Here is a 72,089-nt window from a genome sequence, read left to right as displayed (position 1 = left end):
AGCCTGCTCACATCAACGAAGACCCAAATCAGCCAAAAATAAATAAATAAATAAAAATTTAAAAAGTAATTATTAAAAAAATAAAATCTAAGACATAAATTTCTATGTAAGAAATACAGAAAGATGTCAAAAGATATGCCTCTTCAAAAATCACTAGTACCAGGTAGTTTCATGGGGGAAGTGTGTGAAACCTTTAACCTGCAGGTCTTTTCAAACCTATTTAGGCATTCAAAAACAAGAAAAAATTCAAAGTTTTAAAGTAAGCACAACATTGATAGAAAAACCTGACAAATTGCATAGTGAGAGTAATAGACAAAAGTTATTTATGAACATCTATGCAGTTTTTTTGGTTTTTTTTCCTAAATAGTAGTTTAATCCTTTGCTTATGGAAAATCAACAGAGAGAGGCAAACCAGAAACTTCTGTTGGCAATTTCCCTTAATAGTTCATTAACACCTCTCATCTTGCTATCTTGTGACATATTAGTAGATCTGTAAATATTTAAGATATTTATAATGTGTAAATATACCATGGTACCTTGGAGTAAGATAGAAGGGGGAGGGACATGTCTTATTATGAAAGTCACGTGAGACAGCTGGTAGATATTTGTTGAGGAAGAAAAATGCCATGTTACAAAAAGAAATCTTCTGCATGATATAGTGTGTTTATACCCACATTGTAAAATATTCTTCTGTGTATTTTCTGAGTCTTCTACAATGTAGAATCTATGCTAAGAACATGTAATGCTCTATGCTGTTTTCATCTATTTGCTTTAGCCTTGGGTTTGTACTTCCTGTTACCTCTCATTTTAGGAAGTAGCCTGAAGGAACCAGATCTTTGTTGCTGCCAACCCTACTGAAATATTTTCTTTTCTTGTAATATTTCCTTCCATTCTGCTCCATGTGCACAGTTACCACAGTAGTCCTCAATTCTGTCATTTCATTGGTGCATGCTTGCAGACTTCTAGTTGTTTCACTCTGTGTGACAGTGTTTAGATTCATCCACTTCTCTACAAATGACCCAGTTTCGTTTCCAGTTCGAGGCTGCGGCCACCAGCACCTCCGGGGAGCCCGGCCCGACCCAGCCGCCGACCCCAGGTCCATCTGCCCCGGATCGCCACCCAGCTGGAAGATGTGGCCCTCGTCGTCGTCCTTGGGAACATGGGACTCAGGAGCCAACTGCTCCCCCCAGGGCGAAGAGGAGGCTTTCCTTAGACATAGCTCAGGACCCAGAGGCTCAGCCCCTTCCTCTGGATGCACCCTCGCCAGACAACGCGGACCCGCTCAGCCCTGGGCTCCAGCATCCCGCCAAGGCTTCTGGCTGTGGTTGTGGCCTTGTCCCCTAAGCCCAGGGGATGCCTTTCTACCCCATCCTGTGGGCCAGCTCTGGATGCTCCTGAACTTCTAAAGCATCCTGGGCTTTGATTAGCCTCCAGTCTCTCTCCGTTTCCTCTTCCCTCTTCCCTTCCCACTTTTCTTGCCAAACTAGGCCCTTTTGACCAATTAGGTCAGTAGAGACTCAGATAATAATTGATCATCTTTCTGAGTCTTTGATGTATTGAAAATGTGTTCTCTGCCAGGAAGGTAAACAGAATGTTAAAATCTGGCTTTATTAAATATATTAAAGGTAACCAGAATGTTAAAATCTGACTTTATTTTTTGTGTTGTTCATTCAGTCAACTGAGAGGTGGTCGTTTTTCCTGCACTTTTCTTAATAATTATATCAACACATTTCAAGCAAAACTTATTTTTCTGAGCTTGTTGCCTTGTGTGACGTTGGTGAGTGAGTTTGTGGTTGATTGTTGGGTTCCAGCTGGCTGGCTGGGTTGTGGGATTTGGTTTGCAGCCCTATCTGAAGGATGACTTGGTGGAAATCACCTGGCACTTGGCAGCTCCAAGTGGCTAGGAGTGATGAGCAAACATAGGGGAAAAAGTGCCAGCATGTGAAAATCTCCTCTCCAAGTCTCCATTGCCTTCTCAATGTTGTATGTATATTTCACATGGTTAAGTCATTGATACATCCCAATAAACAAATCCACAAATAAATGAACAAGACAATTTCAAGTGGGCATATGTTCTGTGAAAAGATTAAAGGGGATGGGGTGATAGGGCAGAATGGGCAGTGTGGTTCCGGTGGTCAGGGAATACTTCATAGAGCAGGAGACCTTTCTGAGTCCCAAATGACAAGAAGGAAGGTCCAGAGCTGATTTCCACTTGGATGAAACAACAAGGGTAACAGCCCTAACATAGAGCTTGGTGTTTTTGTGTGGATAGAGAGGAAGCTCATTTGTACCTGGAGCTAGAGAAGGGAGAGGCAGGATCTTGTAGCTCATGTGAAATATCTGAGTTTTTTTCAACTTGAACTAAGAAGGCATTGGAAGTTTAAAACAGCACTTGACATGATATAATTTGCATATTTAACTAATCACCTTAATTGTTCTGTGGACCCCTTGGGGGCAGGAGAAGTAGTTAGAACATCGAAGTAATACAGGTGAGAATCCATGGTTACTGACTTAGGCCATAGTGTTGAGAATACACAGAAGTGGCCAAACTCAGAATAAAATTTAGAAATTGAAAATGACAGTTTGGATGCAGAAGGAAACATTTCAGAGAATCAAACCACATCTCTCTTCCCTCCAACTCTCCCCTCCAGAATTTCAATAAGATTCTGGAATTTGAAGCACCATGTAAAACTACAGGCAGGAGCAATGAAAAAGTAAGGCTTCTTTGAAGTTCTGATTGAGGAGTAGCAAAAGCCCATGTATCCTCCCTATCAACATGCAGCTAGGCAACTCTGTGGTAGTATATTCTGTGGAAAACTGAAGCTGAGAGACTGAACTCAGGATCCTCAGTGGAGGATGGTAGTGAGATGCTTGGCTGAAAAGATGATTAAGTCCTGTATTGAGATGGTGGAACCACATGATGGAAGCAGACTGGAATTACTGGGAGGGCAGCAGCCCTGGAGAGCAACTGGACCATAGGAGATCTCATATGAGCAAGGAGTAAACTTTCATGTGATAAGTAACTGAGACCTTGAGGGCTTTTGGTCCTTTAATTTAGGTCAGTTGTGGATATGGCAGTGCAGACAAATAAGGGAACTCTGAAAAGTCTCTATGAAGACAGTAGCCTGGCTCATATTGCTATTTTAAATTTTAGAAACTGAAATTTTCCTTATTACATTTCAGGGATATCACAATCTCTTCCTGGCAGACACACGCTCCAAATAGCCTAGGATAACAAAATTGGGGGTTTTGAAGCAAAAGAAACAAAAATAAATTTCAGAAAATATTTCTTCCACTACACTCCTTATGTTTTCACTTCACTTTTACACTTGAAACAAAATTTCCTTTGCCCAATATAGAGAAGCAATGTTAAAAATACAGTTTAGTTTTACCAGTACACTGGTTCCTAAATTAGTTTCCTTGACCTAAGTAGGCATTTCTCAAAAGAAGATATACAAATGGCCAACAGGCATGTGAAAAGATGCTCCACATCGCTAATTATTAAAGAAATGCAAATGAAAACCACACAGGGGTATCACCTCACACCTGTCAGAATGGCCATCATCAAAATGTCTACAAATAATAAATGCTGGAGAGAGTGTGGATGAAGGGGAACCCTCTTACACTTTAGGTGGGAATGCAAATTGGTTCAGCCACCATGGAAAACTGTATGGAGGCTGCTTAAAAAAACTAAAAATAGAGCTACCATATGATCCAACAATCCCATTCCTAGGCATATATCTGGAAAAGACGAAAACTCTAATTCGGAAAGATACATGCACACCAGTGTTTATAGCAGCCTTATTTACAATAGTTAAGACATGGAAACCAACCAAGTGCCCCTCAACAGATGATTGGTTTAAGAAGAAGTGGTACCATGGAATATTACTCATCCCGAAAAAGATGAAATATTGTCACTTGCAGCAGCATAGATGGACCTAGAGAATATCATACAAAGTGAAGTAAGATAGAAAAAGACAAATATATCACTTACATGTGTAATCTCAAAAACAATACAAGTGACTCTATATACAAAACAGAAACGGACACACAGACATAGAAAACAAACTTGTGGTTAGCCAAGGGGAAAGGGAGCAGGAGAGGGATAAATTAGGGGTATGGTATTAACAGATACACACTACTGTACAGAAAACACATAAGCAACAAGGATTTGCAAAACAAAACAAAACAAACAAAAACAAAACAAAGAAAACCCACAAGGATTTGCAATATAGCCCAGGGAACTTTACTCATGTTGTAATAACCTATTATGAAAAATAATCTGAAAAAATATGTATATAACAATCACTTTTCTGTACACCGGCGACTAATACAATATTGTAAATCAAGTATACTTCCGTTAAAAAAAATTTACTCTTCTTGAAAGGATCAGGAACTGGTGGTAATGAAGGGGGTTCATCAAGCAATTCTACTGAAAATTCTTTTTTATTTCAAATCAAGCGGCACACTAAGTTTGGATACTCACAATCTGGACCACTCTTCTCAGGAAAAGATGCCCAAATCCAGCTGTTCTTCCATGTCCAGAAAGTTTTTGCTGTACTTAATCTTGGAAAAACAAGGGACATTGACAATGACAATTACATAGAGGCAAGGATAGAGCCACCTTTGTTCTCACTGCCACGATCTCTCCTAGGCCTCTCTCCACTTCTGAAAAATAACAATTACGAATCGAGTGTATATTCATCAAGTTTGTAGACAAAAGGCTACGAAACCGAAAGTAGTATGTCGTGTTGGTTTAACAACTCACCCCCACCATCACCTTTTAGAAAAGTCAATATTACAGTTACAAGATCTAAATATTTTCCTATCTATAGTTCCTAGTCAGTTCAACAAAGTCAACTAGATCTCTGTAATTTAATTTTATTTTATTCACTCTGCTGATGATGAACAATAGGGTCATTTCTAAATCTTTGTTATTTCAAACAATGCTTTAGAGAACAGCTTTGTATATAGGATTACTGGGTTGTATTTATGTTCACTTTTAATTTTTAGGAAAAGCCGCTTGACCTCCAATTTCCACCTCTATTGGCAGTGTGGGAGAGTTCTGGTTTCTCCATATCTTGACCCACTTTTTTATATTGTCAGACCTAATCAAAATAGGCAGAGAATAGCTTCTCTGATTGCTAGGGATCCTGCACATCTTCTTGTATTTATTGGCCATTTGGATTTCCTCTTTTCTGAGTTACCTATTCTAAAGCTCTGCCTACTTTTTTTGGTTTGACTATTTTTTGTTTGTTGTTGTTTTGTAGAACTTATGTGATATTCTGAATACTAATTCATTGTCTATTTCATGTATGATGACAAACTTCTCCTAGACTGTAATTTCTTTTAATTTTTTACGTCATTGTATTAGTCAGGGTTCTTCAGAGTAATAGAACCGATAGGAGATATATGTATAGCTCTTAGTAGGGGAACTCATTCATTTGGTGGTTATGGAGGCTGAGGAATCCCACGATGTGTCAGCTGGGCCATCAGCAAGATGGAGAATGGGGAATATGGTTGGGTCTGGGTTCCAAAGCCTGGGAACCAGGAGTGCCCATGTCACATGCTCCAAAGCAAGAGAAGACGGATGCGTCTGCTCAAGCAGAGAGTAAATTCACCCTTACTCTGTTCTTTTGTTGCATTTGGGCTCTCAGTGGTTTGGGTGATCCCAGCTGCAGTGGTGAAGGCGATCATTACTCAGTCTACTGATGCAAGTGCTAATCTCTTCCCGGAACAGCCATGCAGAACACACAGAAGTAATGCTTTAGCAGCTATCTGGGCATCTCTTAGCCCAGTCTACCTGTGAAATTAACCATCACAGTCATTACTTTGGAATCATTTAAATATATCAGACATTCCCATCATGGTGCTTTGGTTCTCTAAGACATTGTTCCACCCTGAGTTCATAAAGACATTCTTCAATATTTTCTCTTAAACTTCTGTGTTGTATCCGTCTGTAATGCACCTCAAATTTATTTATGTAAGTGGTATGCGGGCAAGCTCCAGTTCTACCCCCCAAAATAGTACCAATGCCACTACCACATATTGAATAACCCATCCTTGCCCATTGGTTTGGTACCGTACCTCCATCATAGGCAGACTCCCACATATCCATGTGTCTGTGTCTGGCCTCTCTATTCTGTACGTAGATATATTTGTCCATTGCAGCTCAAATATCACAGTTCGGTAGAGGAGAAGTCACCCCTCTTTGTTCTTCTTTTAAGGAATCATCTTGGAGATTCTTGCTTGAATACTTCCCTACTTAGTAGATCTGTCACCTTGAGCAAGTTTCTTAATATCTCCTTGATGCGGTTTCCTCATATGAGAAATAGGGTTCATAGGATTTCCCTTATAGGGTCACTATGAAGATAAGGCATAAATAAATTCTTCTATGCAGAGTGCATTGAACAGTGTCTGGCATTAGATAGTCATCATATATTAGCTTTTCTTTTTTTTTTTTTTTGCGCCAACGCGAGGGGGCCCGGGTACATCCTAAGGGCCCGGATGCGAGTCAGCCGCCAGGGCACGACACGGGGTCTCACCACCAGAGCCCTCCAGCGCAGGGGCGGACCCGCGGCACCAGGACGCAGACTGGCCTCCTCGGCCCCCCACAAGGGCCCCCCCTCGCTGGGCTCCGGACCACCACCGCCAAACACCAACGAGCCGCGGACGGCCCGCGACAACACTCTCCCGCGCGCACAACGGCCGCCCCGCGGGCCCCACACACACCTCCGCCGGGCCCGACTCCCCTCGCCTCCGGAACCGTGAGCACTCCACCCGGGGACGCCGCCGGCCGAGGCGGCCGGGGGGGCGACACCCTCACGTGGGCGAGGCCGTTTCGGTCCCAGACGGGTAAGGGGGCGCGGAGGGGTGGGGGCGGGTGAGGGCCGGCGGTGACAGGGAGGTGGCGTCACGCACAGACGGCGCGGGCCGCGGGGCAGGGGCGCGGAGCGCTGCCCAGGGACAGGAAGGGCCGAGACACGACCGGGCCACCAGGAAAACAAACGCGGGGTCCCACCGCCACACACAGGAGGGCGGTCCCACGACGCCTGAGATGCCAGCCGGCCCCAGCCACCCTGGGGCCTCCCACGACCCGGCCCCGCCGTCAGGGCCCGCGTGCGACGGTCCCCTCGCGTGGCACGGAGGGACCCGTCCACCCAAACTCACCCCTCCGTCCTCGCCAGATCCGCCTTCATCTAAGTCCGACCCCCGGGGCTCGCGCCCCAGGGTAACGCTCCCGAGCGAGGCGACCCGCACCCGCCCACACACCGCCACCGGCTGCGACTCGCGGTGAGGGCAGGCTCGAGGGGCTCCTCGTGGCTGCGGGACCGGAAAGTCGGGACATCCGGGCGTCCCCGCCCCCTTGGGCTCTCCACCGGGGTCACCGCACGCGCACGCACACGCGCACGCGCGGCCCCGCGCCTGACGCGGACCTGGCTGGACCCTCCCCTGACTCACAGCGCGGGAGGCGCGGGCCGCCATAGGCAAAGAGCGGCGCTCGGACCCTCCGCGGGGCCGGCGCAAGCCCTCCCGCGAAGGGGAGGGGCTGTGCCCACGTGCTCTGGCAGTCACCATCGTGGCCGCTGCACGCTTGGGAGGGGCAGCGTCTGGGGGGTCCGGTACCCCAAGGCTCCCTCTCGGATCGCTAGAGAAGGCTTTCTCACCGAGGGTGCGTCATCCCCCGCCCACCGTCTCTCCCCTTTGGGCCCACGGAGGCGCTCCACGAGCCGCCAAGTCCACGACTGGGCGGGGTGTGGGCGGGGGGTCTGCGGTATGGGTAAGCACACGGCCCACAGGAGCTTTCGTGGCCACAGCCGGGGGCACAACCTCTGCCGCCCCCAGCCTCGTCCATCGGGCTCCGGAAAGAGGGAGCACGCCCGAGAAGCTCGACAGACCCCCTTCTCACAGGCCCCGGCCCAACACGATCGCACCCACGTCCCCGTGCGATCCCCCCCACAAGGTGGGGGCGGCACACGTGGCGTTCGCCTGGCCACAGTCAGTCCCCCCAACAGCACACCGTGGGACGACGACGAGGCGGCACCTGACCCCACCGAGGGAGAGAAACAGAGGCACGCCTCCCTTTACCGTCTCGACGCCCCCAAGAGAGCCACTCACAGGACAAACCACCGCGGCGGGGACCCGAGGAGGACGCTGGGAAAAGGGAGCGACACCACCGCTCGGCCTCCAGCACCTGAGGGATGACCTGGAGCACTCCAGGGGCACCACAGAGGACCAAGCAAGGTAGGCTCACGCGCCGGCAGGGGCGCGCAGCACAGAGGCGGGACAGCCCCCCACCAACGCGGGGAGGATCATTCGGGAGGCACACGCCACGGAGGCGAAGCAAGAGTGCTGAGTCCCAGGACCACGGCCCCGCCCACGCCGTGAGGCAGGGGGCGGGTGACCGAGGGTCAGGGCCGGAGACCACCACCCCTGCCTTCCACACACCCCTTGACAGGCCGGGAGGGCGTGACAAGAGAGGCGAGGGCCCCGTGGACAGAACAAGAAGAGTGGTCCCGTTCGCCAAGAATGTCCGTCCCTGGTCTGGCGCGACTTAGCCGGCCCAGGAGAGCGGGACATTACAACATCGATCAGTCAATATTAGCTATTTTTAATAATATTTGTTCTGTTAGAGGTACAGAGAAACGTCTGTTGATCAAAAAAAATGAAAAAGAGAGTGAAAAGACAAAGAGTGAGAACAGATATCGTGTTCCTCATACCCAGTAAGGAACTAATAAGCAGAACATATAACTACTACCAAGACAGACAACCCAGCAGAAAAATGGACAAAATACTTGATGAGGCACTTCCTGAAGGAGCACCTCCAATCAGCCAATAATCATCAGAAAAATTGGTTCACCCCTATTAGTAACCAAGGAAATGCAAATCATTATGGGGTGCCCCTATGCCCTCACCTGATTGGCTAAAACTGAAAAGGCAGAAAATCACCAAAGGTTTGCCAAAATGAAGGGTGATGAGCACCCTTGCATGCAGCTAATGCGTAAACTGGTAAAATGGGTTGAAAAAATTTGGCAAGTTTAAGTTTACATATTCTATGGCCAGTATACACGTCAGAGAATTTTCAGAGCAACGCTGTTTGTAAGAGGTCAAAAGTGGAAGCAACCCAAAGCCCCATTAACACTAGAAAGTTTATATGGTTGAATACTTTACAGCACTGAAACAGAAAAGTGCAGCTGCATGCAACGGCGTAAGTGATGAAAAGCTACACCAAAAATACACTAAAGGACATAAATACCATTGTGTTTCTTGAAGGTTATATAAAGTTTTCAAAAATGGACAGAGTTTTAATTTTATAATGTTTACCAAAATTACTATGTGAATAGCTGGGATAAGGTCAGTCCAGGAGGCAGAAGGGTCTGTAATCTGGGAAAAAGAGTACAAGTCAGGCAGCCAGGTGCCTGGCAATGTTGCATTTCTTGACCTGGGTAGTGGCTCCACTTCTGCTCACTCTATAGTTATTTGTTGAAGTGTACATATATGCTTTATAGATTTCTGTGAACACTTTATATTTCATAATTTAAAATATTTTTAAAAGTGCTCTAAAACATTATGTCACATAGTGGTTCATAGAATCATTTGGCTTATAATGTGCTGTATTTAGACTGTTTCCAAAACTCAGATTATGTTTCAAATTTCTTTCATTCTAATATTGTTTATTGATGCCTTCTCCTGTTTATTTATTATTTACAATATTATATTTAGTAATACCTAAGTTTTTGGGCAGTTTTCGATTTATAAAACTGAGCACATGGATCAGGGAGTATTGACCCGACCCCACTCCCATGTCCCCCTATTAGTAACATCTTAATTCCCATGGTATATTGATTACAATTAATGAACCAGTCAATATGTTATTGTCTACTAAAGGCTATATCATTGGTTCAGATTTCCTCACCTTTTACCCAACGTCCTTTTTCTGTTCCAAGATCTCATCTAAAGTATCAAATTACATTTAGTTTTCATGTCTCCTTAGATTTCTCTTCGCTGTAACAGATTCTCAGACTTTCCTTGTTTTTGATCAAAAGTTTGTATAGAAACCTGACAGTCTTGGGGAATACTGGTCAGGTATATTGTAGGATGCCCCTCTATTGGAATTTCATGCTTTTCTTATGATTATCTTGGGTTTCTCTGTTTTTTTGGAGGAAGATTACGGAGGGAATTTTGTCACATTTTAATCACATCATATCAAGGACATATACTATCAAAGTGATTTATGGCTTTTCTTTTTTTTTGGCCACACCTCGCAGTTTGTGGGATCTTTGTTCCCTGGCCAGGGATCGAACCTGGGTGCTAGGCAGTGAAAGCGTGGAGGGCTAACCACTGGACTGCCAGGGAATTCCCAGTTTATGACTCTTGATGTTGACCTGGTTAAAATGGTGTTTGACAGGGTCCACCTCTATACAATTACTACCCCTCCCCGATTCCCATCACCACTTGCCACTTTGCACCAGCTTCTCACATGCAGGGAGCACTCTCTTCCTGTAGCAGGGAGTACTATATAGTTTATTAACCAGTTCTTTCTTTATTTTACTTTTTAAGTAACAGACTTCTATTTTATTAATCATTTATATTTTTGTATACGGTTGTTTTCCCTTTTGTTTTTTGAATTGTTTTATCATGTTTATCTTTTATTTCTTTCAAATAATTCTGAGGTATTTTGCTTTAGTTTTTACTAACTACTTGCATACAACATAAATATCAATAGACTTTTAGCTATTTTATGGATATTGTTGTAGATGTTATGTGGATATTCATTTTTAAATAAATATAGTGGTGTTCCCTTTTTTCATTATTGACTTTCAATTTTATTTCGGGATTGAAATAAAAGATTGATCAAGATGGTACACAATATGTTGATTGTATGGAATGTTTATTGAGATATATTATGTGGTCTTAACAGCGGTGAATTTTTATAAATGTTTTATGTGTTGAAAAGCATTTTGCTATGAGGTTGCTGCAGGAAATTTAATCAAAGTTGTTAACTTTATTGTTTAAACTTTTATAACATTATTAATTTTCTTCCCTCCTCATATGTCAGTTTCTGGAAGAATGGTGTTTGAAAAACAAAACCTCACAGCATGATTGCAAATATGTGAGTTTTACCTTATAATTCTCAGTCTTTGTGTTCTATGTCTCAGTGCTATGTGTCTAGGTTTGTAAAGTGCATCATTGTAATCTTTCCCATGAGTTTTTCTTTTTGATAACTATAAGCTGCCCTTCTTTTACCTTATAAATACATTCGATATTAATTGCTGCTACACCAGGTTTTTTTTGTTTAATATTTGCTTGGTTTGACTTTCCCACTCCTTCTATTTTCAGCCTCTTAGTTCTCTGTAAGATTGGTTTAAAAAAACAAAAGGGCGCAGACAAAATGGGCTGAGCAACCAGAGCAATTACCGTTGATTGGTGCTGATCAAATTATCCCTTTGCCCAGGTAGAAAGCCAGAGCCATCAGGACATGGGTCTGCATTTGGAGGCCAGCTGCCCAGAGCACACTGTCTCTCTCTCTGGGTCCTTGAATATCTCCAACTGGAATCAGGATTTTGTTGGTAGAAGGTAGGTCACTTTATATCTGTAATTTGTGCTTATGAGCAAAAGAGTTATTTTCTTACCAAAAGTTTTTAAAAATGATACTATTTATGCATATATAGAGAGAGAACGAGAGAAAGGGTACTATACATTGGGATACCGATTCCTTGAGTTTTTATTTTTAAACTATTTTCCAACTTGTGAAGTTAATTTTTTTAATATTTTCTTGGAAAAAATCACAAAGATTTTCAGGAAAAAGCACCTCATGTAGTGAACTGTGATCTAATGGGAATGAGAGGGTTTCTAGAACTGGGTAAGGAGTGTATCAATTGGTAGGGACTTGAAAACTATGTGGGATCAAATTAGAGATTTTGATTGGATATGAAGGTATTAGATTTGGGGTGGTACTGATTGAATTGAAATTGGTGTGGGACATATATAGCCAGACTTTGAGCACAGCCTGTTCATTCAGAGGCTGAATGCTTCAAGGAAACCATTTTCTGGGTCCTGTGTATCATTATTTGGAATTAAGGTTTTAGACTGGCAGAAGGCAAGCACTTTTTTTATCCTTTTTTTTTTCCTTTAAAGCATAAAGATGAAAAGGATGACAATTTATACCGGAAAGAAACTTTTTTTCCCTGGTAAAATTCACATTTATTTATGCATTTAAAGTACAAGCATTGCATGCATATCATTTTTAGATTTCTTCATTGGGGCCATGTATTTCTGTTATTAAAGGGATTAAAACCTTTTTACTCTTTCACTTTATAATTGATTGTTAACTGGTGTGTGGGATCTATAGATTTTGTTCGCAAATCAGTGTCTAGAAATTTGGTTGAACCCTATATTTCTTTTTTTTAAACATGTTTATTGGAGTATAATTGCTTTAGAATGGTGTGTTAATTTCTGCTTTATAACAAAGTGACATATAACATAGTAGGTCTGCATCTTTATTCCCATTTGCCCCTAGGTTCTTCATGACAATTTTTTTTGATTCCATATATATGTGTTAGCATACGGTATTTTTCTCTTTCTGACCTACTTCACTGTATATGACAGGCTCTATGTCTATCCACCTCACTACAAATAACTCAGTTTCGTTCCTTTCTATGGCTGAGTAATATTCCATTGTATATATGTGCCACATCTTCTTTATCCATTCATCCTGTTGATGGACACTTCGGTTGCTTCCATGTCCTGGCTATTGTAAATACACATGCAATGAACATTTTGGTACATGACTCTTTTTGAACTATGATTTTCTCAGGGTATATGCCCAGTAGTGGGATTGCTGGGTCGTATGGTAGTTCTATTTTTAATTTTTTAATGAACGTCCATACTGTTCTCCATAGTGGCTCTATCAATTTACATTCTCACCAACAGTGCAAGAGGGTTCCCTTTTCTCCACACCCTCTCCAGCATTTAGTGTTTGTAGATTTTTTGATGATGGCCATTCTGACCGGTGTGAGATATCTCAGTGTAGCTTTGATTTGCATTTCTCTAATGATAAACGATGTTGAGCATTCTTTCATGTGTCTGCCGGCAATCTGTATATCTTCTTTGGAGAAATGTCTATTTAGGTCTTCTGCCCATTTTTGGATTGGGTTGTTTGTTTTTATAATGTTGAGCTGCATGAGCTGCTTGTAAATTTTGCAGATTAATCCTTTGTCAGTTGCTTCATTTGCAAATATTTTCTCCCATTCTGAGTGAACCCTATATTTCTAATAATTTGTCTATCAATGCAAATTAATGATTAGATTTTAATAAGAACGTTTCAAGTATTTACACATTAAGGATAATGCTTGTTAAGGATGTGTATATTTGTGTTGTGTACTTTTTTCCTGCTTTTGTTTACATAGGCACTCTTTCTAGAATGGTAGATTTTAATCTGTGTCCCCTATTTTATTATAACTTGATATGCTTGTACTTTTCTCTCTTTTCTCTTATGCTTATGTTTGTACGCTTTTAATGGTCTACAAATTGCATTTTGGTTTCAGTCATCATTTCTATTGGGTGTTACGTTTTCTTTTGCAGTTGTTTCAGCTTATATCATTATTTTCCTTTCCCGAATTTATCTTTTGGGTTAAGACATCCACTTTTTTGAGTTGAGTGCTTAACTCCTTTCTTTTCAAGCTTGCTTAATGTCCTTCCTGCTCAGTTAGATATTCCTCTTTTTCTGTCTTATGATTTGCCCTAATTCTTTATTTTTAAATTTCAGCTTTATTGCTGTATAATTGACTTTTAAAATTGTAAAGTATTCAGTCAACTTTTTGGTGATTTGATATACAATGTGAAAGGATTCCCCCCATGTAGTTAATTAACACATTTCCTTCATATATTTACTTTTTTTGGTAAGAACATTTAAATCCTACTCTTCTGGAAAATTTCAACTATACATCACATTGTTATCAACTATAATCACCATGGTTAACATTTGCTCCTGAGACTATATTCACTGTACCCTTTTACCCTCCCTTCCCTGCCCTCCCCCACAACCACTTTTTTACTCTGGTTCTGTAAGTTTTACTCCTTTTTTTTTCAGATTTCACATATAAGTGATACCATGCCATGTTTGTCTTTCGCTGTCTTATTTTACTGGACAAAATACCCTCCAAGACCATCCATATTGCTGCAAATGACAAAATTTCATTCTTTTTATGGCTGCGTAGTATTCCATTGTATCTATGTACCACATCTTCTGTATCCATTCAACCATCGCTGGACATGTTGGTTGTTTCCATATCTTATCCACTGTGAATGTGGGAGGGCAGGTATCTCCTTGATATTCTGTTTTTATTTCCTTTCACTATCTACCCAGAAGTGAGACTGCAGCATCATACGGTGGTTCTATTTAAACTTTTTGAGGAACCTCCGTACTGTTTTCCATAGTATGCACCATAGCTGCACCAGTTTACATGCCTACCAAAAGAGTGTACTTTTGCCCTTAATATCGAACTTTGAAATTAAGATTGCTAGACAGTTTTCTTTTACCTGATGCTAAATCAGTTTGTTTTGTCATCCACTTATTTTCAATATTTTGTACTTTCTTTAGGTTTGGCTTGGAAACTTCCATGAAGAGACTTTCTGCTACAGTGAGGTGAGAAGCCACCCATGCACTCAAGCCTGGGAATCTGGAGAGGCCTCAGGCACTTATACCCCCAACAGAGGAAACTCGCAGAACTGCAGGCTGAGGCAGCACTTGGCTCAGAGAGCCGTCTCCTCTGGGAAATACTGGATTTCCTTTGGTTCCAAAATGCTGACAAGAGTGGAGTCCTTCTGGTGGATTGACAAGCCTGGAGAAGATACCACCTCGTTTGTTTAAAAGTTCAGCTCTGAGTTCCTAACTCTCAGATATGTCAAAACTTCTTTCAAACTAAAGAAAGTATAGGGAAGAGGTTACTCCCCAGCATTTTCAGGTATCCAAAGCATACCTAAGAAGCTGGGAGTCCGTTGCTTATTCTATTGCCGCCATGCAGTCTAAGCACTTTGGTAGCCAGAACCCAAGTTGTAAGATTACGATCTTCCACCCAACCATGGAAGAATTTGAAGATTTCAGCAAATATATTGTTTACATGGAGTCGCAAGGTGCACACCGAGCTGGCCTAGCCAAGGTAATTCCACCGAAAGGATGGAAAGCCAAACAGACATACGATGATATCGATGACATCTTAATAGCGACACCCCTCTGGCAGGTGACCACTGGGCAGGCAGATGTGTTTACTCAGCACCACATAAAGATGCTGGGAAAGACAGGCTTCCCCTAGAATGAGCTGTCAGTAAAAACTTTAATTAGATCAAGGTACTCCCATGACGTACTGTGTTCTAGAATCTTGGGGTGAGGACATTTGTAATTTGCAAAAGTAAACTCAATATCATCATATAACATCTCTTTGGAAAGCAGGCAAACAAAAAGAAGCTTTCTTGTTTGTACTATAAACTAAAAGGAACTAAAGTAGACAAAATCAGCCTGGCTGTGGGATGTGCAAATGTTCTGTGTTATGCGCGTGTTGGCCACTGACAGGTGTGTGAGGAAAAAGTAGAATTTGCCGAAGGGGGTGGAGGAGTAGTGGCAGAGATAGTTATGCTTATCAAAGGGGAGGGGCAGGGATCAAGAAAGTTTGAGAAACAGTGAATTAAAATCATATAAATGCTTTAGTCATAAAAACTGACAATTTATTTATATATTCTGCATTTTTTCAAACACAACATAATTATCAAATTTGACATCTATTGCTCCAGACTCTGTGGTAGCCAATGGGACCCAGAGACTAAGAAGGAACCACCCTGTCCCCCAAAGTACATGATCTAGTAGAGAAGACAGAGGAACGATTAATACCCTTACATGACAAGTAGCATAATAGAGCATGTATAAAGAACATGAGAAAGAGAGGGATTGATTTCTAGTTGTTTAATTGTGTTTAGAGTTGACAACATGAATCAACATAGGGGAACATGTATAATCCAAGGTAGTAACATAAATATTAAAAAATCCCATGAAAACCCTAATCCTCACAGCCTCGCATGGAGGACATGGCAGAGGTGTACAAGGGTAAGGATGACCTGGCTGAGGGACAAGTACCACATGACCAGGGCCATCAACTCCAGATCAAAGGGGACTCCAAGCCAGGTTGTTACTGTGACATCACACTGTATACGCCTTTTTTTGTTTTTTTAATTAAGAAATAAATTTAGGTTTCATTTCAGGGGGCCAGACATAGTCAACGTTTTTAGGTACTGAAGCCTCCAAGGAATTGGCTCTTAAGCTCCAAAATGTGCTCTTCTGACAATTTCTCTCCTCTTTTATAGACTCACCTCATGGATTTGCTGTGACTTAGAGGAAAGGCCAGGCTTAGGAAGCAGATGTGCCTGGCTCAAATCTGGCTCAGGACTCACTGATTATGCCATCTTGGACAAGCATCTGAATGCTCTGGTCCAGTTCCCCACGTGGCACACTGAGGAAATAAGATTAAATAATAAGATGTGAGTGAAGGCACCCTAGTAGGCACTGGGCTTCTGTCTCTACCACCACCCCAGTCCAAGCTGCCATCTCTCATTTGGATCTTTATAAATGTTTTCCTTCATTCACTCTGGGCCACTCCGGTCTGTCCATTTCTTCCCTGAAAAGAAATGTGATTGTGTCTCTGCCATTGAAAGATTAAAAGCCTTAACATGATTTATGTAATATTTCTTTCCAAAATGCAGGACATGAGCCATTATTAGGTCATAGAAACAACTTTGTGGGTTACCAGCAGCATATTATTTAAAGGGAACAATATAAAACACAACAGAAATACTAGATTGCAATGTCAATTTTAAGCATAAGGATTGTTACGTAAAGCTTGTTTTCTCAATATGGGTCCAGGTTTTAGTATTTTCTGGGAGAAGAAATAAGTGCACCTGTGAAATAAAAATAGGACCATGGTGGGGGGCAGGTAAGGAAGCTATATACACTTGAAAAAGCTAAGGGGACAGAAATTAGCTGTTAAATATTAAAAGTTTGATAGGAGAAATGAAAAAGACAATAGAAGTAAGTTTACAAGATAAGGATGTGAGAAAATTTCAGAAGATAAAGCATAGTGATAAAGGGATAGAAATTTGGAAGAAGAAAAGACACAAAAATTGGAGGTCCAGTCCATGAGGTCTGATATCCAAATACAGGAGTTAATGTACAGAGGGAAAAACTAGAGGAAGTTGTCAAAGAAGGAACTAAAAAGTTTTCATAAAACTAAAGAAACAGAATTTTGAGACAGAAAAAATTTAAGAGCACTGGGACAAAGAAAATCTCCTATAAATGAATAGAGAGGAACACAACAAAGTAGGACTAGGATTCATACTTACATCTCCCTTATTTGTCATACCATGCTCACAAAACTATAAAAAAAGTTAATAAAACAAACCCAAAAACCCCAGATAGAATTAAATGTATACTTAATATCGAAATTAAAAATACAATTAACATATAAAAAGGAAAAACCACATAAGAAAATATTTATCTGTCTCTGGAGGGGCAAATGACTTTCTTACTTTCTAAACATAAAGACCATGAAAGGCATTACAAAGGAAAAGACCCACTCAATATTTTAATATATTAAACTGAAATACATGCCAAAACCATTTAAAATTAAAATTAAATCAAATTAAAGAAATGGCAAACTGGGAAAAAATTATGAACACATTAAACAAAGGGTTTAATATGTAAAATGTTTACATGAGCAATTTGTAAAATGTTCATATACTGTGTAAAATATGCAAAATAGTCACATAATACATAAAATGTTCATGTAAGTAGATGAGAAAAAACACTAGAACCATATTAGAGAAAGTGAGCAAATGATATGAACCAATACAAGTGGCTAGCATACATTGAAGAAAGAAAAGTCAACCTTAGTTGTAATCTAAGAAGTATAAATTAAAATTAGAGCTACACTTTTTCACCAAAGCTTTTCATAATAATTTTCTTACCAAATTATTAAAGATTGTTTTTCAGAGTAAAGTTAATGGTGAGGATATAAAGTGATATGTTTCTGGAAAGTTTTGGTCATACATGTTAAGGATTTTAAATGTTTAAATCTTGCAATGAAGTAATTCCATTTCTAGAAATCTAATCCAATGAATTTCATTATTTAACTAATGTTTTACCAAATATATTGATCTAGGTACTGAAATATAGGATATTTATAAGGGATTAGGAATAGTTGTGAAAAAGTAAAAAACAAAATAACTGTCCAATAATAGGGGGAACGTTGAGTCACATATCTTCATCAAATAGAATTTATTTAGCCATCAAATATTATGGGTATAATTGTTTTCAATAAACGGTAAGTAGACTTTTTAACTTGAGAAGAAATTTATTAAACACAGCATTTAGATATTGGCTGTCAGCAGAATCAATGGCTAACATCTGTGGCATTCTATCAACAATCCTCATTTGAAATAATAGCTTTGAAATATTCATGGGACATAAAAGACAAGAAGGCTTTCCTGCTGTCCTGAAATTGTTGACCAATCTGTACAATAAGCAAACTCGACAATGGCCACAGTGAGAGGATTTATTAAACTTACTTCACTTCTTACCTTCTGCAGTCTAAAACACACACACACACACACACACACACAGAGACAAACACCAGGAAAGCTTGGAGGAATTATTTTTGAAAGACTCCAAATTTCCAGAAATCCATCAAATCTAATCATTCTGATAAAAATACTTTTCTTCAATTGTCAGAATTGTTAGGTTTCCTTAGATGAATAATTTCTGTGTTACTGGGGATACCATGAATAAGGGTAAAATGGAAGAGAGACTGAAATGAAAGGGTACTTATTCTCAACTACTGTCTGTGGCTCCAACTGAAAGAAACATGGAGGCAGTTTCACAGTAAAAGCAACCATCTGAAACCCATAGAGAAGCCATTTGTCTGCAGCACTGAAGGATCACCGTAATTGTACGTGGCAAATTCTGAGAAGTTTTGATTTGCGCCCAGAGTTACACTTACAAAATCAGAGTGTTTCCTTTGGATGCTCAATATTTGAAGACTAATGTGTATCTAGATTATTTATTTTATATACATGGTGGCCCAGCCTCATTCCTCCTAGGATCCTTAGAAATGTAAAAAGGAAATAATTTAGTTTATAAAACAAATACAGGAGACTTCCCTGGCAGTCCAGTGGTTAGTACTCTGTGCTTCCACTGCAGGGCGACTAGTTTGAACCCTGGTCAGGGAAATAAGATCCCACATGCTATGTGGCAAAGCCAAAAAAAACTAAAACAAATACTCAACTCAAGGTTTGTTTTAGTTGTCTATTAATAATTCAATAAGAAATGAGGTCCTGTTTATTATTCATAATCAGCATTTTACTGTTTATTAGAGGAAAGACCCTTGGCATGGTATTTAAATATTTGACATTAATTTTCCTTCTAAATTTTTTCACTCTTTTCATTTCTTTGAGGAAATTTTCATATAGAATGAAAAATTTCATTATATATTTATATAGTTTTAAATAAAATCATTGTAGAAGAATTTTTAAGATTAAAAACTAGGGTGAGATGGGCAGATTATCACATGATACAGGTGACTGCTACTTGTAGATCCTCAGGGTCTAGCTTGAGTGGTGACAGCTATAAGTAGGAGAGGAAGGCAAGCTGGATCCTTGGGTCCTTATATAAGGAAGGAGAGCACAGGAAGCCTCCTGGGTATACAGATGTCCCTGGGGCCTCACAGTAGTCTGTCGTGGGATCCACTGACCTCACCGACTCTATGTCTAGGGAGAGGGAGATGTAATAACCAACGGTAAATAGGATACTGTATTCCCATTCTTAAAAAGAAGATTTCTAAAGGAGGAAGTTAATTTCAGGAGAAAGATGATCAATGTGCTGTAATCAAGTTGATTTTCATGGGCTCAGTGGCCAGTCAAGAAGGAAAAGCAAATCAGAAGCACAGGAGAAAGTCAGTGCTATTAAAGAAAGCTATGGCAATAAATAATATCTTTAAAGAAAGAGAGTGTGATACTAAAGAATGCCATGAACATAAAAAGGAAATTTAAAGGGAGAAATAAAAAGAGTTAAAAGAGAGATGAGAATTGAGCTTTGAAATAAGACTGCATTTGTATAGTAGAAAAAGAAGTGGAATCAAGGAAATAGAAAAATACTGGAGAAGACTATCAGTACCCTGGAGGTCAGAGACATTTTGGGAGGAAGGAGGTGTGCCATGGATCAATGATGTAGAGAGATAAAGTGTAACCCATGGAGCAGCACTTGGGAGACAATGTGATCATTTACAGAGATCAATTTCAGTGGAGAAGTGGGGTCAGAATAGAAAACAAGAGAGATGAGGAAATGTTTTTGTAAAGGTGGATTATTTTTGTTTATGTTTTGACATGCTGGGTATTGAAAGGAAGGTAAGAGAAAGGATGTAGCTTAAATCAGCAAACAGACTGATGACTGATGATTTAACTCTTTACAGAGGTGATAGTGATCATTTAAGTGACCATAGTTTTGGAATGCATGGGCGGTGTCAATTTTAGGAGTTTATGCCAAGATTATCTCTGGAGAGGGGGGATATCTTCTCTTTCCCTGAGACAGGAGAGTAGGAAGAAAGATGGGGTGTAACCAAGAGGAGAGATACTGCAGTGTGCCCAAAATGATTTCAGTTACTTTTTTTTTTTAATAAACATTTTTGGAGTGTGCAGTATATGAAGTACCAAGATCCCTTGGAAACTATGATGATGAAAAAGGCCTAGAAAATGCTCTCAAAGTAGTTTTATATGGAAGATAAGTCAAGTACAAAAATAACTCTAGGGATTGAGAACACAAGCTATTAATTTAAATATACATTTTTCTACACCTCAGTTTCTTCCTCCATAAAATGGGAATAATCATAGAACCAGCTATGTTTCAAGCATCCCATTCTCTTTCTAGCTTACATTTCATAGTGTTCTAATACAAGTATTTGACCTGATGGAGACATTCAGCCCATGAATCAAACACTGTTTCATTCTCCATCATTGCCCTCATGTTCTCATTTCCTTTTTTACCCAGGATAAATTTATTGTCCGATCATTTTAATCACTATGTTTTCCCTCCATCCAATACATCAAGACACTTGTTCCACTCTCCTTGAGATACACATGGGTGGAAAACCCTAACCCTGTGGAAACCTTACTATTTGCTTTCTTCCCATCTTTTGAGTCCCCTTCTGCATGGAGGAGAATTCCACAAAGTCATACAATATGAGTTCAGGAAACACATCAAGACCAAGGCACACATAGGTTCTGCATTTCTTCAGCATCTACATGGAGAAGCATCCCATGTTGAGGAGGGTTTTGTTCTAGTGGAGGCCCCTTCCCCACTGCTCTTCCTTCATATAGGGCTTTGATGACAGCAACTTTATTAGGAAAGGGACCTTCAGAATGCTTGGGGAATTAAGCTGCCTAGATATCATGCCAGCCATTTATAGGAGCTGTCTGGGAAAGCCAGCAGCCCTGTACGTTAGGAGACACCTGGGGACCTTGGGCCCTTTTGGATGCTATAGCCCTCCAGTAATGGAAGGAGTCTAGGCTAGCCTACTGTTCAGGCATCTTAGCATGAACATCTCAGATCATTTTTTCACAATGCTTCTCCTTCATAACAATATATCCCCACGACCCTTGAGTGCTCATCAGGTGTTTCTGGAATAGGAAGAAAGATATTATTTGACTTCCACCCAATCGTTAGAGGCTACACTAATTGCATTTGTCACACTCCCTCAGCGATGAGCTAGATTGTCAACCACTTACCCTCCCCACCATTTATTACCAATTCATTGTATAGAGACCTCGAGATTGTTTCTTTTGTCCTTTGACATTCAAGTTGGAAAAGGAGAAGAGTGCATTGATCCTCCATTACCTACCTGCTGCATATTCCATGGTGCATGAGGCTCCAGGGCAGAGGTACAAAGAACTACTACTGCTCACTCACAGGGTCCCTGCCATCAGTATTCAGATCTGCAGCAAACATTCCTTTGATGCACTCTTACAAAAGCTACCAGCAGGGGTCACATAGAGCAAGGCTTTCCTTGGTTATATTTTTTGTCCCTGATCTCAGACCCAAAGGATAAAGGTTTAATATTTAAGCCAAATTGTGGTGACCTCTTTGGGGAGAGGGGTGGTGGAGGATTGGGCCCCAGCCCCAGCTTCCTCTTGTCTTGAATGGACCCCAGATAACATATAGGGACCTCTGGCACCTCTTGGAGACCATAGGAGATGTGGGGAGTTTCTATTACTTGGAACAATGGCAGGCCAGCTAATCTTTCTTAGTCTTATTGGGGAGACTACAGGGTGAGGAAGTTTAAATGCCTTTGTTCTCTATAGGCAGTTGAGCTCTTCCTCACCAATTTCTTTACATGGTTTTCTTCTCCTCTCCCTGGTTCTTGTGCTGACCCGATACTAGTGGTGTTTAATGCCCTGACCACTGTGCTAGCTCCGCCCATTCTGGCAGCTTTCCCAGGGAAAACCCTCTGTACTTAAAAGGACCCTGAAATTTGTATAACCTATCGATCTCATATATTTTCTTGTAAGAAATCTTAAACGAAAAATTTCAGGCAAAATACCTCTGTTTTGTGGGCTGATAACATTAAAAATGAGGCCTTTTACTAGACAGTTGGGAGAGCTGATTGCATTTAATTGTGATGGAATCAGGAATGATGGAGTTAGGGTGGGGCTGATTTGAGTAGAATCTGGAAGAGATACATGGGTACTGACCATCAGTTCAAGTTTCATTTGGAAATGTTTTCTTGAGAGAGTACCTGTTTTCTTGGAAGGATAATTGTCTCTACTTTTATCCAAAGCAAGAAGATCAGAGGAGACTTCACTGCAAAGGTGATGCTTGGGCTGAAGCTTGAGAGTTGCCTGGGTGCAAAGACCATCAGACAAGAGTATATCGGCCGTTTTGAGACACAGCCAGGAATGTGTCTGGAAGGAGAGAGCAAGGAGCCGGGTAGAAAGGGGTGAGGTCAAGAGGTGATGGTGGGCCAGATCGCTTAGGGACTTTTAGGATATTCGAAGGATTCTAAGTGGGGTGGAATAGGTGTGCCTGATGTTTGAGGACAGGAAAAGTGAAAGAGAATATTTGAATGGTGGAAATGAGGGGAGCTTAAGAGTATTAGGAAACAGTATTAAGGGAGCGCTTGAAATTGGGTTCATGAGATACTTTGCTTTGTTTTCTTTTTCTTGTTTTATTTGTACACATATATTTTCTGTCCTAAAATTATAACTATTACATGTGCTCTATAGAGTTCAAGTTGAACATGGAGTATACATAGTGAAGTTTATTTTTGAAATTGTTTTCAATACGTTTATTTCACACACACACACTGTATTTTATTTTTACAAGAGATAAAGGACACAAAGCATTGTAAATGGATGACCACAAGAAAAGCAAAAATGATTGCAATTACCAAACACGAAACACACTCATATTATGTCATAATAGTGACATTCAGTCCAGTAATCTTTCACTGTAACAGCTCCTTTACTTTGCAGTGAAAATTAACTTGTATATTTTTTGCCTCTGAGTTCTTGTGGGATTTTTTTTTATTCAAACACAAAGTCACAAAAATTATAATCATCAGTTCACTCATTCCCATGTAATTAATTTCTTTTTCTTCTTAATGTTTTGTAAGGCACGTTTATGAATTCATCAGGTTTCCATTAGAGTTCTGAAAATGCTTATTCCTTCAGTTCCACAGTATAGTCAGTTACCAGAAACCTGTAATTGTCAGAGTGTTGTCCATGAATTTCTTCAAGATGAAACACTTTTATAGGAACATTTTTGCAAAAGCATCAGAGTATACGCAGTAGTCTCTGTAAATGACAAAAGACTTAAAAATGACCACTGTTAAAGATTTGATGAAAGTTCATAATGCAATTGATAAGGAAATTTAGTTATTTCTGAGATATACATTTTAAAGTAATAACTAGAATTATGAGTTATAACATTATACCAGAACATATAAGATTTTTAGAAATTTCGTGTAATGTCTGAAACATTTATTTTAACGTATTTCCATACAAATAACCTAAAGAAAGTTTAGTATTAGCTGTTTGTTTGTTTGTTTGTTTATAGAGCAGGTTCTTATTAGTCATCAATTTTATACACATCAGTGTATACATATCAATCCCAATCGCCCAATTCAGCACACCACCATCCCCACCTCACCGCAATTTTCCCTACTTGGTGTCCATACGTTTGTTCTCTACATCTGTGTCTGAACTTCTGCCCTGCAAACCGGTTCATCGGTACCATTTTTCTAGGTTCCACATACATGCGTTAATATACGATATTTGCTTTTTTTTTTCAATTAACTTCACTCTGTATGACAGTCTCCAGATCCACCCACGTCTCAACAAATGACTCAGTTTCGTTCTTTTTTATGGCTGAGTAATATTCCATTGTTTATATGTACCACAACTTCTTTATCCATTCATCTGTCAATTGGCATTTAGGTTGCTTCCATGACCTGGTTATTGTAAATAGTGTTGCAATGAACATTGGGGTGCATGGGTCTTTTAGAATTATGTTTTTTTATCTGGGTGTAAGCTCAGTCACGGGATTGCTGGATCATATAGTATTTCTATTTTTAGGTTTTTAAGGAACCTCCATACTGTTCTCCATAGTGGCTCTATCAACTTACATTCCCATCAACAGTGCAAGAGGGTTCCCTTTTCAACACACCCTCTCTAGCTTCTGTTGTAGTTTTTCTGATGATGTCTATTCTAAGTGGTGTGAGGTGATACCTCATTTTAGTTTTGATTTGCATTTGTCTAATAATTAGTGGTGTTGAGAAGCTTTTCATGTTGATGCATCTCTTTTTCCTAACTTTAATGAGAATGTTACTTTTGTTTCACTGTGAAGAATGATCCTTGGTATTTTTTACCTTGAAATTCTTTATCTTACAAAACAAGTTTCTCTTGATGTTTTGAAAGTAAGAATTGTAAAATCATGAATGGATTTCGCTTTTCATCAAATACTTTTTTGGTACCTACAAGATGATGACATTTTTCATTTATTTTGTTAATATTTTGAATTATATCATTAAATTTTCCAGTGTTGTATCATCCTTCCTTTCTATTTGGTCATGATGTATTATTCTTTTATAATATTGCTGTATTTCATTGGATAACATTCCATTTTATGTTTTCATCTATGCTTATAAACAAAAATGGCCTGTAGCTTTATTTTTTATTGTTCTGTTTTCGTTTTGCTATCAGAGATCAGAATAGCCTCATCTGAGTAGCTTTCCAACTTTTTCTATACTCTGAAACAATGTGCACAATAAGAGTTAACTGATTCTTGAAACTTTTCTAGATTCACATATAAAATGATGTGTCTCCTGGACTTTCAGGGGTCATACTTTGAACCAGCTTATTTTCCTGGGGTATTAGTCAAGCTTTCTGGTGTTTCATGGATCCATTTTGGATATGTTTCCTCTCCAGAAAATTATTCTTTTCTCTTTTGAAAATTTTGCTGTCAAGTTTCTCCTAAGATTCTCTTTTGAGACTTTAAAAATTCTTTTGTGCACTACTTCATTCCTAGGGGTTTATTTTCCCCTTTTTTTCCTAGGTTCAGTTATGCCCATGCTTTATTGCTATTATTAATTTCTTCCAAGTATATTTTTGGTCATCACTGTGTGGTCTTGTATGTGTTTTCTTTGATTAACTTTGTCTTTATTCTTTGTTATTTGTTTACTCCTACCACTTTTTTCTCTTGTTCTATTTTCTAGCTTCTTCAATTGAATGTTTAGTTCATATATTTTCAATCACCCTTCCTTTTCCTTTTGGTACGATGAAAGATATCTGTCTCCTTTAATTCTTTTCACCCTAAACTACACTTTAAAAATGTATTTAAATAATTTAAATAAATTAAAAAAATATTTCACAGAAATTTGTAAAAATCATCTTAACTTGATGATTTATGACAATGAGCCATTCTGATGGCTGTGTAACCAGCACCTGCCTTCAGGATAGAATATTCACATTATTCTAGAGACTTCCTCACACCCCCACTCACAATCTCTCTCTTTCACAGCGGTAACCACTACTCTGACTTCTAACATAGATTACGTTGCCTCCATTTTCTCTTTATATAAATGGAAGCATAGAATAGGAATTCTTTTGAGTCTGGATAATTTTCCTCAGTATTCTGTTTATAGAATTATTCTTATATTTTCATGTAGTTCTTGTTTATCTTCATTGCTGTATTGTATTCCATTGTATGAATATACTACAAGGTACTTAACCATTCTAATGTTGACTGGCATTTGAGTTGTTTCCAGTGTTTGGCTACTGAAATAATGTTGTTCTGAACATTCTTGGACTTGACTTTCATTGCACAGACATACACATATCCTAGGCATGAATCATAGCTCACGGGTAAGTTCAATTTTAGTGGATACTGTCCAAATAGTTTTTCAAAGTGAATGTAATGATTTCCATTTTCCTTACTAGAGTACAGGAATTTCCACTGTTCACAACAACACCATTTCTTGTATTGTCAATCTTATGAAATTTTAGCCTTTATTTGAATATGCAATTATATTCCATGGTGGTGTTTTATTTGTAGTTCCCTAGTAACTATTTGCAAACATTAGTTTTCAACCTGTCTCTACTGTATTTTTTTTTTTAGGTTTTGTTTTCAATACTGCCCTGAAGACACTACATTTGGGATACCCACCCAGGGCTGGGTGATTCACTAGACCTAAAGAGGCCAGAGCCAAGTGTCAACCAAGGACATCACAGACTTGCAGGCTCAGCCAGCATCAGTCCTGAGCAAGGCTTCTGCCCAGTGTGGAGTCCCCTGCAGAATCAGCAAGCCTAAGAAATATTATCAACTCATTGCATTAAAGTCTACTGGGGTTTCCTGCTGATATACTCCAACCCATTTTTGAAAAAGTAGTGTTTTCCAGCATCCTCACCTATCCAGAACATAAATAAAAACTTGGGAGTTTCTTGCTTATTAATGAAAGCTATGAAGTCTAAGTCCAACTGGGACCAGAACCCAAGTTGTAGCATAATGGTATTTCATCCAACCAAAGAAGAGTTTAATGATTTCGAGAAATACATTGCTTATATGGAATCCCAAGGTGCACACCGAGCAGGCCTGGCTAGGATAATTCCACCCAAGGACTGGAAAGCCAGAGAGACCTATGATGATATCGATGACATCTTAATAGCCTCTCCCCTCCAGCAGGTGACTTCTGGGAAGGCAGGTGTGTTTACTCAGCACCACAAACAGAAGAAAGCCATGACCATGAGCGAGTATTGCCGCTTAACAAACAGTGAAAAACACCAGACTCCATTCTACTCTGATTTTGAGGATCTGGAGCGAAAATACTGGAAAACACGCCCCTGATTCACCAGTATATGGTGCGGACGTCAGTGGCTCCTTATTCGATCAAAACACGAAGCAGTGGAACCTTGGACACCTGGGAACCATTCAGGACCTGCTGGAACAGGAGTGCGGAGTGGTCATCAAAGGCGTCAACACCCCCTACCTGTACTTTGGCATGTGGAAGACGGCCTTTGCCTGGCACACGGAGGACATGTACCTTTACAGCATCAACTACCTGCACTTCGGGGAGCCTAAGACGTGGTACGCGGTGCCCCCGGAGCACGGCCGGCGCCTGGAACGCCTGGCCAGGGAGCTTTTCCCGGGCAGCTCTCGGGGCTGTGAGGCCTTCCTGCGGCACAAGGTGGCCCTCATCTCGCCCACGGTCCTCAAGGACAATGGCATCCCCTTCGGTCGGGTCACTCAGGAGTCTGGAGAGTTCATAGTGACGTTTCCCTATGGCTACCACTCTGGCTTAAATCATGGCTTCAACTGCGCGGAAGCCATCAATTTCCCCACCCCGCGCTGGATCGATTATGGCAAAGTGGCCTCGCAGTGCAGCTGCGGGGAGGCCCGGGTCGCCTTCTCCATGGACCCCTTCGTGCGCATCCTGCAACCGGAGCGCTACGAGCTATAGAAACGCGGGCAGGACCGGACCGTGCTGAAGCACACGCAGTTCCCAGAGCCCAGCAGCCAGGGCCTGAACGCCTGGAGGGAGGTCCGTGTGGCCTGGGGAGCCGTTCTGGGCCCGAGGCACCACCAGCCCCGCCACGCTCTGCTCCCCCGTGGGCCTGTAGCCGCGGACGGTGGGACCCGCCACCAAATCCCTGTGCATGCTGTGTCCCGGCGCCCCTCGCCGTCCCGGGGTTCTTGCTCGGCCATCCAGTTCGAGGCTGCGGCCACCTGCACCTCCGGGGAGCCCGGACCGCCCCAGCCACCGACCCGGATAGCCACCCAGCTGGAAGATGTGGCCCTCGTCGTCGTCCTTGGGAACAGGGGACTCAGGAGCCAACTGCTCCCCCCAGGGCGAAGAGGAGGCTTTCCTTAGACATAGCTCAGGACCCAGAGGCTCAGCCCCTGCCTGTGGATTCACCCTCGCCAGACAACGCGGACCCGCTCAGCCCTGGGCTCCAGCATCCCGCCAAGGCTTCTGGCTGTGGTTGTGGCCTTGTCCCCTAAGCCCAGGGGATGCCTTTCTACCCCATCCTGTGGGCCAGCTCTGGATGCTCCTGAACTTCTAAAGCATCCTGGGCTTTGATTAGCCTCCAGTCTCTCTCCGTTTCCTCTTCCCTCTTCCCTTCCCACTTTTCTTGCCAAACTAGGCCCTTTTGACCAATTAGGTCAGTAGAGACTCAGATAATAATTGATCATCTTTCTGAGTCTTTGATGTATTGAAAATGTGTTCTCTGCCAGGAAGGTAAACAGAATGTTAAAATCTGGCTTTATTAAATATATTAAAGGTAACCAGAATGTTAAAATCTGACTTTATTTTTTGTGTTGTTCATTCAGTCAACTGAGAGGTGGTCGTTTTTCCTGCACTTTTCTTAATAATTATATCAACACATTTCAAGCAAAACTTATTTTTCTGAGCTTGTTGCCTTGTGTGACGTTGGTGAGTGAGTTTGTGGTTGATTGTTGGGTTCCAGCTGGCTGGCTGGGTTGTGGGATTTGGTTTGCAGCCCTATCTGAAGGATGACTTGGTGGAAATCACCTGGCACTTGGTAGCTCCAAGTTGCTAGGAGTGATGAGCAAACATAGGGCAAAAAGTGCCAGCATGTGAAAATCTCTCCAAGTCTCCACTGCCTTCTCAATGCTGTATGTATATTTCACATGGTTAAGTCATTGATACATCCCAATAAACAAATCCATAAATAAATGAACAAGACAATTTCAAGTGGGCATATGTTCTGTGAAGAGATTAAAGGGGATGGGGTGATAGTGCAGAATGGGCAGTGTGGTTCTGGTGGTCAGGGAATACTTCATAGAGCAGGAGAACTTTCTGAGTCCCAAATGACAAGAAGGAAGGTCCAGAGCTGATTTCCACTTGGATGAAACAACAAGTGTAACAGCCCTAACACAGAGCATGGTGTTTTTGTGTGGATAGAGAGGAAGCTCATTTGTGTCTGGGGCATAGAGAAGGGAGAGGCAGGGTCCAGGGTATGTAGGACCTTGTAGCTCATGTTAAATATTTGAGTTTTTTTCAGCTTGAAATGAGAAGGCATTGGAAGTTTAAAACAGCACTTGACATGATATAATTTGCATATTTAACTGATCACCTTAATTGTTCTGTGGACACCTTGGGGGCAGGAGAAGTAGTTACAACATCTAAGTAATACAGGTGAGAATTGATGGTTACTGACATAGGCCATATTATTGAAAATGCACAGAAGTGGCTAAACTCAGAATAAATTTTGGAAATTGAAAATGATAGTTTGGATGCAGAAGGAACATGTGACTCCAAGTCTAGTTGTTACTGTGACATCACACTGTATGTGTCTTTTTTTGTTTTTTTAATTAAGAAATAAATTTAGGTTTCATTTCAGGGGCCAAGTCAACCTTTTCAGGTATTGAAGCCTCCAAGAATTGGTTCTTAAGCTCCAAAATCTGCTTTTCTGACAATTTCTCTATTTTATAGGCTCACCTCATGGATTTGCTGTGACTTAGAGGAAAGGCCAGGCTTAGGAAGCAGACGGGCCTGGCTCAAATCTGGCTCAGGACTCACTGATTATGCCATCTTGGACAAGCATCTGAACGCTCTGGTCCAGTTCCCCACGTGGCACACTGAGGAAATAAGATTAAATAATAAGATGTGATTGAAGGCACCCTAGTAGGCGCTCTGCTTCAGTCTCTACCACCACCGCAGTCCAAGCTACCATTCCTCATCTGGATCTTTATAAATGTTTTTCTTCATTCATTCTGGGCCACTCCAGTCTGTCCATTTCTGACCAGAAAACAAATGTGATTGTGTCTACACCATTGAAAGATCAAAATCCTCAACATGATTTATATAATTTTACTTTCCAAACTGCAGGACATGAGCCATTAGTGGGTCATAGAAACAACTTTGTGGGTTACCAGCAGCATGTTTTTTAAAGGGGAACAAAATAGAATACAACAGAAATACTAGATTGCAATGTCAATTTTAAGCATAAGGATTATTACATGAAGCTTGTTTTCTCAATATGGGTCCGTGTCCTGCTGAAAAATGTTTGACGGCCTCTAGCCTATGATCCCCTGAATGCTGTGTCTCCCGCTTCCTTTAGCCATATTTCTCATAATCTTCTCCCAGGTCTCTGTTCTCTACCCACACCCACCTTAAATTCCTCCAACATACCACGTTCCCGTCTGCTGGGAGACCCCTTAGCACATGCTGCTTTCCTCTTTGCCTAGTTCATGTCAACATCTTGGTCTCAGTCCAGACAACACTCTTCAGGCAAACACGCCCTGAATCCCTGGAGGGGCAGGTTCTCAGTGCTCCATGTTCAGTGTGTGTCATTATTCCTTTAATAGCCTGCTTCTTTGATTAACGACAAGCTTTCCCACTAGGCTTCGTCTGCAGGACCGCAGGGACCCTATTCTTGTTTACCACTGTACCCAGTCGCTGAACCCAGGTTGGCACATAGGCACTCAAGAAAGACATATGAATCAACCAACCTATCAACCAGTGATGTTGGCCGGTCTCGTTTATTTCTTGGTTTTGGTTTTGATTCTAAGCCTCGCAGCACCAAGTAAACCACAAGAGCTGTCCTATTTCCCTAGGTTAGGAATTTCCTAGAAGCGGATTTTTAACTTGGGTCTCCTGGCTTTTGATCTGCTGAAACTTCATCAAAGTTGTGTCCGTGAATTGTCGGATGAGCATTTCGTTGTAAAGGGGGAGCCTGATTTCCGTCGGATGTCACTGGGGGGGTCCCTGCCCATCAGACCCAAAGAGCCACAGTTCTGTGGGCATCTCCTGCCGCCTCTTTGCATCCTTGAGGATCCCTGGGGCGCGCTGGCTCAGTAGGCTTCTAGGCTCCCAGCCCCGGGGACGGTTCCTTCCCGTTTCCTCCGATTAAGCCGACCCGGTTCATACCTTTCAGTCTTGGGAGCGCGCCTCCCCGAGCCTGCGAGCGCAGACTGCAGAAACCAGGCGGTGCAAGTCCGGGTGCATCGCCGCGCCCGGACCCGGGCCTGCGCAGCCATCTTCAGGGAGGAGGGTGACAGGGAGGCGCGGCCTCGGGACGCGGACCCGCCCCCGGCGCCGGGGCCGCCCAGCTCGGCCCGCAGAGCGCTAGCTCAGCTGCGCCGCCCCCGGCTTCCGACTTCCCCGCGGCCCCGCTCGGCGGCCTCGCGCTCTCCCCGCCCGGCCCGCAGACGCGCCATGGGCCCCGCGCGCTGTTTGGCGCTGGGCGGCCTCCTCGCTCTGGCGGGGCTGTTGGAGGGCCGGCTCGTGCGCGAGCAGGAAGCCGGCTTCGGCGAATGCGACCGATTCTTCTACGCCGGGACCCCGCCCGCGGGGCTGGCGGCCGCTGCCCACGTGAAGATCTGTCAGCGCTCCGAGGGCGCCGAGCGCTTCGCCACCCTGTACAGCACCCGGGACCGTATCCCCGTGTACTCGGCGTTCCGCGCCGCGCGCCCCGCGCCCCTGGGAGCGGAGCAACGCTGGCTGGTGGAGCCGCAGGTAAGCGAGGCGCTTCCCAAGCCCGGCCGCTGGGCTGGCCTCCCAGGGCGCTTTGCAGCCACCGTGAGCGGTAGGGCGGGGAAGGGCAGCCCCAGCCTTCGGTGCCAGGGTCGGGGAACCCGGGTTTCCACCCGCCCCACCGCGCCCCCGGAGTTACAGACTGCCTCGTCCCCTGTCAAAGCCACGGCCAGAGCTGGGCGATCTGCGAGCCTTCGCTTTAAGCCTCAGGGGTCCGAGGCCCCCAGTGGGAGGTGGTTCTCTCTGCACTTCAGAGGAGACATCTGCAGTGTCTCATTCACTTCCTGAATAATGAGGACTGTGAGACGGAGACCCAAGAGACCACTCAGATCTTCGGGACGCCTAGGCTGGGAGCTCACAGGTCGTTGCCACAATTCTGTGGGATGGGTGGGTGAGTGGGCATTTTTATGCCCATTTTACAGAAGAGGAGATCAAGGCTCAGCGGGGCGATGAGACTTGCGTAAAGATGGGGCCGGTCTTTTGGCTAGAAGTTCACTGCCCTTCCTACTAGGGAAGAGCTTTTCTTCTGCAGAGGCCACCTGAGCCTGAAAAGCCTTCCCTTCTGCACAGGACATTGAGTAAATTCGATCTGAAGTTAATGTTGGGTTAGGACAATGAAATAAAGTTATGGATTTTTAGAAATGCGATGGGATAGTTACAAATAGTAGGGACATTGACTACCTCCTACTAATGGGAAGAACAAACCTGTTTCTCCTGGCTCTTCATATCTATATTGTCAGACCACTTGGAAATCGTGTCATCTCTCAGGGTTTTCTGTTCTGTCTGGTGAGAGTGACCAAACACTCCAAGAGGCTCCCAGAGGTCCTTCTGAAGCTGCCTTCACACACCCTGCCCTAGGTCTGCTCAGCCAGCCTCCGGTGGAGAACACCCTGCCAGGCTCCCCTGTCCCAGCAACCAGGGACACCCAATCTGGGGGAGGAGCTGAACACTCAGCCCACCCATTCTTTCTTTCTTTCTTTTTTTTTTTAGAACTGGTTGACCTTGATCTTTTTTTGTTTTACTTTTTAAAATTGAAGTATAGTTGACTTACATCAGCCTGCCCATTCCTGATGGCCACAGCTGCCTAGGCATTGTGAGCAGGGGACTGGCTTTCAGCTGTTGTGTTCAGAGTCCTGGGTTGTAATTTCTATATCATTCAGTTATTTCTGGCTCTAAGACCTTGACCAGATCTCAGGCCATCTGCACCTCCGTCTCTTTACCTTCTCCACAGCCTGTTGATGTCAGGACCTATGAGATCAGGCATGTGAAGAAGCCTTTGTAAAGTATACACACTTAAGGCATATAGTAACCTAAAGTTAGTTTGCCCCCATCTGCACCCCTAGAGCTCTCTGCGGTTCCCCCAGTTCCCCAGTATGCATGTGATTGCAGACCTGTGAGGAAAATAGATGACCTGGTCCTTTCTCACCGAGGATCTCATGGATGGCTTGGGGAGACAGAACATACATGTGAGGAAGACGTGGGATGCATGCCTAACAAATTTCAGTTAAATCCAGAACTACCACATTTAGTAGTCACCCACTGTGTGCCAGGCACTTGGGGTGCCAGGGGAACAGAGTGTAGCTCTGGGAATCAAAGGCTTCCTGGTCTGCTGGGTGAAGAGGTGGCAACACCTCTGATTAGAGCCACGCTGCGTGGGTTTAAGCCTCAGTTCTTCCACTGACTTGCTGTAAACTTGGGCTGGTTGACTTAGAGGTAATAACAGGGTGATTTTGAGGATTGAATATAAGGTTCTCGTGCCTGGCATATCAGTCCTAGCTGTTATTATGACATAAGCAAAAACATCCTCAGTTTAAAAGGGTAGAAGAAGTCTTATTAGATTTAATCCGTCTTGGAGGTGATGGGGTAAGCCTTTGGGTCAGGGTGACGTTTGTGCTTTGCCTGGAAGGATGAGGCGGAGTTCAGAAGGGAGACAGGGACAAAGACATTCCCAGCAGAGGGGACATGCTGTGTGAGAAACGCATGGCCGAGTCAGGGATTAGTGTGTGGGGAGTGGTTGGAGCAGCTAAACCAGTACAAGTGAGTAGATGACTCAGTGAGTAGATGACTCAAGTGCTCAGAATAAAGAGAAGTGATGGAAGGGAGGGGTCGGGTATGAAGGAGCGATCAAGGGAGGTTTGGGGCGGGGGTGTCCAGCAGAGCCATTTATGCAGTTATTGAAGGAGCCCAAGGAGCGTGACTCATTCAGCAGAGAGGAAACAGACAGAACCTTCACATAGACAGTGGAGACCGAGGGCCCTGGTAATGAGGGATAGGACTGGAGAGGTAAAACAGGATGGGGAAGGAGGAAGGAGCTGGTGGGGTGGGAGGGAATAGTTCCAAATGGCAGCTCGAGAGGTGAGAGGTGCAGTGGTTCGGAAAAGCACAGGAGGCCAGAGTTCCCGACTGGGGAGGTGGGAAGGGTCCAGTGGCTGAGCACAACTGGAAGGATGCTTTTCTCTGCAAGACAGCCTTGTGCTGCCCGTCCCTTCCCACCCTAGTGTCCAGTCAAGTCAACCAGGAGCCAGGGGCTATTAGGAAGGAGGCAAGGAAGGAGAGGGGGGGAGAAGCCGCCAGATTGCCATGCTGGCAGGCTCTGGAGCTCACTGCAGCAACCCTGCCCCCCTGAGGCCTGCCTCCCAGCCAGTGTGCCCACTGCAGAAAGATGCTCAGGGCTCAACGTGGACTTCTGACTGCTTCCAAGCACTCTGTAATGCTGAGTCACCTTGTGCCCACATCACCTCTTTAGGAGGTTAGTGTTACCAAGAGGCCCAGCAGATAGAGGAGGAAGCGGCAGGGGACCAAAGGAGCTAGGTGCTTGCCTTCAGTAGTTAGTCAGGTAGGGCTGTTCTGACCCTGTGGCTCCTGAAGCTCAATTAGGGCAGCTCGCAAGGCTGTCCTGCAATTTCCCTTTGGGAAAAAAAAAAACCAAAACCGAAAACCTCCTGAATCGAAGATGATAGAAACTTAGTCACTCGTGCGTAAAACCTTTAGGGTGTTTTAAGCACTCTTGTGCTTAAAAACACAGGGACCCAGAATTCCACCCTGCAGAATGCAGTTTACAGGGGCCCCGTGCCCTGGCTCCTGTCTGTAGCTCCGGCCTGTCTCCTACCCCTCCCCACCCTCATGTACTGTTCTAGCATTATCTAGCTGCCTGGAGTGCCTCTCATAAACCATTCTGTTGGTCACATTTGTTCTTTTGCTCATGCTGATTCCTTTTGCCCCAAATGCCCTTTCTACGCTGCCCCAGTCTTGCCCCTCACTGCCTCCCTACTCCAACCTTTAAGACCGCTGAGGTGTCACCTCCTCCAGAAAGAAGAGCCCACCTGAGTGAGGTCCACTTCCTGAGTTAGGTCCACCCCACAGTGCTCCCTGTCATTTCTCTATTTTTGTACTTACCACACTGTTTTATACCTACCTGCTTGTGGGTCCGTCTCTCCAGCGGAGGGACTGAGGGCTTGCATTTCTAGTGCCTAGGACATAGAAAGCACTCAGTAAGTGCTGAACAAAACCATTTGATGTTCGGAGGTTCAGTCAAGCAGCAGTGGGTGAGATATTCTGCTTGAGCTTTCTTGGTGGAGAGCTGCCTGCTTTAGAAGCTTGCCTCCCAGCTAGCCAGCAACCACTGTTCCAAACATATTCCATATGCAGAGCTGGAACCTTCCTCTAAATCCACCCCACCTGTTCTAGCTCCGGCCTTTGGAACTACCCCAGATTTCGATCTCTTTAGCATCAGGTGACAGGATCCCGCATTTGAGGGGCCTTCTGAAGGACATAATGGGAACTTTAAAAGGAAGCAGAAGGACTTCCCTGGCGGTCCAGTGGTTAAGACTTTGCCTTCCAGTGCGGCAGCGGGGGGGATGCAGGTTCGATCCCTGGCCGGGGAACTGAGATCCCACATGCCTCCTGACCAAAAAACCAAAACATAAAACAGAAGCACTATTGTAGCAAATTCAAAAAAGACTTTAAAAATGGTCCACATCAAAAAAAATTTTTTTTAACGGAAACAGAGAAAACAGAGGGCAGTTGTGGGTTTTATGTGGAATGTGGTCACCTTTAAATTGAGAATGGGGAGAAGGCAAGAAAGAGATGAGACAGTGTGTCCCTATTAGCAGGACAGAGATGGTCCGGAGGGTTTGCAGTCAAAATTGAGAACTGGGTTCTGTTTCAGTACAGGGAGCCTCAAACCTTTTAGTTGCTTAGCTCATTTCTGTTTAATGGAAGAATTTTTGGATAAGGTACTAGTGATGCCTTTGCAAAGGATGTTGTCAATTCACGCTAGAAGCCAACGTATAAGACCCTGTCATTAAAAAAAAAATTTTTTTTTTGGCCATGCCACGCAGCCTGTGGGATCTTAGTATCCCGACCAGGGATCAAACCCGTGCCCCCTGCAGGGGGAGTGCAGAGTCTTAACCACTGGACCGCCAGGGAAGTCCTCAAGACCCTGTCATTTTGTAAATGTGAATATTGGAAGGAACTGGTTTTATATTCTGCTGATACTTCTTTAATCTTACAAAAATACTGTGAGGTAGATCTTATTCTCTTCATTGTAGAAATGAGGAAACTGGCTCAGAGAGGTTAATTGTTGTGCCCAAGGCCACACAGCTTGGATTTGAACTCATGACTAGTTGCTCCTTAGTCTGGAGCTCTTTTCATGAACCATGGAGATCTTTGACTTCCCATGGATCCACTGCATTAATGGTCATAGGACTTCAATTCTCATCTTTTATATGGAAATCTTACTTTCTACTCTGTTTCTCTTTCCCAACAGTCGTAGGACAAGTCAGAGCACATATTTGGCCACGTGAATGTTGCTCAGGTGTCAGTGGCTCCGGAGTGAAGCAGATATTCCTGTTAACGGCAAAAGTATTTTCCTAAAGGGCCCAATGAAGTCACATTTCAAATCTTAGTAAATGTACGTGAACAGTTGTCACAGCTAGAACCTTGATTAAGTCCTTAATTTTTAATTTCCATCAGAGGCTTCTTTCTTGCACTTCCTGAAACTGTTTGACACACTGTTTCATTTATTCTAACATCAGCCCTCTTTTAATTGTCTCAGAGAACAAATATAAAGAAGATATCGTACACATCTCTGGGTAAGGGACACAGCAAACAGGACAATTCTGATTCTTCCTTCCTCGTTAAGAAATGTGACTTCAGGGGCTTCCCTGGTGGCGCAGTGATTGAGAGTCGCCTGCTGATGCAGGGGACACAGGTTCGTGCCCCGGTCCGGGAAGGTCCCACATGCCGCGGAGCACCTGGGCCCGTGAGCCATGGCCGTTGAGCCTGCGCGTCTGGAGCCTGTGCTCCGCAACGGGAGAGGCCACAGCAGTGAGAGGCCCGCGTACCGCAAAAGAAAAAAACAAAACAAAACAAAACGTGACTTCAGATCCCTGCTCTGCCATTTACAGTCTGTGCCAGTCCTATTTTTCTGATCTGCTCATTAAAGATAATAACAGTGTTGACTTCACAGAGTGGTCGTGACACATAAATGAGATAACACATATAAGCATGCAGCATAGAACCTGTAATATGGTGAGGTCTTAATAAATAGTAATGTGTACACTCTTAAGGTCTTACTCTAATAGATGTTAGACACACACAACACACACGAATGGAATGTTGGATTAGATAGGCAACTCCTACAATTCCACAAATCTCGCCTACAACGTAAAACATCCATCTGTGTATCTTCTCAAATGCTCGATATGTCCCACATTCACATAATAGGTGCTCAGAAGGTACATGGCGAGAGATTGAATGAATGGACGATGGAATGGACGGGTGGATGGGTAGATGGATTTAGGTGATTGGAAGAACAAAAACAAAACAGGTGCCAGAGGCACCTCCACCCTCCTAGCCCTGAGCAACCAAGAGGTGTGTTGTCATGAAACGAACAGTGAGCAATTGCATTCCAGCCTACTCTGCTGAGCCCGAGGAGGGCCAGGAAGCGCCGGGCTCACAGGGATGGTTCCAAAGTCAATTGCTCACAGTTTCTTCCTTACTGGAGTGCAGATAGTAAAAACAGCAGTCATACATGCTACGCTTCACTCCATTTTTCTCCTTTTCTGGCTTTTTCTTCATCTTTGAATTTAGTGTTTCCATCTGATTCGTGGTCATTCTCAGGAGTGAGTTAGGGTACTTGCCCTGTATCGGCAGAACATTTTAGTGATGTTTTGTCCTGGAACAGTCTAGTGGTGATGGAGCTGTGCACTGTTCTTTCAGTCCAGGCTTAAATTTGTACAATCCAGGAAAGGAACTATCATTTACTGATCCCTTACTGTGTGCAAGGATCTTCACAAATTAACTCATTCACAGAACAACTCTAGGTCCTATGACCCATGGTTTATAGTTTAGGAAACTGAGGTTCAGCGTCGTTAAATAACTTATCCAAGGTCACACAGCTGCTAGATGGCAAAGTCTGGATTGGAGCTTATGGCTGTCCCACTCCAGAGCTCTTAGCTCTGCTTTCTGCTCTACCATGTTGCTTTCCACTGACAATGTCAGTATTTTCTCTCCAGATTCCAAATTGACTGATTTGTTATTTTACTTTATTTATTTATTTATTTTTTATTGCGGTACGCGGGCCTCTCACTGTTGTGGCCTCTCCCGTTGCGGAGCACAGGCTCCGGATGCACAGGCTCAGTGGCCCTGGCTCACGGGCCCAGGTGCTCCACGGCATGTGGGATCTTCCCGGACCGGGGCACGAACCCGTGTCCCCTGCATCGGCAGGCGGACTCTCAACCACTGCGCCACCAGGGAAGCCCTGTTATTTTATTTTTATTTTACTGAACTAATCCAGTTCTTTGGATGATGTCTGGCTTGGCTTCTAACACACCATTCTGGAAATCTCAGTTATAGCTCATGGTGATTGAATGGAGCTTTCCTTGAGGAATAAAGATTTTATTTGTTGGGTTTTAATTCCTCTTCCTTTTAAACTGTCAGCTGTACAAGTGGAAATATGAGAAAATAAGTCCTCCCGTTTGCCAGTAGCTTTCACTGCCAGTGGTCTGGTGTTGCCCCTAGAATGCCTGTTAGTTCAAAAATGTTTTTCCTTCATGTTGTGTGCCGTGTCTCCTGAGTGGTCACGTACCTTTCAGTTAGTAGAACTTGACATCTATGGCAGCAATAATTCGTTGCCTGCTGACATATCTATTTGTGATGAGAAGACCATGGATAATTGTGATGATGAGCGTCATGGGGTGTTGTGATGATAAGTGTTATGCAACATTGTGCTCAAGGGGGTTGGAAAGGAAGGAGAAATAAAAAAGAAACCAACTCATAAGGTGAACCCAAAATAGAAGCACCATTCAGTATGCCAGTCATGCTTTTATTTACCCAGTGCCTGACAGACGTGTGGCTCATTCAAAGGAGGTCAAATGAGGGCATTTAATATTTTTAATCAAAACTGAAAATATGAGTACTTCTCCTTTTGCAGAGTAAATAGTTGGATGAAACAGGATTTGAAAACATCAAATAGATGACATGTTCCAGTTGACTTGCACCTTCATTTTAGGGGTGGTTGAATTGCCCAGGATGCATGATTGAACAGGGGCCATGTAAGGAAATGGCCACTGTTTATGTGTCTGAAAGACTGGACATCCATCATAGTCTCAGGACACACGGAAACACAGGGAAAGGAAAGCTGGGTTTATGAACCATAAAAAGGTCTTTTGTCATTCTTGGATATTTCTGTTGTATCTGGAACCATGGAACCCATGATAACATTGGACACCTCCTTCACAGCCAAGTGGACCATTTGGGATGGTTGATGGTCTTGCTTCTGCACCTCAGTTGACAGACCTCTAATCCCTACCATCTGCACCCTGAGATCCAAGCTACGACCATCTTCATCCAGGCCTCTGCAAAGCAGCTTCCTGACTGGCTAACCTGGGTCTCCTTTAGCCTTTCTCCACCTGGAAGCCAGAGAAATTCAAAACATTCATCTCACTGTATCTCCAGTGGCCTCACTGGAAACCCTTCAGGGCTCCCCCATTTCTCTTCAGATAAAGACAAGTCCTTATCAGGGTCTCCAGAGTCCTGTGTGGTTGGTCTCCCATTCCCCTTCTGGCCTTATCTGGCGTCACACATTGCCAGGCCTTAACCTCCTGCCACTTTGGCTTCTTTCTGTTTTGTTTTTGTTTTTGTTGTTTTTTATTTCTATGTTCTCTCCCATCATAGGACCCTTGTACCCGCTGGGCTTTTTTGTCTTCCGTGATATTCCCACCTAGGTCAACTGCCCATAATACTCTCTAGTGGCACCAAACACACCTTTCTTTGCTAGTGTGGTACAATAATACATTTGTTTGTGTGACTGATTGAGTGCCCCCGATTAGACTGTAAGTTCCATGAGTGCAGGGCTCAGGCCTGTCATACTCACCATCGAATCCTCATTGCTTAACACACTGGCCAACAACCTTTTCTGTAAAGGGCCAAATAGTAAATAGTTTAGACTTTTGGGCCATATGGTCTCTTCTGCAACTATTCAACTCAGCTGTTCTAGCACAAAAGCAGCTGCAGACAATGCATAAATGAGTAGGTGTGGCTATGTTCCAAGAAAACTTTATTTATGAAACAGGTGGTAGGTTGGATTTGGTGCACAGGCTGTAGTTTGCCAGCTCTTGGTCTAGCATGATGCCAGTACTGATTAAGTGCTTAATAAATGTTGTTGAATTGTGAGCATCCAGCAGGTATGGGTTGAACACCAGCAGTGAAATTTGAAAGCTGTGCAGTCTTTTTCCTATTATGGCATGGCAGCCTTAGATCTAGACCTACAGACACGTTCCATGAACCTTTTTAATGGGGTGCTGGTGGTGGTTCTTTATCATATTTATGGTTTTTTTAGGATTATAAAAGTAATATGGGGCTTCCCCGGTGGCTCAGTGGTTGTGAGCCCGCCTGCCGATGCAGGGCACGTGAGTTCGTGCCCCGGTCCGGAAAGATCCCACATGCTGTGGAGCGGCTGGGCCCGTGATCCATGGCCGCTGAGCCTGCACGTCCGGAGCCTGTGCTCCGCAGCAGGAGAGGCCACAACAGTGAGAGGCCCGTGTACCGCAAAAAAAAAAAAAAAAAAAAAAAAAAAAAAGGAATATGTGCTTATGGTAAAAAGATTCTTCTGAGCATTTTGGAAGTATATAAAGAAAAAGATCCGCTTTTCACAGATAGCCAATCTTCACAGTTTGTGTGTATGGGTGTATGTGTGTGCGTAACATTCCAGAAATTTCCATTACATATAGAGAGACGTGCACTCTCACATCCTTTATTCTAGTCAAGGCTTAGCACCCTTTTGGACTCTGTGAAGCCACATCTAACGAGCCTCTCAAACAGCACACTTTTTGATGAGCAAGTTTGCACAGAAACATAAACAATTTGTCTCATTAAGCATTTTCGCTAGAAATAGAAGGCCTGGGGACTTGAAATGCCAAGTCTATTTCATTACCTTTTTCTCTCAAGTCTGTATCATGTATAACTGACTGATGGCCTGAAATAATCCTGCTTTCTGCCCCCTCCCCTCATTCCTGAGCACAGGAGGTGTTAACCTTCTCCTCTTATAGAAGAGACAGGGGCCCGGGGAGTCACTGGTCTGCCCGAAGTCACAAGGCCAGTAAGTGACAGAACTGACAGATCTCTTCATTTCCAATCTGGTGTTCTGTTCGCTCACTAAACCCTACTGCCAAGTAGTCTCACCTTTAGAGGAACTTGAAAAGCTCACAAAACCCAAGAGAAGAGGTCAAAGAAATGGAAATGATTTTGCCTGGGGGCAGATTTACTAGCCTCAGAGGATATATATGACACAACATTGAGAAGCAGATGCTCTTTTGTGCTAAAGACAAGAGGTCTTAAGCTTCAACAGCTTGAGGAGAGTTGAGGTTGGATGCAAATAAATCATTTCCTGTCCTGAGAACTCTGATGCTGTGGAAAAGGGTCCAAGGGCTATCAAGTCCCCTTCTCTAATGATCTTTAAGATGAAGGGTACATTTTGCCTGTTGGCTTTGGAGAAGGGCCATCTCTTAAAGTTAGTTACAATCTTGTGTGGAGATTGGCTATGCGCCTTCCCCAGTTTTCAGATGAGGGTGATGCATAATTGAGTTGATAGTGGTACCTCATGGGCTGCCGTTCTGCACCCAGGGAGCTCTTTGACCAGGCTCTTGTCACTGCTCTTGCTTTTCTGCTTCCATATTGGATGCCCTTCTGCTCCTGGGGCCTCCTGTCCCAGGCCAGTCAAAGCCTAGGAGTTTCCTCTCAGTCATTTACGTAATAAATGTGGTCACAGCCAATCAGCAACAAGAGTTCATCATCAATTTGTTCTCTTCTCTGTCCGTGGATTGGGGTTTAAGAGGTAGGCGTGCAATTACAGGGCTCTTCAGTGGCAGAAACAAGCTCACCCTGTTTATTATCTGTTCATCCCTTTATTCATTCCTGGGCAGCAGGGGGAGAATGTTAGCGTTGCAAAGGCTGAGTCCCCAGACCTGCTTGTTGATCCTTTTATCAGTATTGTTATTGTCGTCAGCATCGCAACCATTTATTGAATTCTTGGGTCTAAGCCCAGAAATAGGAGCCCATGATGTGCCCTGCCCTCAGGTGTCTTGTTAACTTAGTCGGGAAGGCAGATCAGGCATAAGAAGTGGTTTACTTAACTCCCTCCCACCAGACTCTTAGGCCTGAAGGGTCAAGGATTGGGCCTACGGAGTTGTTAAGAAGATTGGTTTTATAGTGAGACAAAACTGGGCTGAGTCCCAGCTCTGTCAGTTACCAGCTGCTTGACCTTGGAAATGTTCCTGAATCTCATGGAGCCCCAGTCCTCATCTGTGGCCTGGAGCTCATAAATCATCCCTACCCTATGGGTGAGTTAGGGCGGTTCAGTATGACTGCGTTGTGTCTACACTCTCAATATGTGTATGTTAAGCATGTGGAATGAATAAGTAACCTTTGCTTCGCAGCCAGTGCCTGCCTTGGAGACAACCAGGATGAGGGTTACCGTACCCTTAGGTCTGACCCAGTGTTATGGCTGAAATGCCCTTACTTCCCCCGTACTCCTGCTGCATTGCCACCTTGCCTGTGACAGGTCTCCATTTTTTCTGAGTTCAGCTGTTTCTGCACTATCCTCTGTGTTCCTTTGCCCATTGATACTCTCTGTTGAAGAATTTAGTAGAAGTGCCTTCTCTCAGTCCCTGGGTGCCCCTCTGATCTGTTCCAGATCTTCTGCAACCAAGGCACATGTGTCTCTTCCTTTGTACTTGAGATTTAATCCAGGTGTCTAGACGGTTCGGTTCCTGGCCTGCAAAGTCCCTGCCCCGATTCACTTGGGTTCTCATAAGAGTAAAGCTCCTGAGGTTTCAGGCTTTTTGATACATGAATCATAAGCTTACCCAGGCTTATTCGGGTGAAGGGGTAGGACCATTGTACGAGATCACTGGTAAATTCACAGGCACAGGAACAGGCCTCAAAGGATCCAGAACAGGGAAGCTTCTAGAAATCAAACAGTCCCATAGAGTCTTCAGGATCTTTCTCCCACCCTCCTCTGTCTTTTCTCTCTTAACCAGTTCTTCTGCTTTCCCATGGGTCAGGCTGGCTGCCAGTCCTAACATCCATCTAGCAACCTTCACACCCTGACTGTTGTCAGGCTTTGAGCTCCTTGGATCGAGAACCCAAGAGAGCCATCTGGTAGGCTGCTGTCCCTACCAGGCTGGCTGTCCCTTGGTTATGCCTGGCAAGGAGGTGGGTAGGAGAGGGTCATGTGCTAAGAAATACCACCAGTCTTTTAGAGATAGTGTCAGAAGTACTTGGTTAATTTAGAAGTAGGGATTGAATGTGGTGCATTGGCTGACAGGGTTGGCATACCTGGTGGTTGGTTGGCTGGGAGAGCCCAGAGTGGGCAGCCAGATTAGACTACTCAAGGGACCCTCACTGCTCAACAGAGCCCATTCTGCATACCAACCATGTGTGTAATTCATGCTACAAAAGGCCCCGAGGTGGGTGTGATATCCTAGGACTGGGTGAGCTGGGGTCTTGGGAAGGCTCTTACTGAGGCTGTATCAGCCAGGGTCTGGGAAGGAAACAGGTGGGACTCTCAAAGTAGTTTAACTGACAGAATTGAATGAAGAAACTATTTGCCGAGAATTAAGGGAGTCAACAAGATATGGTAAAGTACCCAGGGCCTAGCCATCACAGGAAGCTGTCACCATCCCAGGCCTGTGGGGTCAGCGGGGAGCCTGGGGAGAGCTGTGACTGCAGAGGAACTCAGCCAGAGCCAGGACCACAGCAACCAGGTGGGAAGGAGCAAGGGAATACATCCTCTCTCTTCCCCCCTCCCACTGGCTGCCCCAGTCAGAAGCCAGAGGGCAAGAGAGCTCAGATGATGTGGTCCCTAGAAGTCAGCCTCCTGGGACACAGAGCAGAGCACAGGAGAGAGTGGAGAGTGGATCTGGGGGGGCAAAGGAGACCACCCAACACAGGAGCGGTGAGGTTGGATCTGGGCCCGGGCACCCAGCTAGGATATAAGTAGCGGAGGGGAATGGTGAAGGCCCCCCTCCACCAGCGTTGATATGGACGGCAGTACAGAGGGAAGCAGGGAAGCATTTACATCACAACCATGTAACTGACTCCGTTGGGGGACAGGGATTGTCTTTTGCTGGTTGAACGTAAGGGAAGACTTGAGAGAGGAGGTTGGAGAAATTGGGGGCGGGGGGAGTCATGACTATGCTAGTTTGTCATTTAACCCAGAAGTATAGGATGCTACTGAAGATGTTAGAAAGAGCGGTGAGATACGACCCAAAAAGTATAAATAAGCAAAAAGAGACTTCTCACTTCACATATGAATAAGGCAGGAAATTCATGTTTATCCATTTTGGGGATCAGAATATTAGCTGCTCTGATGGGTGGAGGATCCAAATGGCCCTATAGCACTTTATTCTCTTTTTTGGCATTATCATCCCAGCTCTTGTGATTTGTGGACAATACCTCTTGGAAAGTATTAATAGCGTGTGAATAAATTAAGCCCAGCTGGGCCACTACCAGAAATGATGTAGTAAGCAATTGTGTTTCACTGCTGTCCATGGACCCCCTGCATCAGCATCACTTGGGGTGGTGGTTAAAAATGCACTTTTGGGGCTTCCCTGGTGGCGCAGTGGTTAAGAATCCACGTGCCAATGCAGGGGACACGGGTTCGAGCCCTGGTCCGGGCTTATGCCGCATAGCAACTAAGCCCGTGTGCCACAACTACCGAGCCTGCGCTCTAGAGCCCGCAAGCCACAACTACTGAGCCTGTGTGCCACAACTACTGAAGCCTGCGTGCCTAGAGCCCGTGCTCCACAACAAGAGAAGCCACCGCAGTGAGAAGCCCGTGCACCGCAACGAAGAGTAGCCCCTGTTCGCCGCAACCAGAGAAAAGCCTGTGCGCACCAACGAAGACCCAACACAGCCAAAAAAAAAAAAAAAAAAAAGCACTTTTGAGCCCCACCCCAGGCCTACAGAATACACCTCTGGTGTGAAGCACACAAATCTACGTGTTTGTTTGTTTGTTTGCGGTACGCAGGCCTCTCACTGCTGTGGCCTCTCCCATTGTGGAGCACAGGCTCCGGACGCGCAGGCTCAGCGGCCATGGCTCAGGGGCCCAGCCGCTCTGCGGCATGTGGGATCTTCCCAGAACCCATGTCCCCTGCATCGGCAGGCGGACTCTCAACCACTGCGCCACCAGGGAAGCCCAAATATACGTTTTTAAATGATTTATTTTTTATCTTTTGGCCGCGCTGTGCAGCATGAGGGATCTTAGTTCTCCGACCAGGGACCAAGTTGCTTCTAATACAGACTGAATTTGGAGAACTCTAGATTTAAGGAAAGATCACTAATTTCTTGTAATAAGTGTCCAGGCTGGGGCTTAATTCCACCAGAGACAAAGGAGAATCTGATAGGGATCCAGCCCAGGGGTTCTCCATTTAGAATCACCTGGAAAACTTAAAAAAAAAAACATCGTGCTGATCTCCAAGCACTACCCCCCACTCAAGCTTTTTAAAGCTTCCAGGTGATTCTAAGAACCTCTGATCTCTGAACACAGAAGGTGGAAAAAATTAGAAATGGAGATGTCTCAGTTTAACTGACTTGTTTGAATTCTGTAACACATTGTCAAATGCTAAGAATAATTGCTCTGGAAAAGAAAACAAGAGCACAGAATGGAAAACTGGCTTCAGTGAGTGAAGAGGAAGATGACCAGGGGTGTTGTAACTTGAGAAGGTATCAGAGGTCTGGAGAGGTCTTAAAGGCGCCGGCGCACTGTCTCAGGCTCCGGGGAGGAGCAACTGGAGGCGTTCCACGGGAATTTGTTTGCTCTCGAGGCCACCCACTGGCCTCTTCTCAGGCCTCCCTTGCCTGTACCCAGTGCCAGTTTAGGATTGGGGTATTTTTTTTTGAACCTCCCCCCTTTCATTTTTCTTTTTTCCAATTCTGAAGACAAAGGAAGGTCTGAAATGGAAGTGGAGCATCCTTTCATTCCCTCCTCTGTTCCACCACCTTCCGACTTAGGAGGAGAGAACTCTTAGGCCGTTTGTCTCCCTTCTGCACGGTTCACCCCACACAGACATGTGCCACGCGCCTACGATGTACACAGCACAAGGACAGCTGGAGATGCTTGCGCCTCCCCAAAGGCAGGGAGGTGTGTGGGCAGCTTGGGGAGCCCAGAGGAAGGGTGATTCAGGGGGAGGAAAGCTGTTCAGGAAATGGAAAGCCCTGCATTTCTCATTCCTTAAAAAAAAAGAAAAAAAAAAAAAAAAAAAAAAAGGAAAAAGCATCCTTCTAATTCTTCTAAAGCTGTTTTTGTTCCCAAGAGGATAAAGAATATTTTAGATGCCAAGCAGGGAGGATTTTTTTTTTTTTTCTTAAATGGGTGGGTCGGAACTCTGCTTATGCCTTTCCTGTGAGCTGAAAGGCCTGGTGGTTTATTCCTCTCCAAACGTCCTTCCGCGGCTCTTGTGGCCCCTCTGGCCTCCCGTTTCTTTTCTGAAAGGCAGCTCTTTCCCAAGCTGGGTATTTTTCGTGGTGGGTCCTCAGATCTAGTTCATTCTGACTTGTGGGGGTGTGCAGCGGGCCTGTCTGCAGCGTCCAGCTCCAGCTCTGATAAGATTATCTGATGTTCCGATTTCAGCTGCAGTTTTAGTTCCTTGTAAGGGGGGGCCCTCTGACCCACCTGGTGATGGGCAACAGGGTGACAGCAACTCTTTAATGTCTCTCTGTGTGTGTGTATCACAGTTCACACAGCAGAAACAAAATTGGAACACCCACTGTTCAACTCGTCTAATGATTTAACTCTGGTTGAAAAATAAAACAAACCCCAAAGGAAATAGCCTCTCTGTCCCCACAGAGTTAGATAGGAGCTCACTAGGTCTCCCCCATCACAGGATCTTGTCTGAATCATTCCCAGCATGTGCTTATCTAGCTTCAGCCTAAGATTCAGCCAAGGAAGGAAACTCCACCCTTCCCAGGGCGAATCAGTGCAAAGTTTCACCACCATTTTGATCATCCTTCTCGAGGACCAACTTTCCCAGGGGGAAATCCTGGAGCAGAACTAGAGGACAGTCTATTTTCTCTGGAGCCCCTCCTTTCTTGTCTGCAAATTGGAGGAAATCATATGCGCATGTGTAGGTTCTTGTGGAGCTCAAGGGAGATAATTCTTTCAATGCGTCTCAATTAGCTCACTGGTGTAAAGGGCAGACCCTTCCCCACTTTGTCTTTGGAGATCAGCCTGCCCAGCAGGATGGTCCCCTCATGTTCCACACTCCTCAGCACTGTCCGCACTCCTGGCAGCCGCTCATCAGCAGCAGGGCCACCCCGACCCCTCCCCCTGCCAGCTGCTGACACAACGCACCCAGTCTTCTCCCCGTCCCCATGTGCCCCGAGCCAGTCTTGCTTCTCACTGTACTTGCTTGGTCCCCTCACATCAGCAGGGCCATTAGTTGTCACCTGCAACCCTTGGCCCCGTCCCATCCGGACACTGACAAGCGCCGAAGCTTCATGTTTGTGTCCTGCAGAACACTGCCCCTGTCCACAGCAGCTTCCTTTCCCCCCGCCCCAACCAGTGACAAATCCCCCATGGCAAATCTGTACCAGGTGACGTTGGTCCCTGAGGTGTGCGTGGATTTCGCAGACCAGGAACCCTCAGGGACAGGGGCTTCTGTTCACTGGTCCCCTGCCCCTCCAGCCCGTCACCTTGCCATCGTCCCCGTGACATGCTCTCAAGCCCCAAGATGCTCCCTTGTACGGAGACCTAGGTAGCCCCACCCTCCCAATGCCCCCTCTTCCCTGGATGCAGGTGGGGGGCTGGAGGACAATCTTGGCTTAAACCTGTAAGCCCTGCTTCTCCAGCTAAGGCTGTGTTCCTCTCCTGCCTTTACATAAAAACTTCTCAAACAGAGGTCTGTCTGCAGCCTCCTCTTGCCCGTATCCAGTCACTTCCACCACCTGTCTTCCTTCCTGAGCCCCCTGTGGAAATCGCTCTTTGAAGCCTCACTAATGACACTTAAAGCATCAAAGCCTTTGTCTCCATCCTTCCCTTTCCTCTCCCAGCAGGTGCCACACACTGTGATCCTCCTCTAGGAGAAGCTTTGTCTTCCCTTGACTTTCATGTGACACTAGAAGATTAATTCTCCTAGGCGCCATCAGTTTCCCAGTTGCCCCTTCATCCCCTCCCTCCCCTCTCCCCCATCCTCTAGCGTGGCTTCCCTGTGGCTTTGGGCCTCCCTTCCTCACCTAGAGGCATGGGCAGGGCTAGGAGCTTTTGATTCTGCGATGCTGGGTGTAGGCTTGGCTGTGCCACTTATAAATTGGGTGAGCTGTTACTTACCTGAGTTTTAATTTTCCCGTGTGTAAAATGGAGATGTTGATAATACTTACACGTGGTAGGGTTGTATGAAGAGCCAATGGGATGCAGCAGTGCAGTGTTTTCTAAATGATAGTCATTTGCAGACCTGCTTCACAAGAGTCCTCCTGTACTACCATTTACTTGAAATTTGGTCTTTGCATTGACTTTAAATCAACTCATTGGAAAATAAATTTAGTCTTACCCTAAATAATCATATCCATGAAATCATGTGTAGGAAATGCTGGTTATATCTTCCCAGAACACGTTAAACATAAATGCATAACTATTAAAATATCAATAGAAACATCCATTGGTTCACTTCTCATTGTCCACAAGGCACCATGGGTTTACATGCACTGCAGTGCAAGTCTTTTTTTTTAAGATTTATTTATTTTTATCTATTTATTTATTTTGGCTGTGCCAGGTCTTAGTTGTGGCACGCGCGATCTTTGTTGGGGATCTTTGTTGAGGCACATGGGATTTTTTTTTTTTTTTTGGCCGCATTGGGTCTTCATTGCTACGTGTGGGCTTTCTCTAGCTGTGGTGAGCAGGGGCTACTCTTCATTGCGATGCTCGGGCTCTAGGTGCGTGGGCTTCAGTAGTTGTGGCACGCGGGCTCAGTAGTTGTGGCTCTTGGGCTTGGTTGCTCCATGGCATGTGGGATCTTCCCGGACCAGGGTTCGAACCCGTGTCCCCTGCATGGGCAGGCGGATTCTTAACCACTGTGCCACCAGGGAAGTCCCACATGGGATCTTTTAGTTGCAGCATGCAGACTTCTTAGTTGTGGCACGTGGACTCTTAGTTGTGTCATGTGGGATCTAGTTCCCCGACCAGGGATCGAACCCAGGCCCCCTGCATTGGGAGCGTGTCTTACCCACTGGACCACCAGGGAAGTCCCGTACAGTGCAAATCTTATGTGAGTCACACCACAGTGCCCGGACCCCAGAAAGTGTGTGCATCAGGTTGAGCCTTTGTTACTCCTCTGCGGCCAACCTCACCTTTGTGCCCAAGCTCTAGTTCTGTATCTCCAGCTGCTATCAAATGTTTCTGCCCGTCAGTGTAGTCTCCTCTAAAGATCAGCCTGTCCAGTTTCCCTCCACTGCCCCTCATTTCCAGGTAACCTTGGCTCCAGCCTTGGACATCATCCTGTACCTTCCACGGACCCTCCTGCATCAGCCTCCACATCCCGATGCTCCTTCCTTCCAGAATCTCACACATGTCCTTCCCTATCCATTCCCTCAGCTGCCTTGTGGTCCAGGCTTTCCTGGCCAGTGCTGGCAGGTGTATATCTCCCTGGAATTATACATCCCTAATGACGCTCCAGCCTCAGAAGCCATTAGGGAATGTCCCCTGTGTACAGGTCAAGTTTAGACTTGGAAGCATAGCATTGAAAACACACAGAAAGCAGAATGGAGCAGTAGTGCGTTAAGGTCGCTGAGGTCACACCATGTGGGTTTGCGACCTCACACTCACTCACCGAAAGTGTGACATCCGCATGCTACTCAATGACTGAGCCTCAGTTACATCTTCTACAAAGGAGGTAATAGGGATCCTGTTAGGATTTAAAAAGATACGTTCTGTAAAACACTTACCATGGTGCCTGCTACGTAGAGAGCGCTCTATTAGTCGCAGTTATAATTATTCTATGATTAGTTATCTGTTATGTCAGATCATTTATAGTCTGGCCCCCTGCTATCCCTTCCAATTAAACCTTTCACTTTTCCTTACTCAGAGTCACATTTTCACAGGCTGCTTGTCTCTGCCCTCAAGCCTTTGTGTAGACGTCTGGTTAAGCCTTACTGACCTTTCTATTTTTCTAAGTTTATCAAAATCTTGCACATCCTTCTAACCCTGCCTCAGCTTTTGTTTTCTCCAAAAAGTAAGATATCTTCTCTGACCTCATTTATTGTGCCCCTCCTTCCTCTGGATCCGATTGCTCTTTTTCTTCATCACATTTATTTGGCACTTAACTTTATCTGCATTGCACTGTTGTTGTTTTTTGGTTTCCTATTTAACTTTGTATGTATCCGTATCTTGTTTCCTTAAGTTGATCGTGAGTTTCTTGATGTGGAGGCCTATTTTGAGGCATATGAAGCAGTGATTAAGAGCAGCAGCTGTGGGGATGGACTTCCTGAGTCCATGCCATGACATCACCACCCACTAACTGTGTGACCTTGAGTAAGCTACTTAATCTTCATGTGCCTCAGTTTCTCCACCTGTCAAAATGTGATAATAAAAGTACCTAGTGTTCATGAGTTTAGATGAGTGAATACTTAGTGCAGCCACTTACTGATTTAGTACAAGTGAAATCCTTAGAATAGGGCCTGGCATATAGTACTTGATAAGTGTTGGTGGTGTTATTATTAGCAGTCCTGCTGCTTTCTCCTACAGTAGTGATCACACATAAATATGCTTAATACATATTGTTGAATGGGTACCTATTTTCCCTCCAGCTCTCCTCAATTTTCTATTAGTCTACTTTTCTTACATGCATATTAGCAGGAAAATTGAAAGTCTCCTTTCATTTAATTCCAAAGCAAAAAAAGAAATCCCATGGGTTTAAATAGCTTTGACTGTCTGGTTAAAGGAGACAGACCAACTCGTTGAGAGAGAGAAACAGTTTTGGTTTTTTATTTTTTGGTACTAAATTTGAAGAGGAATTTTTTTTATAAGATTATTTATGGGGCAGGATGCTGGTGGTTGGGGAGCACTCATTCTTCTAAAACCTACCTAGCATGTTGTGATTAGGAAAAAAATTTTTCCATTAAACCCAGGAACTATATCAAATTATATCGGCAGCCCCGGAGGACTAGGTCAACAGGGAGGTGGATTACACAGAGAGCTTTGTGCCTGTCCCTTCATCCAGCGATTCCACTGGGAAACCAAAGAGAAAGATTAGTGGTGCCTGCAAAAGGGCAAGTGCAACCCAGAAATTGTAATCTGAATTACATCTTACATCATAGTTGTATTTTTGTCTTTAGGGAGCAGTGTTGTCAGTAATTTACTGTAATTACTATAACCAGATCCTTAAACTATGTCTGCAGATAGCATGGGAAAAAACACCTGCCCTTTATGTGACGGTGTCTCAAAGAATATATTAGACTTTTAAATCAAATATTTTTATTGTTTTTAGTACAGTGTTCCATACACGAATCAGGTATTTTAGTTACAGACACACTTTGCCATTCCTTCAGAAAGTGAGAGCCTACCAAGACATAATGGCTGTTTTGTAGAGTTAGGAAGCATGATGATGAGGGGGAGCTGCTATACCAATTTTATTTAGATTTTCAGATGACTCTTTAACAAATGACATTAGAACATTAGTCATCTTGAGATCAAAAGAAAGTTTTGTCATAAGTTAAAAAACTGGTTTTAAGACAGGAAGTAGAAATCATCATGGACATTTCTCTCAGTGGAGATCAGTTAGCAGACTATTATAAGGAACTGGGATTTAATGTTTCATAAATTATATGGTAAAGTGATTTCATAATGGAATATCCATTTTTTTAATGACTCTAAGTTGCAAATACAAAATCAACGGAAATAAATTTCAGTAAGACAGAAATGCCTACATGAACAGACAAGAGAATTATAGGTGATAGATAATACAAAGGAATTGGTAAAAATAAACAAACAAAAACCAGACAGAATCAGATTGTTTGTAAGCTGGCTGATGTGATTTGGCAAAGGTCTGGGAGTTCCTATATCCTATTCTTAGTGAGAGATTTCAGCCTGTAAAGTTTTTGACACATCAGTAAAGGTGTTGGAAGATACTGTTCTACTTAAAACCAAACAGGTATACAGTAGGTGGTCTAAATAGAAAAAAAGAGATTTAAGCAGAATAAGTAAATTTGGGTATGATAAATCCATAATAAGTTATAAAAGGAAACAAGGCCTACTTTAGGAGAAACTTTATAAACCTTAGACGGGGAAAAACAAAGTTTCTGGGCAGATGTTGAATGCCTCTCCTTCCACTACAAACACATAGAAATGTTGTATTAAAAAATATTATATAGAGGCTTCCCTGGTGGCGCAGTGGTTGAGAATCTGCCTGCTAATGCAGGGGACACGGGTTCGAGCCCTGGTCTGGGAAGATCCCACATGCCGTGGAGCAACTAGGCCCGTGAGCCACAACTACTGAGCCTGCGTGTCTGGAGCCTGTGCTCCGCAACAAGAGAGGCCACGATAGTGAGAGGCCCGCGCACCACGATGAAGAGTGGCCCCCGCTTGCCACAACTAGAGAAAGCCCTCACACAGAAACGAAGACCCAACACAGCAAAATAAATAAATTAATTAATAAACTCCTATCCCCAACATCTTCTTAAAAAAATTATATATATGTATTTAAATTAAATTCATATTTCAGCAAAAAAGTAAGAAGAATTTTCAGGTGCCAGAAATATATAAGAAATCAATAGCCAAAGCTGTATGTGGGAAGCCACAGGGATGGTAGGGACTAGGGCTCTAACCTGCCTGGGGACAGGAATCAAGATTACATAACCTATTCATGACATGGGTCTGGAACTAGGCTTACCAGGTAAAGTTGGGGGCTGGCAAACTGTTGCAGCACTGGTGAACCAGACATGAAAACTACCTGAAAGTTGTTATAGGAAGTAGCTGCCCACATCATGTCATTAGTGGAAATAGTCACCCTCCAGAAATAAGCTTAAAGCCATCATCTTTCTTTTGTATGGGTCCAAATGTGCACTGCTTTCTCCATGTGGAAACCCTGAACTGAGAAGATAACTCAGAAACTAGTCCAGAATCATTGAACTCTTTAGGGCTCTGGCAGAGGCAACTGTGAAAGCAATCCTATTAGATTTGGTTTTGTTTTCATTTTTGCCTTTTTTGTTTTCAACAAAACATCATGGACCTCTTATGAAGACAAGGTTATGAGCAAACACTGCAAAGCACTTAAGTATACATACCAGCTTGAAGTCAACCAATAGGAGCAACAAAATAAACTGAAAAACCAAATAAAATAGACAGATCTTAAAGGGACTTTAAGAATGTCTAAACTATTGAAAGATAAAAAAGAATTCCTCAAGAGAGGAAAAATAAATAAAAAAGGAGACTATGAAATAGAACCAAATAGAAATGCTAGAAAAGAAAAGACGATTCATTGAAATGAAAAACAAAAAGAAAAACACCTCAACAATGTAGGCAGTAAGCTAAACATAGCTAAAGAGAGATTTAGTGAATTGGAAGATAGATCTAGGGACTCACCTGGAATGCAATATAGAAAGTTAATAAGGTATAAAGTATGAAAAAGAACATAAGTCACTAAAAGGATAGAAGGAGAGGCTTTGATGTAATTGGATCCTCAAAGGAGAGAATAGAGGGTTCATTGAAGATCAGTATGTGGTCTCATAAAACATTCTTTGGTATTTTTGTCAGAGATTTAAGACTGTGTTAGATAAGCCTTGGGAAATTTCTCTATTATTTATTTTATGTTTTAATTTTGACTGGTAGCATCCATACTAATTTATATACATTATGTACATTAGTGTATTGAACTATGGCCAGACAAGACAAGCCTAGAATGCCTGACACAGTCTTCCTCCATAAAGTTTTGCTGTGTTTACTGTTCTCTGTTACAGCTGCTGATGTAGAGAAAAACAGCAAGCCAAGTGAGGTGCTAATAGGAACAGTGCTTCTGGGGGAACCAGCCAGCTGACCAGTTTCTAAGGGTAGTAGTACTCTAGAAACTACTCTGGCCAGTTGCCTGCTGCCTGTGCTGCCACATTTCTGACACTGTGAAGCTAGAGGCTCAGCTTCCATGTGCTCTGGGCAAAGGCAGAAAGGAAGCATGAGGGCCAGCCTGTACATGTGCCCTTTTACCTTCTCCTTTCCACTCTCTCTCCATTCTGGGGACTGCAATCCCAGGAGCTCAGACATCAGCTTCTCTCCCTGCAACCTTAAGGAACTTCATTTATTCTGTGACACAGAGAGAAAAGGAGACTTCAGTGTTTTGTTTTTTTTTTTTACTCTCTGGTGGAGAAAACTGGTACAGCAGTGTTCTTTAAGATGGGGGAAAATATGGCTTAGTAATAAAGAACATGTACCTTAGGAATAAAAAGACTGACCTCAGTTCAGATCCTGTCCTGCTAATTATTGAATATCTTTTGAAAAGTTACTTCATCTTTCCATATTTTAGTTTCCCCATTTGTAAAATCAGATAAAAAATACCTTCTGTAGAATGTTATATTGAAAGCATTTACTTGGCAGTTAAAAAAAAATTAGTTCTTGACCTCCTGTTATATCACTATGTACGTACAGAATTCAGGCATTCTGTTTTGATTTCAAACACTATAGTCTACCTTGTCATCAAACCATAGGGCCAAATTTGGGGTTCATAAGAATACAGTGACCATGGATATGGGGTTCTGAAGAAATCAAGGGGAAGGGGAGGGAAGATGTGCTCTCTTCTGCCTGCACATCCAGAGCATATTGTTTAGTTTCTGCTTTGCCTAGGGAGGCCCAGGGCAGGGAGGTGCACAGGGCCCATTGTGGAATTGGGCCCTGGCCTTCCTAACCACTTCAGTTCATACTGGCCCATTTCCCATGTACCTGCGAACTGTGGGCAGAAAAGGCTTAACCATGGCAGCCCCCTGAACTCAAGTGGCATGAGAAGATGCAGAAGCAACCAGCTCAGTCTCCTCTGACCTTGGCAGCTGGGAGACCATGCTCTGAAGTTTGGGAGTAAACCAACCCACAGTCCTGGTTTCCGCCTAAGAGCAGGATAATGTGTTGTCTCTTACACACACACACACACACATACACACACACACACACACACACACGTCTCCCTCTCTTTCTTTTTGTCTTCCCCTTGTCTTTTCTCTTCCTGCCTGGCTCTCTTTTGTTCCTTCCCCTTGCTCATCCAAGAATCTCTCTTTTCTCGTGTTCCAGCCTACCTTCTGTCCTTGTAGGCATTATTTCATCCCTGGGTGGCTCTCGAGCAGAAGACGAAACACTGTGGTGACCTGTGCTCTGTCACACAGCTACCAATTAAAAAACCAGCTCCAGACTTCTGCTAGATGGGATAAAGCAGCTACACCAGGCTAAATGCAGACACAGTTCCCTAGTAACCATGGAGAAACATGCATCCTAAAATTCCTGACCTTCCACCCAAGACTCCATAATCTTGGCTCTGCCATATCTTGATCTCATGATTCAGGAATGAAGTTGATATTTCCATGGGGTGTATCTTTCAGCTATAGAAGAGCAGCGGCAACCGCTCTGCAAAATGAATGTGCTGCTTATTTCTGTCCTGTGAGGATGTGGTAGGAGTGGAGACCATCCAGGAGCATTTCTTTTTTTTTTTTTTTTGCGCGGTATGTGGGCCTCTCACTGTTGTGGCCTCTCCCGTTGCGGAGTACAGGCTCCGGATGCGCAGGCTCAGCATCCATGGCTCACGGGCCCAGCTGCTCTGCCGCACTGTGGGATCCTCCCGGACCGGGGCACGAACCCGCGTCCCCCGCAGCATCAGGCGGACTCTCAACCACTGCGCCACCAGGGAAGCCCCCAGGAGCATTTCTAATTCTAAGACTGGGGGAAAGGACAGAACAACCTTGAAGGGTGAGGCTATGGCTTACTTCACCATTAGACTTCAGTGAATAGTCTTGCTTTCATACCAACCTGCTCATCTGTTGCCCTGCTAACCCTACACATACATGCATGAGCATGCCTACATTTGCCATTGCAGAGCTGGAGAAATGCAGAGTTGGTTGCCCTCCCGACAGGAGGTGCAACAATCACATGACCTTGACTCCCTTGGGTTTAGAGACAGGTTTAGCAAGTCTAAACCTAGGGAATCAATCAGTAAGAATTTACTTATTTTAATTCGTTTCTTTTTTGTTTTTTCCTTGTGAAAATAACATATAAATAATTTGTGGGTTGATGTGGGTAGGAGAGGTACAGGGAGAGAAACAAGAAAATAGAGGGGAAAAAAAAGTATCACCTTCACCCTCGGGAGTCAAACAACCATTGTGGACGTTTTCATGTGTTTCCTTCCAAGGTTTTTTCATGCCTATTTTTAGAATTAAAAAAAAATTGTTATCATTTAATTTTATAATCTGCCTTTTCCTTTCAACATTATAGCACATATTTCCCCATTATTACAAGTGCTTTTTAATGACTTTGAGATATTTCTTTAATGGATATAACACCATTTATTTAACTGTTCCCAGTTTTTGAAAGTGTAGGTTGATTCAACTTCCTGCTATTATAAATACTGCATTGATGACCCTCTCAGATTAACAAGAGTGCCTTGAGATTCTAGTAGGTGTCAGTCCTTGACTGGGTCCTATATACAGGGTCCCTGGTGTCAAGGAATTTACAGTCTAGTTTGGGAGCAAAAAATAGAGTTCTAGGTTAACCCTGAGCTCCTTCCTTTCATCTTTTCAGATTGGCAAAGTGAAAGTATGTATTATACTGCTGAATTTAAAAAGAAAAGAAAAAACAAACAGAACCAAGAGGGATGTATATATTGATCATTATTGATATATAACACATAGCTAGATTGGCCTGGACAGAAAATGCATTGCTAACGATAGCAAATATTATGAGGAGATGAAATTCGAAGAGAAGTTGGTCTAATTTTAGCTTGGCCTGGGACGTATCTAATAACTGACAATAATCTATACATTTTCCCCTGTTTGATTTATTTATTTATTTTTAAACTTTATTTATTTTTAACTTTATTTATTTTTGGCTGCATTGGGTCTTCGTTGCTGCGTGTGGGCTTCTCTTCATTGCGGTGCATGGGCTTCTCATTGCGGTGGCTTCTCTTGTTCCGGAGCACAGGCTCTAGGTGTGCAGGCTCAGTAATTGTGGTTCACGGGCTCTAGAGCACAGGCTCAGTAGTTGTGGCGCACGGGCTTAGTTGCTTCGCAGCATGTGGGATCTTCCCGGACCAAGGCTCGAACCCGTGTCCCCTGCATTGGCAGGCAGATTCTTAACCACTGCGCCACCAGGGAAGCCCCCCCCCACACCGCATTTGATTTAAGTGCTCTGATTAGAGTTGAATGTTTTTCGTATATCCCAAAGTATGTAAATTTCATTTAAGAATATGTTCTTTAAATTGCAGCTAACATTGGTGGCTGACTATCTGAATACAGTTATGATTTTTATGGGCCTGCTGAGATTTACTTTTCCCCTTGTTTTCATTTTTTAAATCGATTTGAATCTCATGGAAAAATATTCCCAAAAAGGGCTATGAAATTTATAAAACCACAGCAGACTGAAAACCAATGTCCTGATGGTGTATTTGTGAGTGTGTGATGGGGTATTACTACAGGACAGGAGTGGAGTGTACACAGAGAGTGAAATAGGAAACAGCCTATTTGAAAGATGCTTTCAGACACCAGGACTCTGGGATATTAGAATGAAGTGTGTGTACACTTCCAAACCTAAGCCTTGCAAGTGTTGGTGTGATAGGGCCTTTGCTCGAGTCTTGGCAGAATGATCCAAGGACACCCTGTCTGCTGTGAACAGGGACGCATCTCAACCTCGCTTTCTTCTTTCAGATTGATGACCCCGACAGCAGCCTTGAGGAGGTGATGGATGAGGCTGATGCCGTCAGCTCTGTGAACAATCTTGGAAGCAAGCAAGCCTTGCATGCAGATTACCTGGGTTCTGATTACCAGACAGGACAGCTGTACCCGTTCTCCCTCAGCAGTGACCCCGATACGGCCACGTTCACTCTCACAAATGCAGCTCCAATGACCCCATCCTTCCAGAAACGGTGGTACGTGAATCTCAACAGCCTAATGGACCGGGCCCTGAGCCCACAGTGTGGCGATGGGGAAGAGCTCTACATCATCGCAGGTGCTGTGCCCTCAGACCTCAAGGTCAAAGACAAAGTGACCATCCCAGAGTTTGTTTGGCTGGCAGCCTGTTGTGCTGTCCCTGGAGGGGGCTGGGCCATGGGCTTTGTCAAGCACACCGGGGACCGGGAGGTCGTAGAAGATGTGATGGTGAAAGAACTTGAGAAACTGCTTCCATTCAAGCCTCAGCTGTTCCAGAACAACTGTGGGGAAAGTGAACAAGACACAGAGAAGATGAAAAAAATCCTGGAAATGGTCAACCAAGTCCAGGATGAGGAGCGGAGGGTAGACTCTGAAGGGGACTCTGGGACCCTCTCCAGCACAAGGAGTCCCAGGTCCACTCTGCTGCCTCCAGAGGCATCTGGGGAAAGGAGTAGCCTTTTGGGAAAACTCTTGGGCTTCACTGCTACCCCATTCATCAAGCTTTGCCAATTAATTTATTTCCTTGCAGTCAGAATCCTGAAGTACCTTGTATATTTCCTGTGGTATGTCACCAAACAGGTGACTCATGGTCTAGAAATTTGTCTTTACCGCCTGGGGTCAGCCACCATCTCCTACTTCTTGGCCATTGGGGAGGAGTTGGCCGGCATTCCCTGGAAAGTACTCAAAGTCATGGTCAGGATCACCAGGGCCATTCTCCGGATCCTTTGTTGCCTGCTGAAGGTTGTTTGCCGTATCGTGGGCATCCCTGTCCGAGTCCTTGTGGATGTGGCTACTTTTCCTGTGTACACCATAGGCGCAGTTCCAATTGTGTGCAGGGACATTGCAATGGGCCTTGGTGGCATCATCTCTCTGTTCTTTGACACTGCTTTTGGCACCATGGGTGGCCTGTTTCAGGTCATTTTTACTGTGGGCAAGCAGATTGGCTACAAGATTACTTTTGACAATCCTGGGGAGTTATAGAAAAAAAAAACTGAGTGCCCAGTCACAGTGAATTTGATTTTTTTTAAATAGAGAAAGCTGGAATATTTTGCCTATATAATGGGTTTCTGTTCACTGTCAATTATTGTAATATTTTGGCCTTTGGTGGGGGGTGCTGCCTGTTTTTGCAAAGGAAGATGATACAATTTTGACTTCACCCAAGAGAAGTGTTCAAGGTGAGATTATGTGTAGGTCACCTGCTGTGATGTGGGTGAACTTCCAAGCCGTCACCTTCAGTTATTCACTCTGATACAGGTGACCATGTGAGAGACTCCGGTGTTCATTTGTGATAATTAAAAATTACAGGAAAGGAGGACAACTTTAAACCAAAGGCTTTCCAAGAAAAGTAGAAAGGAGTCTTGTTCCTCCTATTACTCTCTGAGACTTAAGGCAAAACTGATATAAATATTCCTGACCAAGTTGTTATCATTTTGCTTCTTTTTCTCCCCAACTCAGCTGACTTGGTGAGGTAAAGACATGTTTCTCTATTGAAATAACTTTCTTAGGACATAGAATCTGCTATATCCCTTAGCTTTCCATGGCTCCCAAGGACCTGTAAGGTTGTTTTGTTTTCTTTCTTCAAAGTTGAATTTTGCTGCATTTTTCCTTTTAGGTAATGATAAGCATTTTATGGCAAACGTGGCATAACAAATTCTGAATGCAAGGACTAAGATTGTTTGCCCCTTGAATGCTATAGTACAGTCCCCCCAGGTAAAAAAAAAAAGGGAGTGCATAGGTCAGACCCCTGCTCTGAGTAGGTGCTGTAGGTCCGAGGGTATCCTTAGCCAAGCTTGGATTAACTTGACATATATTAACTCTCTGGCTGAGAAGACAGAGCTCAAAGACCTACATGTTAAGCTAATATGAAAATTCATATTCTGCAACATACTAGATCATTCTTTCTTACACTTCAAACAAGTACCCAATACCAAAAGTAGAAAGTAGTAAAACACTCTGACTTCTGTCCTTAAATGATTGCTTTGGTATAAAGGTATAAAAAAGAGCCCCCAAATAAAAACTCTTCTGGCCGGCCATCTTGGAAAAAGAAAAATCCATATACCTATATGTAAGTTTACATATGGATAACCCTGATTCAGAATCATTATCTCAGGAAATTATTTTTTAGTGTGTTTGAGGCTAGAAAACATAACTCTCCCATTAATTCAAGTTCTATGTGAGAGCTAATCCCCAATTTTTTGATTAAGCACTTGTCATTTTAAATCTTGCACTGAAAATGATTAACAGGAAGAAGCTGAAGCTCCCAGACTTTGCTCTGCCTTCCACAACTAAGATGGAATCACCTGGATTTTTCTGAGTTTTCTAAAGAATTGCTGTGGGGTATAATAGAAAAGGAACAAGGGTAAACTACTGATTTTGGGATTGCAGGCCACCATGCATCTGAAAGTTTGATGCAGAAACTTGGGGTCCAGAAAGGCAACAAGGAGAGAAGGGTGGGTCAACCATTTGCATCAAGTTGGTGGACAAGAAATGTGAGTGTAATAAGAGTTACATTTTGTAGAAAAATAATTGAATTGGACCCAGAGTGGAAGAGCAGCCAGCAAGCTGCCATCCTGATCAATTTGTGATGCAAGGTAAGGTAGTATGACACCAGACTGCGAACGTGTCATAGGGAGCTATGCACCAGATTACCTAAGACTCTTAAGCAGTATTTTACCAACACTTCTGTTAGTGAGTATAAAAATCTGTATTCGGGCTTTCCTTCATTTTAGCAGCATGAAAGTACATGAGGAGCAAGGGTTTGCCTTGGTACTGATGGGTCTAGAATCCTGCTGGATGAAAGAAAGGGAATTTCAGAAGGGACCAGTGAGATGGTCTGACCAAAGCCTCATTTGATGAGGAAACTGAGGCCTGATGCTAGCTGATGGCATATCAGGAGCCAAGGTCTTCTGCATATGTCCCATCACACCTGGGATGTCAGATCTGTGGTCCAGCTGCCTCCCTGGACCAGGGCAGAGTTTTCTCCATCATCCATCAAACAGACTAGGCTCTGATGAATCAAATGGGTTTGGCCTATATGATGAAACAGCTAGCCATCCATGCATACCATCATGCTTACTGCCTCCCATGGACTCGATATCCCCTCAGAGTACTTATTTGCATACTGAAAGACCCAAAGAGGGCATCCATGGTAGCTTGAGTCCCTTGGCACCATGGAAGGAGCAAGGTATTTGAACTGCTGCTTGAGAACCATTTGAAAATGTCTTCCTTTTCAGTTCCAGTTGTTTAGCATCTTATTTATTTATTATGGTGTGTCCTTTTTTGAAATCTGGAAAAGAGAAAAATATCCCTAAGTTTAGGTGGCTGAGACCCTTTGTTCTGGACCACTGGTATTGGCTGTGCCTCTGGTTCACTGGCTCCGGCAGGTGGCTGGACTGCTGGCCTGTTCCCAGTGATCTACTTTGGGCTTTTGGGTGAGAGTTTGGGTTGATGAGCCCCATCTCTGGCTTGAAGATTTTTCTGTGGCTCCATTATATTCTTAGGCCTTTGGGGACGTCAGCCAACTCTTCATCACTATGGAGATTTTCTAGTCTGGATCAGACATGTCTTTGGACACTTTTCTTTTCCATTGTGCCTTTTGAGTGTTTGCTTCTCCGCATCAGCACTTGCCCCTAAATGCAGACGACGGTGTCAGGAGAAGGAACTAGAGTGAAACACTGGTCATTCATTGAGTCATTCATCCATCAAACGTGTATTTGAACAGCAAAGTTGCAGAGGTCGACGATACATGGACCCCATGTTTGAGGAGTTCAAACATCTAGTGGTGAGGACATGGTGCAGTTGATCCATGTACCACATCATGGTAAGCCTGCAATGGTACTAGCAGCATGAGCCCTGAAGCACAGCAGGAAAAACCACGAAACCGTGGACATTGGGGAATCCTTTACAGAGGGTGTGACAAAAGTCAATTTGACATTTTAAAGCTATGTACAATGCTGTGCATCTTACAATGCTCAATAAAGTAATTGTTGACAATGCATCAGCCATTCTGGAAAATATCTAAAGGGGGAGAATCCTGATGGTTGTAATGAGGTTTGGGGGGTTATCTGAGATTTTAATTTTTTTCCCATTTTCTTCTTGATCGACATTAACTCAAGCTGTTTCCACTCCCATCTGGATTTTTTTTAAAATTTTGAATCATATGTGAGAAAACACGAGAAGGTTAGATCAGTGAAACAAGCCCTGGAACTTCTTTTCCATGTTGTTTCTCTGAAAAGCTATTTGGGACATGAAATATTTGGAGCACCCAGGGCTTATTGCTTCACTGACTCTGAATCACATAGCAAGTTATAGAAACACTCTGATTTGTTTATTCATTAGGAAACCCCCCCAGTGTGAGAAATGACAAGCAGTCTCTGGAGGGAGGTGGTCCTCTCTGGGGCCTTTATTAGGGCACCCAACCCTGGGGTGGAGGTGGCGAGAATTCTTGGCTGCCTTCCCAGTGTGGTCAGGGTCTTATGTGTGATTCTGTGTCTTGTTCAGCATTTCACCTAAACTCGTCACACAGTACGAGCTTTTCAAAATGTTACACTATGAGCCATAAAGTGTGGACTCCTTGACCTTTATAAATGGGTTCTCAGACAGAATTCTCATTGTCTCTTTCTGTTGTTATTTACTCCCAGATTATGGCTTGATTTCTAATAATTACACTCCAAACCTATTGCTTTTAAGCTTAAATTTCAACAAAGAAAGCACTCATGACCACTTGTCCTCATTGATTGTATGCAGTGAGTAGGAGTTCACAGAGAGATGCTCTTAGGAGGGGATCAAGGTCACTCCTGGAGGCTGTGTTGCCTAATGGTTAAGAGCGCAGGCTCTGGAGTCCAAATGACTTAGGCTTGAATCCTGGCTTCACTGCTTAACAACCATGTGATATTGGACAAGTTACCACCCAAAGCTTTAGCTTCCTTGTCTATGCAATGGGGCTAATTATTAGTACCTACCTCAGAGGGTTGTTTTGACAATTCAATGAGTTAATGAAGATAAAACATTTATCCCCATGCCTGTCACATGGTGAGTGCCCAGTAACTGTTAATTGTTGTCGATATAGCTATTGGTCATAATATCCATACATCTTGGATGAAATGATGAAGTTGCCTTAGACCTCAGAATGTTTCTAGATCAGAGCTGGAAGGGTTAAAGTATGGTCTGGGAGTTGAGGTTATGAATGAAAATGAAGGAATCCAGAGCTTCATCAGTTGTGTCAAGATACCTGAAGAGACAGGTGACGGCTGGACCTAGAGTCTAGAGAAAGGAGATTCTGAGAACAGGAACTCTGCATGTTTTTTAGCATCTATTCAGGAAGGGAGGCATGAACATTTCTGGTCTGTCTCTGGAGTAGAGAAGCATTTCCCCTCCAGACCCTTCCTTGCTAAGTCCATAGTTTTATAACAGACTCAGCTTCCCAAGAACCCTATTACTTGGAAGAGAGTTAACTAGACAGAGCATGTACACATTAGCGGCTGAAAAGGATGATGACCCTCCCTGTACATAGTCAATACTATTTATTCTTCAGCCTCTTATGAGTTAAGGCATTATGAATTAGTGCCCGAAGACTAACTGATCCTGGAGTATTGATTAGATAGAATTTCTGGGCCCTCATAGTTAATCCTTAGACCTTGCACTAGAATGACCACCCTCCTTCCTCCACCAACTCGCTCTCACCAGGTACAGCCTCCAAGAGGCCCTGCCTGTCAGTCTCAGTGCCATCCTTGGGTGATTGCATCCCATCCAAAGCAGATGCTGACAACACATTCGTACTTTGGAGGCTTGAGTAGGATATAAAACTGCATGCTCTCTCTGAAGATGGCATACCTTTCAAAAATGAGATTATTTTTATAAAGAAGAATCTATACTAATCAAATGAACCAAAAGATAATTTTGATATTAAGAAATTATAAGAGGTCTACTTATTCTCTGTGTCCTAACTTGGCCCACTTAATGGATCACTCTGGTTCAAACATTAAACTTAGAAGCGTCATGCTGGCAGATGCCCAGAGCTTGTGGACTTAGCTCCTGAACCACCCTTTTCACTGGCAAGTTCCACCCCTCTTCTTGACCACTTTGCCAGGTATCTTTTCATCCCTCTGCCTCCTGCTGTAACTGATGCACATATTAGGTACCTTCCAAGTTTCTAAGATTTGACCCTTCAGGACCAGTCTTGCTTCATTTTATCTTGATCTAGTTACATCCCCAGAGAGATCACTTTTCCAACCAGAGCGCCTTCCGATGGACAGTTCCTCGGGCAGCCCTAGCCAGGAGGGGTCCTCATGGGCACTTACACAACCTGAAGGCTCCTGGGCAGTGGGAGAGGTTCATGAGGGTAACAAAAGGGCTTTGGCTCATGCAACAACCCAGAGCTAAACTTATATGAGTCTAACTGGCCTGACACCCTTCTCCAGGGAAGACCTGTGAACCTGAGCCAAAGGGCTGGTGTACACTTGTTTACTCTATAAGCAAGAGGAGAAGAATGTGTGATGTATAGTGGAACCTTGTACAGAATAAATAATAGTTTTGAGAAATAAAAAAAAGTATAGAAAAAGTATAGAAAAATGTAATTCATGCTTAATGAAAAGGGCTTTGAGAGTAAAATAATTTGGTGGTGGTTGGGATAAGGTGATACCTAGAGATGTTTCAAACCAGCTCTCATTAAGATTCTCATATATGTCTATAAGTCCTTCCTAAATACAAGTATAAGTTAGGACACTCCTTGCCCATCTAAACAAGTTTATTGGTTTTCTTTTCATCTGAAGGTGGCAGACTCACCTACATAGAACCCTAGACTTTGCAGAAGTACTTTCATCTGCAGGGATTCATCTGATCTTCCCAAACATTGCATACACTGGAGTATTGACAGGTGTACCCACAGTCGTCTAGACTTTGACAGCTGGAGTCTAGAGTTCCTTAGGGAGTATTTCTTTCTCTTTTGGATAGGAAAGAGCACACTTGCTAAGATGGAACAATATTCAGTTAAAAAAAGTTTTTTAGGTTTATTTATTTATTTACTTTTTACTTTATGGGTGCAGAGAGAAGTTCCATCCAGTACTGTGTGGATCAGTGCTACTCTGATTTGGAACATCACTATCTAGAACCATCCTGAAGACTCCGTGTTATAGGAGAGGTCATGTCCTAACAAGAGCTTCCAGGATTTCAGGCATCTTTGGAAGAAAAACAAGGAGCTCAAGATCAAATTTGCCCTGAATTCTGCACTTCAGTGCTTCTACAAAGAGTTACGGTATAGGGCTTGGGGTTGGTTTTGTTTGTTGTTTGTTTGTAAGCCTGCACTCTGGATTCTGTAGACCCGGGTTCAACTTATAGTTCTCCTACGACACTTTTGGGAAAGTCTCCAAACTCCTGTGAAATTTAATTCCTTATCTGTAAAATGTGGATAATAAAAATATTAATCTCAAAAGGTTTATGTAAGAACCAAATGAGGGGAATTCCCTGGTGGTCCAGGGGTTAGGACTCAGTGCTTTCACTGCCGAGGGCCGGGATTTAATCCCTGGTCCGGGAACTAAGATCCTTGCAAGCCGCAAGGCGAGGACAAAAAAAAGAAAAGAAAAATCAAAAGAATCAAATGAGACAATATGCTTTGTAAACTATAAAGTATCACAGAAATATAAAGATTTATTATTATAGAAGGCTCCAGGTTTGGTTCTTTTTCTGAAAAATCAGTGCATAATTCTTTTTTAAAAAAGGTGAGTAGACACAAATGAAAATTAAAGCAGTTATCCATAAAGTGTTCATGGCTTAGCCAAAACTTGGGTTTGACGGTAAGCATTGTACACTATGCCCTGAAAAGGTTCTGAACTTCAGGTCTTCAGAATTCTGCCTCTTGTCTAACCTTAAGTCCTATGTTCTTCTTCTTTTTTTTTAATTTATTTATTTAATTTATTTATTTTTGGCTGTGTTGGGTCTTCGTTGCTGTGCGGGGGCTTTCCCTAGTTGCCGTGAGCGGGGGCTACTCTTCATTGCAGTGCGTGGGCTTCTCAGTGCAGTGGCTTCTCTTGTGGCAGAGCATGCACGGGCTTCAGTCGTTGTGGCACGTGGCTCAGTAGTTGTGGCTCTCAGGCTCTAGAGCACAGGCTAATTAGTTGTGGCACAGGGGCTTAGTTGCTCCGTGGCATGTGGGATCTTCCTGGACCAGGGCTTGAACCCGTGTCCCCTGCATTGGCAGGCAGATTCTTAACCACTGCACCACCAGGGAAGCCCAAGTCCCATCTTCTTAAAGTCAGTGAAATCCATCTTCAGTAGACTGCTCTGCACTCACCTCATGCCTGTTTGCTTTCCTGCCGTATGAATCAGCCGAGTCCCTGAAATATTAGGCATTAAAAAGACACCATATGAGTAATAAATAATAAGAGCTGAACAAGAAATGGGTGCCAGAGAGTGAAAAGTCCCAGGGGAGTCTCTGAGAACCGGCGGAAACACCCAGACCTCCCCTGGCAGCCTGCCAATGGGAGGCCAGCACGGGCCTGCCACTGAGTCACTGTCCCCAAGAACACCAGACAGCAGCTCCTGGGATTATGATTCTGGAGGTTGTCTCAAGTCTCTGATTCCCCAAGCTATTTGTTAATGAGGCATATCCAGATGTATCCTGTTCATGGCATTTAGATGGAAGCTTCCAGGAAAGTGAAAGTTCCAGGAGTGAGGAATCAGCAGGCTGGTCAAAGGGGAGGGTGCCCCTGGGACCCAGGAGATCTGAGTTTACTTCCTGTGAGTCACGGCGCCTTTTCTGGATGCCATGGCAGGACCGTCTTTAAGATCTTGCCAAATTGCAGGTAATAAATCTTTGCTTTTCAACAAGTACTTTCACATTAATGAGTCACAGAGATTAAGTTTTATCAGTTTCTCTCTCCTATTTGAGGGTTCCCCAAAAGTCGGAGAAATCTCCTGGGACATTATTGGGACGACAGCGAACATCATCAACGTCGTCATCATTATCACCGTCATCAGTTCTTCCCCGACTTGCAAAATTGATGAGCGGGGTTACCCTGAGGTGGCAGCCAACCTGCGAGCATTTAAGAAATGTCGTGGGCTTCCCTGGTGGCGCAGTGGTTGAGAGTCCGCCTGCCGATGCAGGGGACACGGGTTTGTGCCCCGGTCCGGGAAGATCCCACATGCCGCGGAGCGGCTGGGCCCGTGAGCCATGGCCGCTGAGCCTGCGCGTCCGGAGCCTGTGCTCCGCAACGGGAGAGGCCACAGCAGTGAGAGGTCCTCGTACCGCAAAAAAAAAAAAAAAAAAAAAAGAAATGTCGTAACACTCATGCTCCCAAATAACCGCCCTGCCCCCACCCCCAGCAGCCTGCAGTATTGCCAGAAATCTCCCCCCCTTGGCTCCCTTCCCTTAGGCTGTCTCTTTCCTATGAAAATACAAAGAGCAGCCCATTGTGTTGATACTAACAACTTAGAATAAATGATCCTATGAACTCCTTCCCACTGGCTGGATCAACTCCCGTAGGCAGTAATTGTTTTGCCAGGTGAGAGGCGTGGTGGGAAGCACTGTGCTGAGAGGGTCAGGAAGTGCCTTAGACCAGCTTCCCACGGGGCTGGAGCCTGGCCTAGGTGAGCCCTGTATTGTGAGGGCTAGGGACAAATTGAGATGTCCTCTAAGGTCTTAGAAATAATGCCAACAGATTGCTCTCTACTTGTCAAATAAAAGATCAGTCCATAATAGATCAAAGTAGAAATATACACCTGAAAGAAGGCTCATCACCTGTGCTAGTTAATGGTGAACAACCAGCTTGCTGAGGGAAAAAAAAGACCCTGATTTGTAATGTTTGCCAATTTCTCTGGTATAAACACCCTCACCATGCCTGATTTCCAGCTGCCAATGTAACACCACTGAAAGCAGAGTGGGGAAGAGCACAGTCTGCTCTCCGGAGCTGGCCACGCACACCACAACTCCAGAATCCAACTGAGGGCATTACTACATGTATAGAAAAAGTGTTTCCAGCACAAAAGAAGGTGCTCAGTCATCGTATGGCAGGGAAAGAAAATTCGCCGAGACAGACACTGACTATGCCCAGATGGGTACTCTCCAGGAGAGAACAAGGCTTGGCAATTTGAACTTTGGATATTTCCAAATCCAAAGACTACATCACCTGCCCTGCAAAATGAATGCATCATTATTTTTGGCTCAACGCCATTAAACTTCGACCTACCTAACACCTCCTATTCTATCCCATTCCCACCAAGAAACTTTTGATTGTGACCTGGCTTCGGATGATGGTTTGCCTCCAAGGCGAGTGTACACCGAACACATAGACTTCAACCCCCCTCGACAATGCTTTATTTCAGCAAAGTTTTTACAAAGTGGCTTTGAATTATGTTTCGATTTCCTGTGTAGCTTAAGAACATAATGCATTAAGATGTTGATGGAAGTGTTCCAGTCTACAAATCAGTTCTGTTTTTCAGTGTAAATTAATAAAATATCATAGTGGTGTCCCACTCAATCTCTCATGTGTCCTAGGGTAAACCCCTTTCTAAAAGCCCATCACTTCTGGAAGCTCATTAGAGCCCACATCTGAGCTTTCAAATATGAGAAAATACCTTAGGTGCGGTGTCCAAACCAACATGGAGAATTCTACACAGCCCTGGTTAGCTTCCCCTGAAATGCCATGGCCACATCTCCATCTCCTTCCTCAAGACTCACTTCTTAGCACTGTATCCTCTCTCCATGAATCAGATATCATGAGGATGTATTGAAAATCAGTGAAAACTCATTTTCTGCCATTGTACTTCAAGATGGCAAAATGCATTTGTCAGGATCCTTTCGCTGCATGCAACAGAAACCTCTTTGAAGCTAGCCCAGTCCCAAATTTACTGGATCATGTAACAGAAGCTTGGAGAGGGTCTTTTGATATCTGGGACTCACATGATGACCGAATTCTATCACACTATGTTGTCCTTATTCTCCCCTAGAGTAGATGGTCTTTCTTTGTACAGCATGGAGCACGGTCACAGGCAGCTCTGGATATTCATCCTTATGGCCACATACCTAGAGAGCATGGTCACAGGCAGCTCTGGATATTCATCTTTATGGCCACATATCTAGAGAGGGAAGGAAGCTTCTATGTTAGCTCTAGCTAGGAGAATCCCCAGAGAGTTATTTTTTTCTTTTTATTTTTTTTGCCCAGTTGGGTACATTCTTTCTTGGGCCAATCACTGTGGCCAGGAAGACATGATAAGATGATTGACCCAGTCTGGGTCATGAACCGTGTGATGTTGGTGGTACTTGTCATAAGAAAGATGAAGGAGGGGGTGTAGGACAGACACCTACAAGAGACCCACATGGACTGACTCACAGTTTGATTTAAGACAGAGTGATGCCCTTTCAATATATAAGGTACGCTGTGATTTATCTAAAGTCCTTTCACATTTATCAGTGGACATCTGAACCACACCTATTTTGATTTCTGACTTCTCTTAAAAAATAGAAGCTCTGGTAACTGGGCCAGCATTTTTCTGAGGCCATAATCATCTAGAGCTGATTCGACAGTTTGTCATGAACCCCATTTTTTCTTGCTCACCTCTCTGAACCACTTTGCTCATTTAAGTTACTTGCTTTAGCTCCTAGAGCCACCTGGGTTTGCTAATCCGTAACATCGTCTCATTTCATTTATATTTATCCTGTGAGCACTAATTATCCAAATTGTACAGATTTTAAACCAAGAGTCAGAGATTCAACTGACTTTCCTAGAATAACACAGTTAGAAGGTGAGATTCAGAACCTAGATCTTAGATTTAAGGTTGTACAGGTTGTGCACTGCACATTGTGTCTCTGTGAATGGAGTCCTCTAGAGTTGTGTAGTTAACACTATATGTGGAAACCCTAAGACTATTTTCCCTTTCATGTCACCACAGTTATAATACTGTCAAATATTTGGTTAAAAGAAGTCAATTGTCAATTCCTTCAAATGTTTATTATAGAACAAATCCTCAGATGACTAAGAGAAATGATGAATGATCAGCTTGGAACAAAGACCAGCAAGTCTTGACATGGATAGATGCTTCATCCGACTTATGGAAATGATGCAGTTAAGTCTGCAATGAAGAACTTGCTCCCTAATGGCCATAATTGTGTTAAGGGTGATTTCTCTGTCTTGTAATTCCCCTTACTTTACAAGTAATCCAATCTCTCCCCAGATTTCAGTTTCCACATAATTAAAATGAGAGATTTGTACTCAATTTTTCAGAAAGACAGTAGTGCTTAATCCCAACTGAACATTAGAATCATCAGGGACCTTTTATTTACTTTTAACAGATGCTTAGGTCCCATCCCTAAAGATTTGAACAGAAACTTGACCAAAAAAGATATACATATATTGTGATTTCCCTGGTGGTGCAGTGGTTAAGAATCCACCTGCCAATGCAAGGGACACGGGTTCCAGCCCTGGTCCAGGAAGATCCCACATGCCGCGGAGCAGCTCAGCCTGTGCGCCACAACTACTGAGCCCGCAATCCTAGAGCCTGTGCTCTGCAACAAGAGAAGCCACCACAATGAGAAGCCCGTGCACCGCAACGAAGAGTAGCCCCCGCTTGCCGCAACTAGAGAAAGCCTGCGCACAGCAACAGAGACCCAACGCAGCCAAAAATAAATAAATAAATATATTAATTAATTAATTAATTAAAAAAAGATCTACCTATGTCAAAAAAGGAAAAAAGCACGTAAAATATGCTCTCAACATCATTAGTCATTATAGAAATTCAAATTAAAATCACAATGAAATGTATTATACACCCACACCCACAAGAATGGTGAGGATGTAGGGCAACTGGAACTCTCATTAACTGTTGATGGAAATGTAAACTGGGACAAGCACTTGCAAAACTGTTTGGCAACATCTTAAAATGTTAAACATATACCCACTGTATGATTCGATCACTCCACTCCTAAATATTTACCCAAGAGAAAAGAAAACATACATCCATACGAAGACTTGTACATGGGTGTTCAGAGCAGCTTTGTTTATAATAGTCCCAAACTGGAAGTAACTCAAATGTTCAGTGACAGGTGAATAGATAAAGAAATTGAGGTATATCCACACAAAGGAATGGAATACTACTCAGGAGTGAAAGGGAATTGACACACAACCACATGGGTAGATCTCAAAATAATTCTGAGTTAATGAAGCCAGACCGAAGAAAAAGAAAATACCATATGATTACATTTGCATACAATTCTTGAAAATGGAAACTAATCTATAGCAACAGAAAGCAGATAAACATCTGCCTGGTGGTGGAATGGGGGAGGATTACAAAGGGCATGAGGAAACTTTAGGTGGTGATGTCTGTGTTCATTATCTTGATTGTGGTGATGTATACTTATGCTGACAAATTGTTTATTATATACCAATAAGATAATGTATACAATACAATGTATAT

At 43.7% G+C, this 72,089-nt stretch overlaps 1 protein-coding gene, 1 long non-coding RNA gene and 1 pseudogene across 2 annotated transcripts; 2 read left to right on the top strand and 1 right to left on the bottom strand.

Moving 5' to 3' along the window:
• Window positions 1-23,363: 23,363 nt before the first annotated feature.
• LOC132493868 (uncharacterized) lies at window positions 23,364-31,593 on the bottom strand. Its single transcript, XR_009533023.1, has 3 exons — window positions 31,482-31,593; window positions 30,051-30,190; window positions 23,364-23,791 (listed from the first exon to the last, which is right to left on the bottom strand). It is a non-coding gene; the product is annotated as an uncharacterized LOC132493868 (long non-coding RNA).
• LOC132493818 (lysine-specific demethylase 4D-like) lies at window positions 27,041-28,588 on the top strand (annotated as a pseudogene).
• Window positions 31,594-31,664: 71 nt separating the features above from the next.
• On the top strand, window positions 31,665-62,680 carry ENDOD1 (endonuclease domain containing 1). The gene is made up of 2 exons (XM_060104113.1): window positions 31,665-32,069; window positions 58,464-62,680. The coding sequence occupies exons 1-2, from the start codon at window positions 31,770-31,772 to the stop codon at window positions 59,664-59,666; spliced, it is 1,503 nt and encodes a 500-aa protein (XP_059960096.1). The 5' UTR covers window positions 31,665-31,769; the 3' UTR covers window positions 59,667-62,680.
• Window positions 62,681-72,089: the final 9,409 nt, after the last annotated feature.

The sequence above is a fragment of the Mesoplodon densirostris genome, chromosome 7 (assembly GCF_025265405.1).
Source record: "Mesoplodon densirostris isolate mMesDen1 chromosome 7, mMesDen1 primary haplotype, whole genome shotgun sequence".
In the NCBI taxonomy this organism is placed as follows: domain Eukaryota; kingdom Metazoa; phylum Chordata; class Mammalia; order Artiodactyla; family Ziphiidae; genus Mesoplodon; species Mesoplodon densirostris.
The sequence above is the reverse complement of the archived record's forward strand: the minus strand, read 5'-3'. Positions and strand labels throughout refer to the sequence as shown.

Bases quoted from the DNA above. Each gene is read 5' to 3' on its own strand.
- ENDOD1 (XM_060104113.1), top strand. From the start codon at position 31,770: ATGGGCCCCGCGCGCTGTTTGGCGCTGGGCGGCCTCCTCGCTCTGGCG. The intron at 32,070-58,463 runs GTAAGCGAGGCG...TTCTTCTTTCAG, and splicing joins GCTGGCTGGTGGAGCCGCAG to ATTGATGACCCCGACAGCAG.